This window comes from Gambusia affinis, linkage group LG04 (assembly GCF_019740435.1).
Source record: "Gambusia affinis linkage group LG04, SWU_Gaff_1.0, whole genome shotgun sequence".
Taxonomy (NCBI): Eukaryota; Metazoa; Chordata; class Actinopteri; order Cyprinodontiformes; family Poeciliidae; genus Gambusia; species Gambusia affinis.
The window spans coordinates 3,765,972-3,823,309 of NC_057871.1; the positions used below are offsets into that span (position 1 = coordinate 3,765,972).

Here is a 57,338-nt window from a genome sequence, read left to right on the forward strand (position 1 = left end):
TTGATGCGCTGAGGGAGTCGGGTTTGTAGTGAGAACAAGCAGCTGCTGCCTGCTGAAGGGCCCTGCCACTGACCCCATTCATCCCAGCAGCAGGTGTCACACCGAGTCCCCGCCTCGGCCGCACACACACACACACACACGCACACGCACGCGCACACCGGCGTGGAAAAAGCACCCGTGCTAAACGAGTGTGTGCGTGTGACTGTGAGTGAGGGGTTTTGGGGCGGAGGGGGGACCTGGAACTACTTACCGAGAACAAAGAGGGAAATCAGGAAAAAATGCAGCCTCTTAGAATAAATCTCACCACAATGCCGAGAAAAATCCCCAACCTCACCCCCAGAAACACAAGAAAAACCTGGTTTCTCTCTTTTCAAAGCAGTCAAAAGTGTCTTACAAAAGCAGAAATAGAAAACATTTTGGATAAAAGGATCCAGGCCCCCTCTCTGAAAGGGACCTCACACCAAGTTGTGTGTAATTCCAACCAGAAACTGGTTTATTTAGCAAAAAAAAAAAAAGATTTAATGCCAAAGCACTTAGGCTGCACATAAAGGACAACAAGGGGTGTACTGAGTTGAGTATGGGTGTAAAACAGGGGAAATTTTTTTTGTTATTTTCCGCTTCTCTGTTTATGCAAAACATGAGATGTCATCCGGGAACCATGGAGGCGCCGGGGCGAGTGACCTCTGCAGGGGAAAAAAACTAAGAAAACAGTAAACATGTCAGAGGAATTCAGGCAAAGGGAAACCTCGACTTACCTGAGATAAAACCAAATCAACATTTTCATCCAAAGGAGAGCAAAAAGAAGAGAGAGACGCTGACAAGTGCACCAGAGTCAGTGACAATACGTTGGAAGAGATGCTCGGAACAACCGTGCCACCCACGTTGCTGGAAGGCAGAGCTTTCAAACGCCACCACTGAGCTGTAAAACAACTAAAACCCTTGTCTCCCCCATACTGTCCTTTTCACTTGAGCTTGAATCTTTTCCGAAAGCTAATTCTCGCATTATGCTCCCATTTGGAGCCCATTCCCTCCGAGACACGACCCCATATAGAGGTGAAACACCCAGTACTGTTTCCATGAATGAATTAAATCAAGCCAAAACTTGAAGCCTTTGGTATTTCAAATTATAAATCACGTTAGGAGAGTCGACAAACTCTGCCTGCATGCAAACACAGCTAAGCGCATCTGTTCTAGTGTTATATCATCAACCCCTTGCATTCACAAATCTGTATTTAAGAGCACAACATGAAAAGGAAATCATTTGTTTCGCTGCAGAAATGAAAGTAGAATCACATCACGGCAGTGTGAATAACTCATTATTCCCAATTATGCCACGGGGATCGTCGAAGGCTGCCGATTACCGGTAGCTTAAAAGCAGCAATGTCCTCTCCGTCACTTTTAAATCGCATTATATGCGAGAAACACGTGTGGATCCCAGTTTTTCACTGGGATCCTGATATGAAAAGAGCTTGTGGGCGCCCACAGTCTCAATGAATTTGAGCTTAGGTGTAAAAAAAAAAATAAGAAATTGCTGCAAAAGCACTAAATCTGACCAAGTATTTCTGGTCTAGTTTCTATAAATATCTTAGCTCCCTTGCAAAAAAAGACAAAACTAACTTACAAGTAGCTTTTTAACACAATATAGGAGCTTGTATTAAGTCAGTAGTTTGTGAATATTGATGAAACAGTCCTGGTCATAAGTGAACATTTTAGCTTATAATCTCTGTGAGATGCTTAAAGCTTGGAGAATTGTTTTAAAGTAAATTCAGATTCTCTTAGAGCAGTGTTTCCCAATTCCAGTCCTCGGGGCCCCCTGCCTGCATGTTTTAGGTGTTTCCCTTCTGCCACACACCTGGATTTGAATCTTTGGGTGATTAACAGGCTCCTGCAGTACTTGGTGGCTGCAGGCAATCATTTGAATCAGCTGTTCTGGTATAGAGGCACATCTAAAACATGCAGGCAGGGGGGCCCCGAGGACTGGAATTGGGAAACACTGACTGAGGGCACCCAAGTCAAAAGATGCAAAGTTTGCTCATACCACAGGCCGGCTCTGCTCAATGTGCATCTCTTTTCTTTCCAGTTTCATCAAGAGCTTTGGAGACGATTGAGATTTGGACTGTTTGCAGGTCATGCTTTTGGTCATGCTTATTTTTCCCAGCACAAATTTTAAAATGCTCTTTGCTCAGTGGTAAGATGCATTTTTACAACCTTCCTGATTTAATGAGATTTGCTTCAAATTTCCATTTTGTCACACTTTTTGTTAATTTACCTTGAACTCTTTTTCAGTATTTCAACAGATGGATGTCCTGCTGGTTTCAAGCTTCCTATCAATCAGCCAGCTGCCACAGCTTCTTATGATTAGCAAGTATTCACTTTGAATTGGAGCCTTAGTGACACAAATAAACCTGCGTGAGTTTATTATTAGATTCCAGATTTTATTCTTTTACTTTCTCTGAATAAATGCCATTGATTTCCATTCAGTTTATTTAAAAGACAGAAATTGTTGTTTCAAGACAAACAAATCCAAGTTGTAGTCAGAAATATGTAAATTAAGTTCCAAAACAATGACAGATTCAGATAAAATTTCATACATTCCCTTTCGATCCTGTTATCTGTTAGGAAAACCTTTCTCTAAAGAAAGAAAACCAGGCAAGTGTGTCGAGAAAATGATTTCTATTACTCCTTAAACAAATGTTTGGTTACTGTTGATTGCAATGAGTTGTTAATTTTACAAGAATCCCCACAATCAGCATGCATGTGGAGACTGTGGAAAGAAAAATTAAAGTCGTACAATGGTAGCGGTTTCTTCTTTCATGACTTTTGTTTGGTTTTTGTTTTTGATAAGCATCCTTTAAGAATTTTGATTAAATTTCTTCTGATGATTTTAGTGAGGTTGTAGCCAAACTTCTTGCACTCCATTGTTTATTTCATATGAAAGAGCTTCAGCCAATCCATCAAATTACAATTTTAATCTTTCTATTCCCTTTTCTTTGATTTTTTTTTCTATTGTCTCAGAGAGGAACGTACAAGGCCTTGAACAGCCACATTACAAGATAAAAGCAGCGACCCGACCTGTGCCCGATTCAGTCTTGGTATCAGAGAAGTGCGGCAGTGTTTGAGGGATTATCCACAGTCGAACAGGAAAGATTTGCAGCTAATCTTTTTTGGAATGCCCACTCAAGAGAAGTTGAGGGGAAGTGGTTGGGACCAAAGGTTTGTTCCTCCTGGAAGCTGGTACTCACAGCAGTCAGGGCTAAACGATGACTAAGTCTGTTTACAGCTTGTTCCCTCTTACAGCATCAGGGAACTGAAGTCATGTGCTGTCCTGGATTTAAAAAAATAAAAGATTTTATTGCATTAAAAGCTGCAGTTTGTAACTTTTATTTGAAATATATATATATATATATATATATATATATATATATATATATATATATATTTACATATTTTTTAATGCTGTCACTATGTTATAAGTTTATAATATGAGACAGATTATGTATGAAAAGTTCAAGCTCCTCCACCTTCTCCCAGTCAAAAATCATGAGGAGGATCAAAGCGCTGTCAATCAAGCTTGTTTACATGTTGCTAAATGTGCTAATGATTTAGAAACAACTTACTATTCCAGATAAAAGTGTTTATCTGCTGCCAGGCACTGTCCCTCACCAACCATAGCAAAGCACAGCCTCGTTACCTAGCAACCATAGTGGAGCTCAGTCCGTCACCTAACAATCCAAGCAGAGTTCCAGCACATTTGGTTAGCTGGTTTTACCGCTGTATCCGCTGTACAATGGCTGCTGGAAAAGACAAGTGTTTTGCTATTGACTTAATATCCAGAAACCACTTGCTGCATTCTTGTTGCTTGTGCAGGAGGCCCCACTTCTGCTTTTTAAACATATACAGGAGTTCAAAATAGGCAGAATTGATCCGACTTAAATCTCATTGAATGATTTTTATTTTTTTGCAAAAAAATGTGATGAACATGTTTTGTATAGCCCATAGACCTATCATAACCTGTTCAAGGAAGAAAAACGGGTCTCCTTTAACTTGTTTTTTGGAGGTTGAGAACAAGAACCGAGCCAAAATGGGAGAAATAGTTGCCAAAGTGCAAAACAAAATACAGGTATCTCATGCACAGCACTACATGAGTGAAAGCAGCTTTCTATGAGGAAATAGGCACAAGTTTAATAAGAACCATGCTGGATGACTGCAAACAGCTGTCACTCTGGGGATGCATTCTTCCAGATGTCTGTTTTTCTTCCCCCTGTTTCTCTGCTGCTCATCAGATGTCTGGGACAGTTAAAGGAGAACAAGTTGGCAGCCAAACAGACATCCGAGAGGGTTCGGCCTTTTTTCCCCGACAGCCGTCAGTGATCTCACAGAAACACCAGACGCAGGCTGTGCATTGCCTCCCCCCGTTAACGGCTCTGCCCGCTGGACACAGATTTCCAGCTGAGAAATGAAAAGTCTGTGTTCTGTCTAAAGGAAATTGTTTGAGTACTGCAGTGTTTAAATTATAACTTTGGAGATCCATTTTGACATCCAGCTGGAGATGTAAGACAAAAGCAATATTCAGTATTTACTCTGTTCACTTATTCCAATTTCCACCTTTTAGGTTCGACGTGCTGCTAAGGAAGTGTATCAGTTTCTCGTTATATTCCCAAACTCACACAAACAAGGCCAAGCCTGACCTCAATGTCCACTTAAGCTAAACTCAAAGAGGAACCAACAAACCACAAAACCTGGCCTCAACCCGACCAGGCCGCAGCCCCTGCTGGCACCCTCTCCCATCACTGAGATCTTATAAACTATCGGTTGAAATATTGTTTTACTTTAGGCTTTTCTTTGTCCATTTTGGCAGCTCACATATCAACACTGGCTTCAGCGCTAGATCCATGAATTACCGGCCCTACATTTCAGTTTGAAAACGGGTCTCAAACAGAAAAACGTGGTCTGTTTTGATTGAACCTTCAAATAATTTAACGTGGAATGTTTCTTGAAGCCTGACTTATGGTTGGAGTTTTTCTTCCAAATTCACCAAATGTTTATCTGTGAGGCAGGTGCTGCCAAAAACTTCCCAGAGCCCCAATTGATTCAGCTTCCTGGAGCATGGCGGCTTTTGCTTGTGCAACACTGACATCTCATGGAGGAGCAGAAACTCTGCACTCACATAAAGCAAAGTAATATCACCCAGAAAATACTACACAGATGTAATATTACTGGGATGTGTAACTCTCTGTGATTATTGCTGGACATTCAGTCTGGATAATTTATGTCTTGCAGTATTTATATCCCTTAAATTGTTGCACATTTTGCCACATAACAGCCACACTGCAATAACACAAAATGTTCCAAAGTAATTTTGATCCGGTTTCAATTGCAAATATCTTAGTATACTTGAAATAATACAAAACTAACTTACAAGTAACTTTACAGCAAGACACAAAGAAGGAGTTTGTTCCTTTATATTGGGTTTAAAAAGTATTTGTTGCATTGGCAAACTATTTCACTTATAGCAAAACATGTTCCCCATGTCAAAAGTGAAATAATTTCCAATGAAAAAAAAACAACACTTTTTTAAAACTTAATATTAAGAAATTATTGACTTAAAACAAGCTCCAAGCTCCTTCTGTAAATTACTGATAAGTTAGTTTTGTCTTATTTCAAGTGTACTAAGATATTTGCACTAGAAACTAGACCAAATATATTTGGAAAGATTTTGTTTTTTTAGTGCACGTGCATTTTAGAGATTTTACATGAATAACCGACACAATCAAGTACATAGTTTAGAAGTGGTGTTTGTTAGACAACATTAGTGAACAATGTGAATAATTTTAAAGCAGAAAACTAAACGCCAAGTCTTTCGGAGGAGCTCTTCTCAATCCATAAGAAAATTAAAAGAAGCTGAAAACCCACCACAACATGCTTCCATCATAACTGAGAAACTGAGCAAGAAGAGCATTAATCATAGTAGAACTGTGGAGGAGCAGCTGAGATCCTGTTGACAGGACCGCTAATAGATGTGCACTCCACAAATTTGACTTTGATGGATAAGTTTCAGGTAATCTATGGGGCTTTGCTGTTTGTACAAATTGTTAATAAATGCACTTTTGCAAACGTAAAGAAATGCACTAAAGCGACTGAGAAAAGTAAAGTGATTTTTTTGATTACACCAATTAAATTGGATTAATGTAAGTTTTTTTTTCCTAAATTTTCCAAAGAAAGGTTATTCTGTTGCCGTAAAATATAACTGTTATTTTAAAGCTTATTACAAACCTTCCCCGGGGGTACAAATATATTTGAAGTGGAGTTTTTTGTTTTTTCTTTTTAAATCACAAAAGTGTGTCTCACAGTCAACCAGTAGGGGGTGCTAAAGATTGATCAGTCTTTCCGTGTGGGCACGCGATGGATGGATGTATAAACTTCATTAAAATGGATTGAATATGTCTTTATATGTATATATAGTTGTTTTTTTTTGTTTGTTTTTGTTTTTTTAAGTAGAGTTAATGCACTGCATTGTGTGAATTTATATAATTGACCAACATTTTTTGAAATGACTGACAAATCATTGTCTTGGTTGGAAGCATTTTGGCAAACAGTTTATATTTTGAAATATAAATTTCTGCTAAAGTCTGTTTAAAAGGTTTAGCTTTCTCACTGTTGTGTAAAATGTGAACTGAGTTAAAAGTTCTCATGTGTTTCTATGAAACATAATGCTTGTTGATTTTTATTTTTGCACCATATAATTGTAGGCAGAGCCGGCCCAAGGCACAAGCAAACTAAGCAGCCGCTTAGGGCCCCCGAGCCACTAAGGGGCCCCCTCAGTGGAGCTGATTTTTTTATATATAATAATTTCTGTGTCTGTATAATATCAAAAACGCACAATTTCACTATGAACTGATGCATTTTTACAATAATATATATTTGATAATGTATGTAGAAATTGTTATTTTACTGATAAAAAGAAAACAAATAAATTGTTCTTGGGGCCCCCTGATGGTCGCGGTAGGTACTGCACGCTTCGCCGGTAACGAGCTGCCGTACAATGTGCAGAGCGCATCCAAACGTCCAAAGCTCCGGTCAGAAGATAAATAAACAAAACAGTGTCTCAAAATAGGACTTGTCCTTCAGGGAGGGAGAAAAGAAAGAGGAAGAATAAAAAAATGCCAAAATAAAGGTTTGTTTTAATGTCCCTTGATAATGCAATGTAAAAGATTTGTAAAGCTGCTAATAGAAATTTAGCTTGAACGGTCCAGTTCAACAGCCAAACATTCATGCTAGGGTCTTTGTGTTTGTGTGAAACTTGAGTTTAAACTTTGAAAGACTTTTTTCTCATAGTTGACTCTGCATATTTCTAACGTATTTTTGGCTTCAAAACGCCGTGCTTAATAACGTTTGATAACAATAACTAAAACTTCTCGAGCAAAATGTTTTTATATCACGCTACATAGCTGTTCTATGCTGTGGTTGGAGATATGTTGTTTGCTGCTGAGTATAATCATTTTGTGGCTAAAACAAACTTTATTTTTACCTCAACTAAGTTATGTGAAACTTCTGCTAAAATCATTTGAAGGCTCTGAATCAGTCGATCCACATTCTCAGGGGAGAAAGACTCACCTGGTATAAATTACAGTTTTAGGTATTGAAGTAACTCTTGAGAGAAATTTTTTAATCAAAGAATGTCATGAATATGTGTGTATGTATTCCATCTTAAGTTGGGCTGTGTCTGGCTGATCCCTGGTTACCGATCTTTAAAAACCCTGACATGTTGATTTTGATTTTACTTTATATGAATTTATTATTTTTTTTTTGTCTGAAATGTCGCTAAATATAGCAAAATGTCAGTGAGTTGGCAACAGTGGGGTGAATATTGTTAACTGCAAACATGCAGACATGACCTGGTGGGTCGGTCTGTCAGTCACTCTTCTCACTGCAGAGCAGAAGAAGACAGAGGCTCATTTCAAAACCTTTGCTGGCAAAGATAAGATTAGGGGATAAGATCAGCTTCGCTGTAAGTAACAGCAGATCACAATCCCCCAAAATTAAGAAAATTGCCGCCCAGAAATTTCGCTTAGGGCCCCATGGAGGCTTGGGCCGGCCCTGACTGTAGGAATTATATGTAGAACCAATAGATGAAGCATTGATAATACTAAAAAGTTAAGTGGTTTTGTTCCATAAAAGTCGAGTTATGTTCCAGTCCCAGTAAAACCAATAACAGCCTGTCCTGCCCCCATTATGTGCTGGTTACATGACAGCCACAGTTGAAACCTGGTGACATCATTTCTCACCCTCTGGGTACAGTTTCTGAGGCACGAATTCCCATGTGTGTATTCCGGATCCGGTCTCGTTCATTCAAACAGTTTGACCTTCCAGTAACATTCTGATGTCAACAGTTCAACCACGTCATTTACAGATAATGTTGCCGCTCTGAAATATTGTATAAGCTGAAATATGAAATATGTATAACATGATTTTTTAAAATAAACCTAACAAGTAAAGTATTGAACACCACCGTTTAAAAGCTACAAAGCACATGTATCAAACTCCATCTGGATGTTTAAACTCCAGAGGGGAACATAAACAGAGTGAGCTTGAATATTTTATCAGTCAAATCAAAGCAGTTTTTATCTGTATATTGCCGAATTACATCAGTCACTACAGTTTTTCACAGAAATTTGTGGAAAATCAACACGTCCCTGCAATGTTTCGCCACAATACATAATTGTGAGTTTATTATAAATTTTATGCAAAAAAAAAAAAATGTGAAAAACATTGGGTTATAGTGATACCTACACCAACCTGCAGGTGGCAGTATTTCTTACTTCTGCTATACTGCTGCCTCAACTTTGGAGATGTCTAATTATGGTCCATGATCAACACAGCGAATAACAGTCATATTTACCGTCATACAGAAGCGTTAATATGGCAAAATACCTTGTAAATATTTCTAAGTTAGCTTAAAAAAAACCTAAATAATAATAAGAAGAAGAAGAAAGAGAAGAAGAAGAAGAATTGATTTAATAAGAAACAAATAAAAGGAAAAACAAATGAAATCTTATCAATGTAAAAAGATGTTCAGTATTATTTACCTTTACCTTTAAGAAGTATTCATCAAATGTGTAGACATATACAAATTAATATTTTCACTGTTTGCTTTTTAATGGAAAAAAAGTGTTAGGGTTAGATGTTACTTTGCTAAGGAACAGTTTCCCAAATATTAGTGGTGGTTTATTTATTTATTTAAGTCTGTATTAATAATTTTGACCACTTATGGATTATAAAATATCCATAAAAGGGAAACATTACAGTTGTACACAGTATAATAATTCCACTTTGGAAAAATATTTATTCCAATGGATAAATAAATGCCTCAAATCAACGTGTATGCTAATATCTACATATTAATCTTCTCATTTTATCAGATTTTTACATACCTGTACATAAAAATACTTTTGAAACTAAGCTTTGGTTCTGGCATTAAAGATGAAAATATAACTAAATTAATGCTGATTGTAAAATAATCTAAAATACACTGCTGCTTTTTATCCATTTGACATTGGACTCATTTAGAAAAAGTCCCTTCCCTGCTCCCTGACTCCTCATGTCCTCGTAGTTTGATCCGTTGGTGTAATCATTTTTCCCGTGCACAATCAGTCATCAGCATTGTTTGAGAAGCGGTTTATTTTTGCCCCTCGCTGCTTGGCTAAACCAGGAAGAGGTGATGTCATGATGGCTATCGCTTACAGAGCCCCGGCTGCTCCAGATGTACAGACCTCCACCTCTCTGGAGATATGACATCAGACTGAGTGTCAGCAGGGGAACATCTGCTTGATGACCTTGCTGACCTGATGCAGGATATAAAAAGCGCAAGATATTTTTTTATGCTTTATATGGAAACATTTAAAGTCTAAGAAGATGAGAAAATCTTAGTCTAAAAAAGCATATTGAGTTGGTAAAACATGTTTTGGTCATTGCTTGATTTCTGCCTTTTTCTTTCATCTTTTTCATAAAGTTTCCCAGTATTGATTGTACTTGAAGTCTGTAGTTCAACAGTAAAATAGCAAATATCTCTTGACTCTGAAGTGTTTCCTGCAGCTCTCAAATTGAGAGCAGTTTTTGTGGCCCTGAAATAATAGAATAACAGAGCTGTTTGGTTTCTATGAGCACTTTAGAGTGATTTCAGGTCAGCATTAAACATGGAGTTTCAAACCATGAGACCCTTCTTCTTCTTGAGTTCAACTTGGCTCAAACATTTTGTGTATCCTTCTATAAGTTTCTCACATTAGCTTGCTGGAGGTTTGGGCCATTCCTTCTAAAAGAACTGGTGTTGATAAGTCAGGTTTGTCTGCCATCTTGCTTTCACATACATTTTCAGCTCTGCAGTCAAGTTATCAATGGCCACTTCAAAACACTGACTTTGTTGTCTTTAGCTTAATTGTAACTCATTTATCAGTATGATTGGGGGTCATTTGACATTTGGAAGAACTATTTACACTTCAGCTTTAACCTCCTGAGTTTTTTGTTTTTGTTCTGGCCATTCAGCGAGGATGAAGCAATTACTTCTAAAGAAACATAAAAACACAGATTGCTGTTTGCAAATGAACACAGAGACAAAGACACTCATTTTTTAATTTTTGCTCTGTAGTTTTAGGAAGCTAAAGTGGATCTATGTCTTTTTATTCAGTCTGTGTGATCTTCTGGTTCCAGTTGTATATATGGATTGTTTTTCTGTGCATTTATTTTCTCAGTGGATATTGTGTTTATGTTGCGGACATACAATAAATAAATAGGAAGAACTTGAAAAACCTTTCAATGATTGATTTTCCCCACCAAAGACATGAGGTTGAGATGCAATTCAAGAGTCAAAACATGTAAACCTTAGTATGTTTTTGTAGAAATTACAGTAACAATTTAACCAGTTTTATCACAAACATCTGACGTTACAGACGGATAGTAGTGAGCAGGAGACAGGTGACCAGCAACAGGTGTAGAGGCAGTTGGATGAAGTCTAACATGTCACCCTTTCTGTGTGCAAAATGAGCTGCAACAACTGTGCTATCGAGGGTTAATTGTCCTTACTAGCAAGTGACTGTGACAGCTGCTGTCGGGCTCTGGCTCTTCAGCTCAGTAAACCATCGCAGGCCTCCTGCCACTCAAAGTTTGGTTGATCTGGGGAGCAAGGCACAATTTCAGTTTACACATGCTAAGAAGAGAAAGAGATTTTTTTGAGGGATAGGGATCAAAACTGCAAATGACAACAGTGACTTCTTTACCTTTTTATGTTACAAACACAGATGCTAATATATGTATTTTTGGGATTTTTTTGTGATTGAGCAACATAAAATGCTTCATAATTGTGGAGAAGGATGACAAGGATACACGGTTTCAATGTTTTTACAAATAAAAATTTAAAAATTGTGGCACACCTTTGTACTTGGCCCCTTGACTCTGCCTATGCATTCAAACCGCACCAGAGTTCACTTAAATCAAACCGAGACCCAGGTTTGTTGGCTGACCAGAGTTTTATTTTTTGGTCTGTATCAGAGTTCAATTCTGCATTCACACCTCCCCAAACAAACTGGACTTTAATAAAACCAGAGTTTGATTAAAACGGACTAAACAGGGCTGGTGTGAATGCACCCTTAGTGTGCCCCTTCTTCCATCAGAATAACAGGGGCTGAATGTTCTGTTATTCCATTGCATGAAATCCCATTGAAATGCTTTTTTTGGTAACAGGACAAAAGATGAAATGTTTATAGGGTATGAATACTTTATTGTGCATGAGTACCTCATTTCTCTATACTTTCACCACAAAATGAAAGAAATTGTTGGAATATAATAGAATCAAATGTATTGTTCCCTAGGGTAAATTTGTCATGGATTCAAGGGTGTTTTATGCGTAGTAACAGATGCTTAAACAAGCAATAAATACACCTAAAATACATATAAAGAGCTAAAACAAAGACTATACATACAGCAATTTGAAAAATATTATAACACAATGTTATTGCACCCCTTCCAGAGCTCAGCTTACTGTTAATCCGTTTAGCATGAATAACTACTGATAACACCCTCTGATTGGTGCATTCGCTGTCTCTGTGCAGCAAACGCTGGAAGAGGTACACCAAGATCCCCTGGAGACAGCATTCAAATATTACCACCCTCAATATTTCTAGAAGGACTCGCAAAGCGGGAGCCAAATGAGTTACCCGTTTGAAATGAGAGCTGGCTCGATCCACTACTGTCATGCTTTGCAATGCTGCAAAAAATTTTGCGTCACTGCCAAACAGCCCTCGTATGACAAAATGAGTAGCATGCCCGAAGGAGTGGCGGCTCCGCTTGTGTGTCAGTCATCGTAAAGCGTTTGGATCTAGTGCCAGTTTATGGAAGTCCAGTGTTGTAATCGGTCCACTCTTCCTCCGGGTGGTCAGAGACAGGCAGCTCTCCAAGGTTTCTAAATGGCTCCATCTCTGTGTGAACCCTGACCTAACAGAGCTTACTACCATAACGCTGATGTCCCATCTGCACTCTTCATAGTTAGCATTATGGGGTTGTGGAGTTTGGCCTGTTTTGGGTCAAAGCAGGGAAGTAGATGGCTGTTTTAAAAGCAACAGGTTTGTGTTTACATAAGGAAATCTGCCTGTTGTAATCAAATGTTTCATTGTGATTTCTGTCTTCCACAGCCCAACAGCAAAATATCCTTTCAACCTCTTAGTAAGTCAACCTCTGCAAAACACAAAGTCTTACAGTCTTTGTGTAGTTCCTAGTGCAAATAGAAACTTTCCAGCAAGACAAAATATTTTTAACATTATAAGTGAACTAATCTGCTGCCAGTTGAACAAGTACATTTCCATCAACATTAAGGATTTATTGACTTGAAACAAACTCCTACATCTTGTCGTAAAGTTACTTGTAAATTAGTACTGCTGGGTGAATTCTTCAAACAAATAGCAGATGTACAAAATGCCAAACATGAAAATAATTTGCATTTATTTAGTTTTGTTTTATATCAAGGGTACTAGGATACCAGAAACTAGTGCATGCATCTTGGTAAGAAGGTGCCAGATAAACACAGTGACACAAACAGATGCACCTTCTTCTGCTCTTTATGTGATTCTGAAGGTTGAGGTCTGAGTCCATCACTACATCCAGATTTTAGGCCTGATCTCTAGTTTACAGCTGCAATAATAGAAGTCGTGTTCTGACTTTAGATTGTTCCTCTTTATGTCCACAGATAATAATGAATGGAAGTCAATGCAAAGTTCCTGTGAAGACAGAAAAATGTAATATGTGTGTGTGTTTTAATATTTTAACTTAATCTGAAAATATTTACAATAATAAAAATCCTGTCATTAAAGACCCTATCTGTTCCAGTCTAGATTAGCTTCATAGAGTACTAATATCTGCAGCTTCAGGTCACTGTGGTTAATTTACACATTAAAATTCACTGAAAGGGAGCGTAAAGACAGCAAGAAGCCAGTCCCTCTGTCTGTCCTTGTTAGCCTCTGTCAGTGGTTGGTGTCCTTCTGTGTGATGGCTCAACAATAAGGATCGACCTTTAGTCCACAGAAGACTGCTGTCTGAGCAAAATCTATCAGAATATTTATAAATATTTATGTAAACAATAAACCTGAAAAACTCGTTTAAGGGACGAACACTTTGGAATTTTTTTCCCTCTGATACCCTAAGTAGATGAGCATAGTAAACCAGCAAATTTAATAAATTTTTCCCATAATCTCAAGTTGTGCACAGCATATATTACCTGAAATGTAATTTCTTTCATGTTAGACGGTTTAAAGATGCAAATGTTTGCCTTGTGCCAGCATTATGCTCAATGAAAAAACAGATGTCTGACACTCTTTTACCACAAAATCTAATTTGTCAGCAAATCTTTTAAGCAGCAGTAGAAGAGAAGCAGCAGCAGCATTCTCTTTCTTCCAGTTTTCTATGATAAAACACTGCAGAATGACTGATTGGGCACTGGAAGTAACAGCTTTTCTAATAAGTACAGTAAATATAATTTATTAATATTTTCTGTGTTTTTGTAACAGCATTCCAGTTTGTCTGGCATTGTTTTTCAACCTTGGAATGATCACATGCAATCATTTTAGATTTTTTTCATCTACGCAAGATTAAAATGATATTTCTAGGTGAAAATACACTTAAGATTTGTATTATGTTGTTGCACATAATGAGCAATGGTTTGTCTTGGATCTTATGCCATGTCTACATGTGGTATACCAAAAATGAGTTCTGTTGCGTATCTGAAAAGAATTTGGTTTATACAGGAGAGAAAACAGTCGTTGAGCAAATGAAAACACAAATAGTGTTGGAAACAATGCAGAACGCTCGCAAGCGTAACCCTTGGCTTATGTACTGCAAAAACACAAAATCTTACCAAGTACTTTTTGTCAAGTTTCTTGTGCAAATATCTTAAAACACTTGAAATAAGATAAAACTCACTTACAGGTAACTTTTCAGCAAGAAAAAGGAGCTTGTTTTAAGTCAATAATTCCTTAATACTGATGAAAAAGTACTAGTATATATTGGCAGACATATAACAAGACATTTTTCCCATGTTATAAGTAAAATAATCTGCCTAGGAAAATAGTACTTTCTCATCAATATTAAAGAATTATTTGTAGTCATAACTCAGAAATTCCAACTTATCTATTTGACAAATCAACTGCCACCCTGGTGAGTTTCAATATGGCCGCTACTCGCATCAACAATAGTAAGCAAAACCGTGTTTATTTTCCAAGACACACATGTAAGAGCTGTTGTTACATGTAGCAACTCTTAACTGTACAAATTAAATAAAATTGGAGTTTGCATGTGGAAACGACAAAAGTTTCCACTTATGTATAACAATGTACATAAGAGGTACTGAGAATAATGACTACTTGGGCGTCGCCATATTGAAAATCAAACTTCTCCGGGGTAACTGAATAAGATGCCGTGACTGACGTCATCATTTCCAAATGTTTTCTGTTTACTTTTACAGAGACATGATTACCATCACGTTTTGCAAAGCTTCCACTTTGGAGCCTGTTGTCAAATGCTACTACCGTGTAAACGAGAGACCAAAACGCAACAAAACATCTCCATCTTATTGTCCTGGCATTGTCATAGAAATGGGGCCTTAAAATATTCCCTACAACTATTATGCTACCTATAAAAATGTTGCAACAGCACATCAAACTTCCTTTTGAATGGTTAACTTTGAGATTAACGCGATATTCAGTAGTTGCATCTCCAGATGTCAGAACGGGCTGTAACAACTGCGGCAGGTTCTTCTGCAAAGATCCAGTTTAGGTTCAAAACTGTTTATTCAACTGGATTCGCTTTAGTATAAACGCTCAAACCGAGACGTTTGCACGCCATAAAGGTCAAATTAACCTAATTAGGGTGCTACAGGTTTATTACGAAGTTGTTGGAAGATAAAATTCCTCAACGCCCGACAGTGTCTGTATAAACTCAGTGGGTTCCTCTTTGTAATGGGACAGTAAATCTGCGGTCCAATGAATGAGTTTACAGCGGCCGCGCGCGCGCGTGGGTGTATGCGTTAGTGTTTGTGTGTAAGAGGGAATCCTCTAGTTAAAAGTTTAGGAAATATTTCTACTGTCTCCTCTCTCCTCTCATCATCATAGTCATCATCATCATCATCATCATCATCATCATCATCATCATCATCATCATCATCTTCATCAACAACGACAGATTACCCCCACCCGTTCCGTCCACGCTTTTCTTTTCTACCTTCACGCGCTGTTTTCCCAGATTTATTCACGTGCAGCTCGCGCCCGCCTCACTCAGACATGCTGCCGCCAGCTCTGTGACGTCACGTTCGACAGCAGTCGCCACAGTTTGGAGCGTAACCCTCCGCGACTCCTCAAGACAAACTAGTCCCTCTCGTTGTGGCAGGCGCGAATTTGAGAGATTTAGTAAAGAAAAAAAAACTGATGTTATTTGATTAAAAAATAAGTTATATAATATATTTTAACTTTTTTTCTTCATACAAATATCTTCTTCTTGATAGGTAATTTTCTTCCTTTCACCTGTTTTTTAATGCACTCTAAATGTGATTTTTGCTTTCACTTTAATGTGTCTATGAATAGCTCTGGTAACCAAATTTCTTAAACTGGTGTAAGTATTCAAGATATTCTGGGTTAAAAATGATATAATCAAATACTTCTTCAGAATCAGACAGTTTAAAATTTGCACAATATGAAAAATAGGCACCAAAAAAAATAAGTAAATGTTTCATACTTAATGTAGCGGAATAACCATGCATGAACCTTAATGGTAACATGTGTAAGACATGGCTGTGTTCTTGTTCACAATATTTATAAGACCACTTTTTATCACATTGCAATCAAAGTGACTGAGAGGAAGATTAAGTGCAAGAGTTAACAGAAACCACCTAAACCAAATTTAAAATGACAGAAAACAGAACTGACTTTATCAAGGGCAGACATTTTTAAGTTTTAAGAATAAATTTACTACCAGGCCAGGAGAGTTTAAAGTAAGAGTTTTGTCCCATTTGAAACTGTTATAATACAAATGATAGGATGTGTTTCATTTGACTGGGAGAGGGATAAAGTAACACATCCATAAAATTGCATACAAAATTGCAAAGTTTACAACAAAAGTTGTCAAACTTTTGTTTCTTATGACTGCAACTTGACCTAGAGGAAACAATTTGAGGAGGAAAAAAGTCTCCCCCTTCATGAGAACCTCGAGTAAATTAGTGAGAAATTTGCATTGTTTCACAGTTACATAATCTATGATTGCCCTGCTGTGAATGAAGACGTTAATGTAGAAAAAAAATGTAGGTCCTCTTGTTGTCTGGGGTGATGCTGCATCCCGCGGCGTGATACTGGCGCTCAGCAGAGAGTGAGGCGGCCTGCCGACTCTCTGACGCCAGGTCGAGCTGCAGACTCAACTGAGGCGGTGGGAGCGCTGAGTAGGGGCCGCATACAGACCCAGCGCCGGGGCGACAAGGACAGGAAAGGTAGCGTAAAACTTTTATTCATTTATATTAAAACACAAACGCAACGTTTCTTCATCTAGGTTTTCTTCTTGGTAAACTCTGCGCGGCTTCGTTTCTGAGAAAGTAGATCCAAACGGTCAGCTCCTCTCAGCTGTGTGTCAATTGGAAAGCTTCAAACTTTTCTTCTTCCTTTTTGGCTCACATTGTCACTCTAGAGCCATATTTAGCTATGTTTTTACCAAAACTGTTGCCTTTTAGCCTCCTGAAAACTTTAATTTTGTGGTCTTATTGTAAAATATATATCGATTCAGTTCTGATTCCACTGTTAACTTGATTTAAGTTTTTATCTTTGGCAATGTTTATTCGGACCCATTCCAAGTACAAACTAAACGTGAAGCTCTAAAAGAACAATTGGGAATAAATGCATGTTGAGTTACACCATGTGAATATATTGGTGGTGTTATTGTGTCACACATCTACTTTCTTCATATCCAAAATGACAATTTATCTGAGTTACTTATAAATATGTGCTAAAAAGGCTCTAAAAATTAAAGAATGTGTCATCAAACTGATGTGGTAATGTTTCATTTATGATTATTTAAATAGTATGAACACTTGGGATGAATGACTGAACTAAGCCATGTCTCGGTGACAAATGTAAGATCACTGATTCATCCTCTGAGGTTCTGATGTTATGCAAACCTTGAGTAAAAATATCCCAATTTTAGGGTATCATCATATTTACACAGATTAAAACACAAGTGCATAATGTTATCTAATTGCTTTTATTTAAAACATAAAAGCAACAATTAATACCACTTCTGCAAACGTAATGAAATATATTGATTACTACAGTTATAATAATGCCATGTATTGATTAATTGATTACATTTTGACACAAAATTATAGGTAGCAATATACAAGATACTCACCTGTTAAGAGTTTTATGTTCAGAATATTACACCTTTTTTGCTTCTGCTCTATATGGAGTAACAATCAAGTATACAAGCTAATATAAGCAGATAAATTATCACGAGTAGAGCCTGCAGTTGGTTGTTTAGCAGAAATAGTTTCAAACACCTAATAAAGTTGATGGTTGGCCCTAGATTTTTATTCTGATTTTATGCTATTTGAGTTTAACACCAAGAAAATAAATAGGTAAACACAAGTCAAACTTCATATTTCCTAATTTTTTTGCAAACAAAAAAATTGGGTGCATTTTAGGCAAAATATAAAATTAACAGCCAACACATAATAACTTATAAATAAAAAAATTTCACAAAGAAAGCCCAAAAGACTCAGAATGAGCATTTTTCCACGGCCAAAAGATTAAAGGTTAATAATAATATGGGTAATTATTAGATTTTTTCTGTCAGTCTTGTCATTCATGAAATCCTTCAAAAATATTCCTCCTCTTATGCATCTCTTCATAATTTTCCCACTGTTATCATTATTATTTTTGTACATTCAGATCTCCTAAGACCTTTTCTGGGACTTTACATCATAGGACATATTTTGTTGTGTTGCTGTATCCGTGAATTCATATATCTTTGCAAGAGAACGGAGGAAAACAAAATGAGGGACCTACAGCAGCTAAGCCTAGATCTGCTGACATTATTGAGGATGACATATCAGATTACCCCAAAGGACAGGAATTTGTCCTTGTTCATGCTACTGTTCCAGTTGGATCATTGTTCTGCTTTTTCCAGCATGGGAGCATTTTTAGCGCTTTGTGAGACTTGTTTCTTTGAAAAATTAGACGTGATTGTTGTAATCTTTTCACTTTATATCTGTGCATGGTAACATCTATCAAAAAAATCTGCTGAGAACAATGCTAAACCAATGCCAAGTTGCAGAGCTTCTTGTATGTCTGCTTGATGTGGATATGGTACACTGGATGTGTCGGGGCGAGGTGTCCTCTCTAACATAACACTGAGTGCCAAGCGTGTTTGACATGGCAGTTTGAAAACCCATGTGTTTGCTAGTTATGTCTGCCATGGTCATGTGTGGACAGCTGTGTCTGGGATGTAAAGAATCTGATTCCAGTCAGGCAAAATATGATTTACCTCCAAACAACACAGAAAAACATAGTGGTTTGCTTTTGTTCTTTGTTTGAAGAGACACGATGGCTTTATTTCATCTTTACCGACCCTCGTTCTATGTTTGTGTTCATGTCTGTCAGGAAGAGTGACCCTAGTGGCTAAAATGAGCCTCTTGGGTCAATGCCATGTCTAGTCAGGGAGGGCAACACCTCCTGTCTGTCTGTGGTTATTTCCAAGCCCTGCTCTTAGACTGCCGTATTGACTCGAGTGGCTATGTCAAGAATCTGCATCTGCTACTGCATGGCTGCTTGTCTGCAAGGGATGGCTTCCATAGAATCATATGAGGTATTTACTGCCACTTTGTATGGTTGTTTTTTTCTTTTAAACAATCTAAAATCTTCGTTTTAAACTCATTTAGTGTACACCTGATCGTCTGGTGGACAATTGTCGACCAAAGTTGCAACATTTGTTACATTTTCAGATGGTGCAGTTCACTTTCACATTGCACTGTGACAAATGAACCAAACCCTTTGAAAAACTTGTTTTGCCCCTGTTGTGGCCATTTATGCTAAGTTTTTGTAGTTTATAATTTCTACCAATTTAGCTTGTTCTTTGGGTTGTTAGAATATGTTTAAATTAATTTAGAACCAAAATTTGTAATTAATTTTTATATTTGGAATTGTTTAGATTACGTGGCTAATTGTTAGACCCTCCCATTAATTTGTGTAATTAAGAACACACCGGGTGCTTTGTGGAGGAAGTTTGTTTGGCAAATGTCTGGTGTGGACGGGAGGTTTTGTAGAATGATTTTTTGACCACTTTTTCCTACAAAAAAAACTTTTTCCATATATTCAAACCACTTTGTTGTATCGTCAAACATTAAAGTGAGATTATTTTTCGTTTTGACTAAGCTACAAGATGTTTTTAGTTATTAATTTGTCTATACTTTTGCATTAAATAAATCAATACAAAAGTGCGTTCAAATCCGAAAACTTTCCTGTTACCCACCACGGCCTTTATTGGAAATTTTGGTTTTTTGGAACAAAAGGCTGCGACAGCCCCCTTGCCTGGGGTGGTGCTACACCAAGAACCACTGAAGGAAACGACATGAAAACTTTAAAGAAGACACTGAGCGCAATTTCCGTATTCACGAAATGTAAACAGACATGGAGTTGTGTCAGAATTTAGGGGGTGTAGACTTACTCTGTAGTTAATGGGGAAAGACCACAAGCCATTTCTCCCAGTTGTGCTACACTCATATGTTTGTCAGTTCTTTATGTTCTTCCAGACTAGAATTTGTAGATTTTGTAAGGGAAGGAAAAGCATACTAGCTTTCATTTAACCAGCTGACCAGCAGTGTGCAGCAACAGGTGGTGCTACTCTCCTCCACACAGCCGGACAAACTCACATCACCTCAAAAAAATAGTTTAAGGTGTAGAAATGATGTCAAATCTTAGTTATGCCATAAAGTTTGTTAAATGTCTGATAAATAATGTAGCTTCTTCATAATGCCCCGTCCCTAGGGAGGGTCCAGAGAGCATCATTACTGCCTCCTCATTCTACACAGCGCAGGCTTAAATTGATTAACAGATATCGGAGCGGTGCAAAGTGATCCATGTGGCTAGTGTAGTGGCTAACAGCTCGTACCAGGTGGGTCAAACCCCTCGTCTTCCTGTGTCGCATGATCCCACTCTGTGCTCCCATTATCTCCAGTCTCTGTCCAGTGGACTAATTGATGACCATAACATGCTACCGCTAAACTAATAGAGAAGCTCTGCGCTTGGGCTTGACTGGGGGGGAATGTCAGGAGAGTTTTTTTATAGGCCTGTTGTGTAAATGATTGTGAGTGTTTCAGGTTTTATAGGGACGAGAGCAGCTCCATAGTCACTGCTGGCATCTGTTGGCTCTTCATTGGCTAGGAGGAAGTTTAAAGCTCCATGGCAACATATAGGAATTACTTCAATATAAGGAGTTAATTTAAAGGCTTAATTATGATATTTACTATTTTGTCTGACTGAAAACTAAATATAGCATATGAACATATTGATCACTTATTAAAGTATTAATCATTAATTTTAATGCTAATAATGTTTGTTCCATAATGCTCCTGAAAATATGGTTTTTAAAGTTTATTGATTGAAGATTAACCATTTTCACTTTTTTATGAAATGATTTGCTTTTGTTTTATGGTTCACTTTTATTCAGACCTACTAAACTCATATTTAATACAATTACCATAGAATATCTGTGGAAGGAGTTCAGTGACTGAAAAGATGAACAAAACTTATTTTAAAAAAAAGAACAATGTCAAAATGTGTGCACAGTATGTTTATCTCTACAATCAAAATTAGTATTTTTATTTAAGAAAAATATAGCATCTAATATTTTGAATATTGATTCAAAACTAAATATTAGTAAAATATTTGAGAATAAAGAAATGTTGTCAGTCACTCCTTGATGCGGGACCAAGATGTTTACTTGGCTACAAAAACTAAAACTGTATGAAATTTTTTTTAAATGTATTAAGAAACAGTTATTGCACTCCAACAGTCTTTTGTGCCACGAATATTGCACACACTGACATCACAGTGAGAATATATTCACCATATATTGTGCATTCCTGTGTGCTGGGATGTATTAAAAAATTTGACATTTGTCAGACTAGATGCTCCAGTCAGCTTAAATGGTTAGTAAAACTTTGATGTTTCATCACAAATTGGATTTCTAATCACAGCCAAACAAACCGAGCAGTTTCCTGTAAAGTAGACACAAGAATGTTACATCAGAGATCTGGTGTTACTCTTCAGAAAACACAAATTGTATTGGAATTTATCAACCAATAGTTCTGAAATAAAAAAATAAATAAATAAATCAACCAAATGTAGAGGACTCTACATTGGCACCATTGTACTTTGACTATCCCTGATGAAGCAGTAGAAGAACATTGTCCTAACGTGCAGCACAGTGCCTCATCAGGCTCTCTGAATGCGCTTGTAGTGAGACAAGCAGTCAGATATGATTGACTGTCAGCGATGGAAACATCCAGGAAACATGGCCTCCAGCTGCAGCTGAATCATAGCAAAAGATTGTGTTAGTTCTCTTCCAGATGTTACAGTCCAAACTTCCATATGAGAGTTATTTCTAATTTGCAAATATATTCAAATGCATTTTCCACATAATTTTTCTTGCTAAAGCCACAAACGTTAATGTATTTTCCTGGGATTTTATATAACGGAACAACACAAAGTAATGCATAATTGTGAAGTTAAAGATTTATTGTTTTTATTCATGTTTTTTTTTTTTATTCATCCCACTGATAGCCTTAAATAAATTCTGGGGCAACTTATTGTTTTGAGAAGTGAAGTAAAAACTGCTGGAATGTAAATATTGCACATACGGATAAAGTGATGGTAGCAATTTAATCCTTTGTGCAGCTGTAATATAAATACAGCTGTTCTATGAAGGTCTCAGTGGTTTGTTACAGAGCTTTAGTAACAAACAGAGTCATGCAAAACACTGTAAAATGTGCACATCCCCCTGAAAACCCAATATAGTGATGACATCATCATGTTATGGGGATGACTTTCATTAGCAGGGATAAAGAAGGCTGATCAAAGTTGGTAAGAAGTTGGATGAAGCTAAATACAGGGAGGAATGAGCAGAAATGTGTGAACGTGTGCAAAGCTAGGAGAGAAAACTTTAAAAGACTTGAAACTTTCCAGGGAAAGTTGGTTCCACAAAGTATTGACTCTGAATAGAATCAAAGTTTTATTTGTTAAAAATAAAAAAAGCCATTTAATTTTTCAACCCTGCACTATTTTATATTGAATTCTGTGGTTATTACTTATACTTTTGCAAAACATGTTTCTAGTTCAGCTTGCAGGTTATTAAGCATTTGTTTACATCAGACTGCATAATATTGAGTATTACAAACAGTGATGACAAAGATGGGATGGATTATCCCATAAGCTGCATCACCAGAAATAACTGCAGCGTGGTCTTAAATATGTATCGGTTCTGTACAGGCTGTTGACCTACTGTCAGATGCTGATGCATCCTCACTTAGTGCCAATTTTCTGGTCAGCAGTTCATTGGATTCAGGACATTTATCCAGAGCCAAACCTCAAATATGACTGAATTTTTCTGCCTAATTTTATTCTGACAATAAAAAAAAAGAGAGAAGGCAAATAGAGCAGAAAGTTTTCAATGCCGTTTAGATTTTCCTTCTAAAAACTGGAAGGTGTGGACCTTCTGGGTATTTAATTACCCCGTTGGAACCCACTGAATGGGCCCTTTTATTCAGGGGTCCACATGTCACATCCCTTTAATTGTCACACAAACACATGGTTGGTGTTTACAGGTTATGTAATTTACTAAATTAAAGCTAATCTGTTTGTTAAATAAACAGATTACTTGTCGAATGCTTGGTGGTTTTACAAGCCTGCAAAATATTGAAGTCACAACAGATTAAGGTTGAAATGATTAATCGCATTAATCACAATGAATCAGTTATTGAAATGATTATCAACTAATTTAGTAATTGATTAGTTGTTGATTGAAGTAAAATGGTCAGTTAGAATGACATATAGCCAAAACTCTTATTGCATTTAAGATAAATAAAAACTGAACGTGTTCTACCCAGAACACCTTATGTGACAGTTTTTGCTTCACCTGGTTCTGTTAAAAAAATCTCCTGTTAATCACCTTTTGCTATTCATTTATGAATCAGAAAATAATAACTAACAAATTAGTCCTAGTCTGTATTGATGTTAAATCCAGCAGAGCTGTCTGAGCTTTTCACATGTTGATATTAGAAGTATTTTATTTTGGCAGCAGACACATTCTTTGCTACAAATAATCAACCACACACTAACTTTTAGGCTCTTTAAAAAATAGTTTATTTGTAATTTTTATGCATTTCTAATGTTGTATAAAATAATCTGAAGCAGTCAAATGAAAAATCTGCAGAAAGTGCCAGTGTTTTTATCTGATTAATTATCAGAAGAATAATCAATAGATTAATCAATAGCTAGAGTAATTGTTAGTAGCAGCCTTACAGTGGATATAACTGTGTAGTGGAACAACAACAGGTGCTGAGCATGAAATACCTCAGTAACCTCATTCTGCAGGTTGTGGAGGTTGCAGCATGCAGACTTCTTCCTGTAAGTGACATTAGTAATTGGTAGTAATGTGACAAGTCATGTGGACAGGAAGAATGTCAGGCTGATGTTCACAGAGCAGTGCCACTTTCCCAGAACTCATGACTGACAGGTGTGGCTGCAGCAGTCACTTTTAACTTTACCTTTCTGCTGTAGAAAAGAAAAACTACAGGATTTATTTATTTATCTTTCAATTTACAGCTTCATTATAAAACCTTTTTGTTTTCTTGCAGGACCTTGGAAACTTGGAAAGTACTTGCGGAAAAAAAAAAGAAATCCAAGAATCAGATAGTCCGTCCCTCTTTTCTAGCTGATTCAGCTGATTCTGCTGCTTCTTTTGGTGACTTCAGGAGGGAAAATTAGTCACCATGAATGTTACTTCGCTCTTCTCCTTCACCAGCCCGGCCGTCAAACGGCTTCTGGGCTGGAAGCAGGGCGATGAAGAGGAGAAGTGGGCGGAAAAAGCTGTGGATGCTCTGGTTAAGAAACTGAAAAAGAAGAAGGGAGCCATGGAGGAGCTGGAGCGGGCGCTCAGCTGCCCGGGTCAGCCCAGTAACTGCGTGACCATCCCTCGCTCGCTGGACGGACGGCTGCAGGTGTCCCACAGAAAGGGTCTGCCACATGTCATTTACTGCCGGGTGTGGCGCTGGCCTGACCTGCAGTCCCACCACGAGCTGAAGGCGCTGGAATGCTGCGAGTATCCCTTCGGCTCCAAACAGAAGGATGTGTGCATCAACCCATACCACTACAAGAGAGTGGACAGTCCAGGTGAGAAATATCAGTCTCAAGGCAACGGCTGAATTACAGTATTTTGGTTTTGTCACTTTTTACTCCCCAACAAGTTTCGACACAAAAGCAAAAAATATACAGGAAGGTTTTTTTTTAATTATTATTATTCAATAGGGGAGAACCAATTTCAGTTTCCTGGTCGATCGCAGATTATCGATCGTTAAAAAGCCTGTACCTGCTGGTTCCAATTTTGGTTGATACCAAATGTTTTTGGCTGAAATGTCAAAAAATGTCTTCTCTAATATAGAAAAACAGTTGCTGAGTTGGCAACAGTGGGGAGACTGTTGTTAACTGAAAAGGTGCAGACAGGACTTGGTGCCTTTCTCAGAGCAGAGCAGAAGAGGACAGTTGTTGATTTTTAGACCTTTGCTGAGGTTGATAAAACCTGGGGATAAGATCGGCCAATCAGCGTTCCCCCAAAATGAAGGAAATCAACCCAACCCTATGATTCATTATAAAGTACTAGATGTTTTTAGAAATTAAGCATTGGTGATTGGAATCCATATGTCTACTACCATCTAGCAGAAAATAAGAGCAACAAAAATCTACTTATGTGATTTTTATATAACTTTTCCTTTAATTTCCATTTAGATAACTTTAGTCGGTGCTCAGGTAGTTTACTGTTCTGTTTTAAGCTGTTTTTGTTGAGAAATGTAATGACAAAAATTATAAATCAGCAAGTTTCTTCATACTTTGCTTCAAATGAGCGAGTCAGATTTATCAGCTTTTAAAGTGATGTTCCTTTTCTGTTTCTTTTCTCTGGACTTTGGCTCTTTTATCCCGTATTTTCAGTCCAGTACAGCATATCGTACTGCCTAAAAATAAAAATGACTCTTAAGTGGAAGACAGAATATTGTCATTGTATGAGTCACTTATATTAAATGACATCAAGTCTCTGGTGTTGAAAGAAGGCGTTGGTATTGTTGAGAAGCGCCCTGTATGATGAGAACATAACATCTCCTAGCAGGCAGCTTTCTTTTGTTCCTCCAATAAGTGAGTACAATTAACTCAACTTAAATCACATCAAGTCCCCTCAAGCGCACTGCTCTGGTGTGCGCGTTCCTCTACTTTCTCACCGTTTCACCCAGGGTTACTACCAGGTGTGTAGTAACAGGATCTGGGCTGGAGGTGAGCAGCCGTCAACAGAAAGAAAATGTTCCTGTAGACCCTCAGCTGCTAAAGGAAAGTTCAGCCCCAAACCTTTGGTGCTCCGAGCTAAAAATGTCTAATTGTAATAACATTTAACTGCAGCATATATGGAGAGCCAAACATGACACAATGCAGTTAAGTCAAAATAACCCAAAACTGATATTTATACATGTGGAACTAAAACTTAAGTCTAATTTGTTCATCCAAGTAATATATATTAATTAAGATAATAATGATATGACTTAAAGTATTTTTTATTTATATTTGAAATTGTATTGATATTTTTACTTAATGACTGTGCTGAAGGCAAGGCAGTTTATTTGTATAGCACATTTTCACCAACTAGGCAACTCAAGGACGTTTTCATGATTAGGAAAAAGGAAAATAAAACAACAAACAAAAAAAAAACATGACATTGCAGTGGCAATGTAAAGGAAATGATGACAGGTTGAAAGATCGACTACAGTTTATGATGTTACGGTTATTAACTGAAGGCATCTCTAAGCAAATGGGTTCTTAGCATCGATTTAAAGGAACTGTGTTTCAGCAGTTTTGCAGTTCTCTGGAAATTTTGTCCAGATTAGAGGAGCATAGAAACTGAATGCTGCTTCTCCATGTTTCAGTTCGACTAAAGATAAACGCATGGATGAGTATTCTTAATATCTTGTTGAGAAGTACATGATCTCATGAATTTATTTTTATCTCTCCATCTAATGACTCCAATTTTCCCAGAGGTCCTAGAAAAGTAGAGTTCACCTCTCTGCGATATTTTGATTTTTAAAACAGTTTGCTTTAAAGTCACTGTGCGGTTTAATCAGTCAGATATTATTAGGGTTTATTTAGTGAGACACGGATGAATAGAAATTATTTCATAATGTCCTTCATAACACTTCCTGAATCAGTGACCATCTCTCCTATGGTCTTTTTAATGTCTACAGTCTCAGATCAATACAGCCATGCCCTCCAGCACTATCAGCAGCAGGAGCAGCAACAGCAACTTTATACCCCATCAGGTAAAACATAGGCTACTTCTGCTTCACATACCTGATGACAATGGTATAGAATGGTGCCATTCTATGTTAGATTCTTGATGAACATTGGCTGTTGTAGTTGTTATTTTGTAAGTTTTGTTTTTAGAACTTGGTTTATGTGCACCTCTTCAAAGGTTTGGTTTACAGGTATCGTGTGAATTAGATTTTGGTTAAGGTTGGAAAAGGAATGTATTGGTAATGGTTAGTGTAGTGTGATACTTGAGAAGGTCAAGTATCACACTAAGTACAGAATGCTGGTTCTGTTCTGAAGATTACTTTGGAATCTCTGGAGGCGCAAAGAAAGATTTTTCATAAAAATCAAGAAGTGCAGAAAAAATGTATTCCATATAGAGAATCTTTTTTAAAAATTGATTTTAAAATGTGTGTAAGTATTACGTCTTTGCCGGTTCTATATTGCATCACCGGTCCACTCTGCAACCGTGTGGATTTTGAGTAATTCTTTGATTTTTTGGGGGGAATTTTTTGATTTTGTTTTAGAAAAAATCCGACAGCTAAGCTAACCTAATACTGGTAATTTGTTACGGTGTTTTATGCACAAACCTATTTTTGTTTAAATGTAAACTTATGGGATTTGATACAGTATGCAGCCTTGTAAAGTTGTTTTAAATAAATAAATTTACAGTCCTTTCCTCTTCTCAGTCATCGATTAATAGAAGAATTGTTTTCTGAATTGAATTGTGAGCCTAAAAATCTAAATAAAATTGATTGAAAGATTTGCATATGTACAGAAAACCCTCAGCTACTTCATCATCAGACTTTTATACAACAGCAGTGTCTTCAGTCAGGGGCTTCTTCGGAGCCACTGTAATACAGACTGCTGCAGAAAATCCTCTGTGCCTGTAGCCATCAGCATCTATAGCAACTTTTTAAGGAAAATTACATGATTTTTAGTAACATTTCATTTCTCTTTGGAATTAACAATGTAGTTTTGAATTGAGTTGTAATTGATTAGGCAGTTGATGCAGTTACTAGAATGAATTGAAGTCAATATGAGGTTGTAATATGGGTAAAAATGTGTGTGTGTGTGTGGGCGTGTTCTTTGATGTGTTTTTGGAGCAGGAAATTCCTTGTCAGGGAGAACGGGGGCTTTGTTATACGCACGCTTCATATTGTAGACCCCTTCTTCTGCACACATTGACACAAAGGCACACATGCTCATTCGCTTACACACAGTCTAGAAAGACTCACCAGATCTCTCTTGCTCTCACACACACCCATACACCCGCCCGCACACACACACGCACACACACACACACTTGATTCTTGATTGCATGAGGGTTTTGTGAGGATGGCTGGAACAGGAAGAGAGTCGCTCACACACAAAGGGAGGAAAGACTCGCTGCCTGCCTTGCACACGTTTAGTTTTAGCGGCGGGTAGCTCAGGGGATTCAACTCCAGACTACTTGTCTGTTCACGCCCCCCATCTCACACACACTCTAGCAAACACACACCTCACCAACCTCCTCTCGCTGCTTGAACATCAATTTTTAACCTTTAAAATAACTTCTCCTCTGATGTATCAGCCTCATATAAAATGTCAGCTCCAGCTTTTTGAATCTACTCAGGTATTTATAGACGCAAGCGGAGCGTATCACTGTGGTTTCCGCTGCACCTGAATAGCCATCAGCCGGGATATTTACCCCAAGTGATGAATTCCACAAGAATGTCATCTCGCACCATCTTTCAGGGCAGAAACCTGAGAGTCGGAGCCAAATACTGCTGGCTCAGACCAACTGCCTGGAAGCTGACATTTGAAAAATGCAGCGACATCTGCACTCAGAATGTTAAATCATGGAGAGCAGCAGAAAGACGTTAGGGTTTAATCATGTGATTGTAAGTCACGTCTGTTGTTAACTGATTACTTGTGTTTTTATAATCCGGATCTTCTTCACTTCTGAGACACAAAACAAAGGCGATTAAGAGTGATTAAAAATATTAAACCTCCCGCACTTTTTTGCCGATTTTGTCATTTAACAAAATGAAGGGGGATGGAAAGGAAACACTTATTTTCTACAAGTAAAAATCTGAAAAAATGTGCCTGGAATTTCATATCAGCCTCTCTCAGCTCCCATTGGCCAAACTGAATATCTGCTAATCCGCAGCTACCAAAGGTACTTTTGGAGGAGCTGTAGTCATAACACAAATATGACTTTTATGAAAAAGCTGCACAAAGAGGACTCTTATTATATATTTAATGTCTGGAGAAAAACTGGTGCTGCACACTGAACACAGTCTGCAAGTTGAAACAGTCTCCATCTACTCTGGCTGAGCCGAGTGTGCAAAGCAGATGGAGATGTACCCCAAAAGATACACAGCTTTTACCAAGCAAATGCATGTTGCACTTTTCTGACTTTTAATTTCTACATTTCTAAAAATAAGATGTAATCTATTTCTTCAATCTAAAAATTACAAGCTACCTTATGTTGGACTGTCACTCAAATTCTCAATGAAATCTATTTAAAGGTGCATTCACATCAGCCATGTTTAGTTCTCGTTTATCAAACTCCAGTTCGTTTGCCAGAAAGTCCAGTTCATTTGGGGAGGTGTGATCGATGCGTAATAAAAATGATGCAGAGCAAAAAAGCGAACTCTGCTCTGCTAAAAAGCTGGGTTTCGGTTCAGTTGAAGTGAACTCCAGTGCAGTTTTGATGCATATCTGAATGCAAAGCAGATTGGAGATTGATCCAAAAGTAGGAAGTGGACTACAACGTGGGGCATTCGGGGTAAAAACAGGCAAAACAAATGTTTTGTGTCTAGCGCTAGAGGGAGAAACAACTCTTGGCCTTCTGCCAGTGAAAAATGTAAACTCCTACAGCCACTAAAAGCCGAGTCTGCCAGACTAAATGGTGGTGAAAACACTAATGCTGACGCTAAGTTTGAGGTACAACACGACAAAATAAGGGAAAATTAAAGTGTTACGAATACAGCAAGACTGTTGAAATATTCTGTGTCTGATTGTAACGACGTGCATGTTTTCTTGTATTTGTGGAGTCTTTTCATTTACTAGGTTACTGAACCCGCAGCTTATTGATCTGATTTGATCTGGTCAGCACCAACACAGTGGTCAGTGTTAGTGCTGACCAATGTTAGAATGGTGGCATCAATGTTCATTTATGAAAAAAATTAAACAATACACTGAAGAGGAAAATGTTATGCCTTGTTATTGTAAATTTTTTCCAAACAGTTGGAGTTTTATGGAGCTTTTTATTTGTAGACAGATTGTCGGCCAACATTATGTCATCATCAGTGCACAAACTGAAGTATTATTTTTCTTCTTTCAGTGTTGCCTCCTGTTTTGGTACCGAGGAACAGCGAGTTCAATGCCAAGCACACGATGCTGCCTCGCTTCCGCAACCCGCTTCAGCAGAACGAGCCGCACATGCCCCAGAACGCCACCTTCCCAGAATCCTTCACTCAGGCAAACACTGTTCCTTTCCCTCATTCTCCGGGAAACGGCTTCCCAAGCTCACCCGGAAGCGGCAGCAGCACCACCTTCCCTCACTCGCCATCCAGCTCCGATCCGGGAAGTCCGTTCCAGATGCCTGGTAGGAGCGTTGAGTCTCCGTTTCCTCCACAATGTGCCACAGTTTCACTTTTTACATCATTCTGGGCCTTTTTTTTCTCATGTAGAGACCCCCCCTCCTGCTTACATGCCCCCTGAGGAGCAGATGACGCAGGACTGTCCTCAGCCAATGGACATCAACCTCATGGCTCCACCTTTGCCTACAGAGACAAACAACCGGGCAGGTAATGATGTGCTCACACATCCTTATGATGTGCAGGGCTCATACATCGTTAATGAAAATATTTATTTATTACCTCTACTTTAATAGCTTGGTGCAATAATCGTTTATCTTAGCTTAGTGGTTTTAATTTTCCACATAATAAAAATAAACTGAGTTTGTTTAAGCTGTTAGATATTTATGTCTATCGGCAATGAAACAACATTTTGAGTAGGTTAAATTAAAAATATTCATTACTGTAAGTACTTCTTAAACCTCTCTATTAATAATATTAAGAAATATCACTATCTTTAATATTGATCATCAGAATGGACATTATTGAGCTCATTTTAATTTATCATGCAATTAATTGATTCATTGCTTATTGATATGCAGTTAAAGCCATACAGACTTTTGCCAAAGAAGACTGCAATAAATTTTTTTATTATCATCATAACAAATACCACAAAATATCTTAAGTAAACTAAAGTTTATATCACCCACCCCAAATAGGTTAATGTTTAATTGAAGCCAGTGGAAAATAAATCTTTACCTGAGTCATGTTTTACTGTTTTAGTTTATGCCCCCGATTATGAAAATAATCACTGATTTACATTATGAAGCTTGTTAACAAACTTTTCATGGTCTTAATCTTTTAGCACACAAGATTAGGAAACATTGAGGAGTTTGTTTTGAATTAAATCTGACTCACCACAGACAGGGCAGGGAGTGTATTAAAACCTTTGTCTGAACTTTTATCTCCTTTTTATGGCCCATAAAGTACATTATTTGTACTTCTGTATCATCATTCTCTTAAAGCTCACAGATTTGTCTTCGTCCGGTTGCAGCAGTAGCAGGAAGAGGCACTGAAAGTTTTGTTAGCTGGTAACGAGAGGTCGGAGGTGTGTTAATGTTTCTCTTTTTTTTTTTCTTTTCCACAAGCTGCATCCTGTAGAGGGGAGCAGGTTTCTATTGTAGATCAGCTCTGGGAAGGAGAAAGACAAAACACACCTGCCAGCCAGTGCCACACTGCAGAGGACGTTTGGGGGGTGGGAGGATGTTGCACCTAGATAAACATGATTTATTCTTCTTTCCATATGGGGAGGTCATCCTGGAAAGGCCCAGAACGCAACAGGATCACAACACAAAACACAGGCTGCACCTTTTACAGTGCAGCAAGAATGACAAAGCTACTCATTAGCTTTTGAAACTTTCATTTCTATTTTCGGGCTTTTTAAAGAGTCAGATTCATTGTGATAAACTGATAATTCAGATAATTGTAAAGTAATCTAGTAATATGATTAATTTCTAAATGGAGTGTGCTGGCTCTAAAAATACAATTTGTTGAAAGAACAACAAATTCAGAGCAGTAATTAACACAAAACTGGACAAAAACTATATACTTTTTGCATTTATGATTTAAAAAAAGACCTAAGCAAACATGTTCTACCCAGGACTCCTCAAATCACTTAGTTTTAGCTGAACCCGGTTTAAATTCTGTGAAAAAAGAATTTAATGAGCATCTTTTTAATTATTAATTATTAAAACTCTAATTATTAATTGGTCAACAGATCAGCTCCACACCGTATTGAAGTTGGGTTGCACATCAACATGTGTTACAAGTATTATTGTAGCTGCAGATTCATCCTTTGCTACAAATGTTCCAGCATACTACTAAAATAATGTTATAGTATATTAGGCAATAAAATATTTATTTTCTTTTTTTAAAAAGGAACTAAATTATATTCATTTGTATTTTCCAGTGTATTTGTAAAATTTTATAAAAAAGCTTAAGTGTTTAAAAAATCCACAGAATGTACCAATTCTTTTTTCCCCTAATTAATTGATTATCAGAATAATCAATGGAATAATTGATGACTAAAAGTCATCAACTAAGACCATTAGTTGCAGCACTAATGGTCTTAAACTTCTGATCATCTAACAAACAGTCTTTGTGAAGTTCTGATTCTTTTGATCCAAAAGTGAAAAATATGAATTCTGGAAATTGTTCAACTGGTCTTTTTATCAGAAGTATTTCTCTAGCTGCGTTTCCGTTATAAATGTGCGCAAAACTTGTGTTAAAAACACAGAATTTAACAATTGTGGCATTTCCATTTAATAAGAAACAACCCCTGACCCACTTCTTGTCGTCCTCTTCATCTTTTCCGCATGTAGTAATATCCCGTTGTCATTCTAAAGTCAATGGAATCAGATCTTCTGAAATATTCCTGAAAAAGTTTGGAATAATTATGTGGATGAGCTGGAATTAAAAACAATCTTTCCAGCTCAGTGACGTCTCTCTCCCTCTGTGTCTGGCGGTTCTCTGACCTCGGCTCCCTCCACTGACCCTCTCCTTGCGCTTCCTGTGCAGATGTGCAGCCGGTGGCCTACGAGGAACCAAAGCACTGGTGCTCCATTGTTTACTATGAGCTGAACAATCGCGTTGGCGAGGCCTTTCAGGCTTCCTCCACCAGCGTTCTCGTCGACGGCTTCACAGATCCCTCCAACAACCGCAACCGCTTCTGCCTCGGTCTGCTCTCCAACGTCAACCGCAACTCCACCATCGAGAACACCCGGCGGCACATTGGGAAAGGTGAGCCATCTGAACAATGAGCTCATCATTCAGCTGTACCACAGTGCTGGTGCTTTTTGGAATTAAAAAGCCCGTTATCACGTTTCTGTCAGGCGTTCACCTGTATTACGTTGGAGGGGAGGTGTACGCAGAGTGCCTGAGCGACAGCAGTATCTTCGTCCAGAGTCGTAACTGTAACTACCATCATAACTTCCACCCCACAACTGTGTGCAAGATTCCCAGCAGATGTAGCCTGAAGATCTTCAACAACCAGGAGTTTGCCGAGCTGTTGGCCCAGTCCGTTAACCACGGTTTCGAGGCCGTCTATGAGCTCACCAAGATGTGTACCATCCGGATGAGCTTCGTTAAGGTAATCTGCTGTAGAAGTTCTTCGGAAAAAGACAAGTTCTGGTAAAACATTTGATCAATAAAACATTAAAGAATTGAATATGAGGGATGATTTCAGACTTTTGTAATCTTTTATATGGGACTAAGAAATACATTGATTTTACTGATTAATCAAATTTTCTGTTTTGAAGATTTAATTTTTGGAAAATCTGGATTTTTTTTCACTAATTCAGTTCTTGAGTTTCCATTCTTCACAGTGAGGTTTGCTCACCCACAGCAGCCATCTTGTTTGACAGTTGAGTTTCACAGCTTCCATTTATTTACCCTTTAATCCAGGTCAGCTCACAGAAGCAATAATTGAAATGAAAATAAGGTCTTTAAGATACTTTTTGTCTTGCATACAAAAGGTTGATTGACAGCACTAAGAACTTACCCCTGGCTCTGATTGGTTGTTTTTGACTGGGAGCTGTACATTTCAACAGATCATAATAGTATCACTAAAAGAAGGTGGAGAAGCTTAATTTTATTATTTTTTTTCTCAGATTATCCGTCTCATACCAAACTGTCACAAGAACATGGTGACACTTTTAACAAATATGTAAAAAACAGATATTTTTAAATTCTATAAAAGATATATATAATATACATTTATAATATATACCAGCTTCAATGGAGAAAAATTGTAATGGCATGCTGAAGGTGGACTGTTAGAAACACCAGGAGCTTCTTAAAGAGGCAAAATTCTTTTAAGTCATATTTCATATATAAAACTGAAGGTAACATTCTTCATTGTTCTATTAAATGCCGCTATGAACCTGTAAATTACATAATCCTGCCCCTTTAACAGTCGAGACTGGAGTGGACGTTCACCTTCCAGCAGGACAACAACTCTATCATACAACCAGAGCTAAATTGACATGGCTTACATGAAGACATGTTCGTTTCTTAAAATGACCTAGTCAAAGTCAAATCCTTTGTAGCAGTACTTAAAGATTAATGTTTATAGCAGATCTCTGTGACCTGATTGAGCTTGAGATGTTTTACACAGCAGATGTGCAAAACTGCTAGAGACGCACCTCAAAAGACTTGCAGCTGTCTCTGGAGAGAAAATAAGCAAATATGAATCTTGGTGTAAAGTGACAAAATGTGAAGAAGTTGAAGGGAGATGAATGTTTTTAAGAGATGCTTTCTGAACAGTTCTACTTTGAGATCTAATAGAATCCTGCCTTTCAGGGCTGGGGAGCGGAGTACCACCGTCAAGATGTCACCAGCACGCCCTGCTGGATTGAGATCCACCTGCACGGTCCGTTGCAGTGGCTGGATAAAGTGCTGACCCAGATGGGTTCCCCCCACAACCCCATTTCCTCTGTCTCCTAGGCTCCTGTAACCCCAGTCTCCTCAGCCACTTGGCTGTCCGCACCCCAGCATCTTGGTCCAAGTAGCGAGAATAGCAGCTAACTGGTCCCAGACTGGTTTGTAGTCCAGCCATTGGTCTGTAACTGATGGGAGTCCAAGCTGATCTGGGACCAGTAAGGATAGGTGGACTGTTACATGGTGTTTCTACTTGAAGGACATCCAAGTTGAACACATGAACAGGTTGGGAGAGGAGGAAACAACGTGAGTGTGACACACTGAAGATACTTGATCTTTGTGACCAACTGTAATAATTGAGGCAAACAACTCCTCTGGTATCTTCCTACTACAAGTGCTTTCTTCATTGTTCTGTTATTCTAACTGAAATCTAGTTTGCATTTCAATATTCCCTTAAAAATACAGCTGTATTTGTGTTACTATGACAGTGTGTGGGACATTCCAAGTCATCAAATTTGCAGTTTTCTGATGTTTTCTGTCTGAATAAGTGGAATTGGCATCAAATGTACAAACACTGCAAAAACACAGAATCTTATCAAGTGGTTTTGGTCTAGTGAAACTATCTAGGTACACTTGAAGCAAGACTATTTCAGTAAAAAACAGAAGCTTGTTTTACGTCATAATTTTCTTTAAAAAATGATAGTTCCACTGGCAGATTATTTATCTTATAATATGGAATAAATGTCTTGTTAGTGAAATAATCTGCCAGTGGATCTTTTTTAAATCAATGTTAAGAAACTATTGGCTTAAACCAAGCTCCTAAATCTAAGTTAGTTTTGTCACATTTCAAGTGTACTAACATATTTGTTCTTGAAGGTGGACAAAAATACTTGGTAAAATCTTGTCTTTTTGCTGTGCAGAGTACAGTGGTTGATATTTTCAGTAAATGAATCGATGTTATGCCATCAGAAATCATAAATAGTCACACAAGGACAAAATGAGGGGTTTAAAAGTGCAAAGTGTCTGGTTGTGTGTGGAGCATGGGACTTGAACAGCATTTCACAAGATAAACACTAAAACTTTCATTGTCATCTTGTTACACTTTTTGTTTACTGTGTAGATGTTTTCACCATTAGAATATGTGCTATCTGGTTTTGCAGAGCATCTTTTGGTTAGTGTGGCTGAACATGACATGAAGTTGAGACAAAACACAAGAGTAAGTTTTCAGCCTACAGCAGAATGGTGTCTGATGTTAGAGCACTGGGGATTGACACCATCATTCAAAGATTTTGGAAACACTTCATGATCCATTTTATCTGTTAAATATAAAGTTCCATCCTGCAGCATTTTACCCTTCTGGTACTGAGAGTAATTACATAAACACTATTAATGAGGACTAATAATGTTTCATTTTTCATAAAATGTCTTTTACACTCTCCCTGCAACTTACAGGTTACTTTAATGAAGTTTACAGATTTAATGCTCTGAATCAAAGATTAGAAATTAAACCACAAAAGTATTTTTGGAATTTACAAGTTACTTTCCAGTAACTCTTCTGTACCTCCAGGGTTTCTTTCTTTGAATTTACAGGTTACTTACTGTTTACTCTTTTAAAACTCTTTTCTGAAATTCAAAAAGTACTTTTGAAACTCAAGGGTTTTGTTACTGGAACGTACAGGTAACTTTCTGGAGCCTACAGGATACTTCCTAAGTTCTTAAAAGTTACTTTTAAAGAATTTGTAGGTCATTTTTGAGAGCTGAAAATGTATTTCTGAAATATACAAGTAAGATTTCCTGAAATTTATGTTGCTTTCTGATACATGTTGAAAAGTAACATGAAAGTCTCAGAAATCCCATTATTGCTTAAGAAAAAACGTAAAAGAATACACTTTAAATGTTAGCAACGCAACCTGCTGGTTCTGAAAATATCCTAAAAGTTTCAAGAAAGTAACTTGTAATTATTTTAGGAAAGTACAGCTTGTGTTAAATATCCCTGCTAGTTTCTTTGTTACTTCGAGAGAGGCATGAACCTTCTTTAGATGCTTCAAATATTTATTTTCTGGTTCCCCCTGTTTTTACCCGTTCTGAGCATGATTTGTGCTTCTACTATGTCAACACGGGACTGATTGTCACAAAGACACTGCAGCAAATTCTTAATTTTAACCAAAATATCTACTGAATTTATTTGGATGCAATAGCTGAAATTTATGTTTGAAAGCGCTTTTTGTTTCCACCCACCTGTTTCATCTTGTTACATTATTTACACATTTTTATGGAATTCTTAGTCCGTCTATTTTCATTTTTAACTCACCCGTTACTCCTCCTTCAATACCATATGGTCCCAACTGTTTATTTTTATGTGGTTTTGTTCTGAACGCTGGTTTTTAAAGCTGTTTTTACACATGAACTTGCATCAATTTTCTTCATCATTTGACTTCAAGTTTCAATAAAACCTGTAGGAATATTTGTTTTGCTTTCAAACACTTTTGAAAGGTAGTGTAAATATTCAGTGACTGCTCATTCTCTTATTAAAGTGACTGAACAAAGTGTATTAAAATAATGTTTAAGGGAAAATGTTGAGCATTCAGATTTTAATCAGTAACTTGAGAAAAATATGCCAGTTACTGTCCTATTGTTTTTTATTAAATGCAGATTTTGCTATTTGTTTCTTTCTTGCTTTTAGCAATCCTCTTTGAACTGAACTGATTTACTCATAACATTCTTTTTTTTTTTTTGAACGTGTTTTGGTTTGTCTGCACTTTCACATTTTTGCCTCATTGTTGTTTTCTTTTTTTTTTTTTCTTTTTTTTTCTGTTTTGCTCTGTAAAACTCCCAGAAAAGCAGTTTTATTCCATGAATATCAAGTCTCTACTGGAAGATTGAATAAAATTGTTTCATTAATCACAAAACCGGTTTCCTCTTTGGATGTGTCAAAATTTTTCTGGGCAAACTTTCAGAAGTTGAAAGCTTTATGTGTCTGCCTTACAAATAAGCATTATGTTTGTATGAAGGTTGAAGTCCACTTTGGCTACCAATACTGTATCTGGTGTAAATGTGTGAATATTCCTTTGTCCAGATGGGTCAGTATGAGTAGAAAGGCACTGAAAGTTAAGATTGTTAGGGACTGGAATAGAGTCATAAATAAATCTCTTGACATATTTGTTTGTTCTTTTTTCAGTAGTGTGGCATTTATGCAAATAAAAAAACGTAAAACGAGAATTTTGGTCAGATTTCACTTCAGACAGTATACCTGAACATCTGGTTTCAACAGTAAATAAATAAAAATAGGAGTCTTACTGTAGTAGCAGAGTATTAAAACAATTCTGACAAAATCTTTTGAGGTAGTTTACAAGGTATTGGAAAAAAATACAATAAATAACTTTAAAAATCCTTTAATTTGGTCACGAACTCTAAAAATTGGGAAGCAGTGGCGTAAATTGCTACAACAAATAAAAGTTATTTTTGTTTGGATGTGGCGCTTTAGGAATAAAGTTGTCAGGGAGTTTCCTGGTTGCCGCATATTGTTTTCCTCCGCTGCCATCTAGAGGTAATGATTGCGAAATGCATCCATCTAAATACTTGGACTTAAATATTTTTGCCTGTTTATTTAATACATTTTAAAAAAACGTAATATTTTTACAAATGAAACATAAAAGAAAGTTAGATTATTTAAAAAGTATATATCTTTTAAATCATTAGCTTTTTTCGGAGAATTGAAATGACGTCACCGGAAACCGGAAAAGAATGAATTAAACGGGGTTGACATGTAAAGTGTTGCACCTCTGAGCGGCTGGTGCGAGGTCACAGTAAGTTCTGTCTTTGGTTGTTTATTGATATTTCATCTGAGAAAACAACTCTATCACAGTTTCTGTTAACTTATTAACGCACATGCTAACATTGAGCTTTAACCGTTAGTCAAATGTGAGGTGCATAAGCAGCCGTTAACAAACCTAAAACAACTGTTTTTGGAAACTTAGGCGGTGTTTGGTAATATCGCCCAGAAAATGTGATCGTTACCATTTTTTGGTGAGACTTTCAGGTGGTGGTTCATGTCCCATTTTCTTCCAGACAATGAGACGGTTAGGTGTTCGTCTCCTCCGCCACTTCTACCGTCCTCCGCTCACTGGTCATAGGCTTCGCCATCAGGGGCGATTCTTAACAGGTTACCTCCCGGGTCACAGCAGCATTATTCCGGGTTCCAGCTGCCACATCCTCAGGAGTGTGAGCACCACTGCTGTCAGCCAGCACATCCAGGACCTGAGTGGGCCCGAACAGAGACTGTTGGATAAACTGTATGATGGACTAATCTCTGGACAGAGGGCCTCCCTGGCGGAGTCCATCACGCTGGTGGAGACCCAGCATCCCAGGAAGAAGGAGCTGGCTCAGGTGTTGCTGCAGAAGGTGCTGGTCTTCAGGAGGGAGCAGGAGAGCAGAAATGGAGGAAAACCAGTGGCCTTTAGAGTAGGTGTGTGGTACAGAGACAGCAATGATGCTTTTCCATGCCAACACATAAATAAGAAATAATGTCCTTAACGTCAACAAAAATGAAGGAAGTTTATTCCTATTCCAAGAAGTTTAATACGATGGTGTATTAGGGCCATAAAAAAGGAGTAAATTTCAATTTGAAAAAAAATTGCACATTCTGCAGATTTTTCATTTAACCCCTTAATCTTATTTTTGTTCAATATTAAAAAGCCAAATAAACAAATAATTAAATTGTTTTATTTAAATAAGACAAAAACATTTTGTTGCCTATAAATACTTTTATAGGCAACAATAAAACATTTAAAGGCAACATTCAGCATTCACCAAAGAAATGTTGGTGAATGCTTCACCAACATTTCTTTGGTGAATGCTGGAAAAAGGGTGGATCTGCAGATAAAATCTTTTAATATCAACTTTTGGAAATCTCAGTCCTGCTTAATTAAACAGCAAAAATTAAGTAAGAAATCATTCAATTTCTTACAGAATTTGAATGAAGTTATTAAAAATTGACACTTGAGTTCTGTGTACAATACATTTACAGACTAAGAAGATTTTTTTATTTATTTTAAATGCAAAAATACTCAAATTTTACTCTGAATATATTGGTAATAGCCTTTAAGAGTCTCTATGCTCCAGTTAACGATTAATCAATTACTAAATTAGTTGACAATTATTTCAATAATTGATGAATCATGATTAATCTTTTTTTTACCCAGGGTTATTATGTTAGAATTTCTGCATTTTAGCCAAAAATAAAAATTTTAAATGCAGAAGCATTATGTTTAGAATAAAATAAAGCATAAGGTATGTTTTATGTAACTTGCTTTCTCCATCAGGCTGAAAAACGTTCTGATCTATACCACAGCTTTCCTATAATGTTTATTAATTCTCTACTTGTTTATTGTTTAGGTTTATCTGGCCCTCCTGGAGCTGGGAAGTCGTCATTCATTGAGGTGGTGGGGAAAATGTTAACTGGACAGGGACATAAAGTGGCGGTGTTGGCTGTTGACCCGTCCTCCTGCACTACAGGAGGTGACAGAAGTTAAAATATGGTCCTTCAAAATAAAATTCAAGCTCTAACTAACTGGGTTCTGGTTGCAGGGTCTTTGCTAGGGGATAAAACTCGTATGACTGAGCTTTCTAGAGACATGAACGCTTTCATCAGGCCGTCGCCGGCGTCAGGGACGCTCGGCGGCGTCACCCGGACAACCAACGAGGCCATCGTTCTTTGTGAGGGAGCAGGATATGACATCGTTCTAGTGGAGACTGTTGGTAAGGCAATCTGTAGTAAAGCGGCATAAGAAACTGAAGCATAATTGTTGTAATTTGATTTAGTGCTGAAACGATTAATCGATTATTCAAATAATCGTCAACTAATGTAGAAATCATTTAATCGTTAACTGAAGTATACTCATTTGCTGAATAAATAACACACTCATAATATTTTAGCCAAAACTGTATAAAAAATATTTACATTAGTCTGTGAATATGTTTTATTCAAAACACCTCAAGTGACAGTTTTAGCTTCACCCAGTTCAAATTCACTAAAGGAATGCTAAATATTTATTTTATTATAAGAAACCAATTAAATGTTGTTTTTCATCTTTTTAATGTTTTTTATTTTTACTAAAATTGGGGATTATTTATTGTTGATGTTGAACACTATTACAATTTAATCCAGATATCCGCACATCCCTAAATTCATTTATCTAGAATTAAGCCCTTAAAATGTCTTAAATTTATTTAAAAAGTAAGTTGACCTTTAATCACAAGTCTTAGATTTTGTCTTCACACTACTATTTAATCTCGTATTTTCAATGTATTTTATTTTTCGCGGTTCTTTTCTGTCAGACACTCAGACGTCTTCATTGTGTTATGTGACTCGGGACCATTTAAGCTACCGCTAACTAGCTAGCTAGATTTTTTTGTGTGTGTCTGTCATGGGTAAGTGCAAATTTATTTTTGCCTGAACAAAGTTCTTACATTTCTGTGCAGATATAGGTCTTAAATTTCATAATAATGGTCTTAAAAAGGATTAAATTTGATTTGGTGAAATCTGTAGAAATGTTTTTCATCATTTCTGATATGATATAGGTAGGTTATTAGCCTGAAAAGAGTTTTCTTATCAGATTAAAGAACACCTGATAAAAAGGATACTCCAGCAGATGGGTGACTTAATTGTTCAAACAAAAACTAATAATTTTGTGTTATACTGATTTGGTGAAAGTTTTTTTGGTTCTTCTTGTGCTGCAGAACAAAGCTAGGAGTGACAGTCACAGGAAGTACTTGTAACTGTTAATACACACTTTTCGATCTTTAGTGATACTCGGACAGTTTGGTCACCAGGCCCCTGATTTGCATATCAAGGGTAAAATTTATTCACTGAGAGGAATCTCAAGTTTGTTCGACTTCATGAATATTCATCTATGATTCACCCAAACAATTCCTCAGAAGAACTTTTTTCCTTATCCACTTCTTCATTTGCTGTTAAGACAGTCAAAGTTGAGTTTACAATACAAATAAATACAAATTTTTCTCTGTAGGAGGTGTTTTTATGTCGTTTTGGTACGACCTTCTGGCTTTTTTTAGTGAAAGTTAACGTTCTGGTCTTGCATTACTGACTGAAACATTTTTTGCTGTTTCAGGTGTTGGCCAGTCTGAGTTTGCAGTGGCAGACATGGTTGACATGTTTGTGCTTCTGATCCCACCAGCAGGTGGCGATGAACTCCAGGTCGGTGAGGAGCAACACACTGAAACAACAGAACATTATTTATCTGTTTATAAAAGAGGTTTTTGGTTGTTATCGTGTTTTCCTAATAATTATCGACCGCCACAGGTTCAGAAGTTGCTTTTACAGTTCTTACAGATTTTATGTCACTGGATTTCATCCATGACTTTAATTTCATGGTATTCTGGTAATTTAAACATAGAATGTCTCTTGTTTTAGGTCAGTTGTAATTAACCAAGTTATTTCTATTTACTAAATGCCACAATAATGAGAGAAAAAAATATGTCGGCATGTATCTACATTTAACTAAACACAGCAATAACTTCACCAGTAGAAGGGTAAAATTTTCCCAGTGGTTTAGCCTGATGTATCAGCTTATAATGATAATCTGATAGATTTGGAGACATTTTGCCAAATCAAGATGTGAGATGTTGACTTATCCTACCTTGAATGCTTAAAAGGTGCAACAACTAAGTATTTAAGGTTGTTTACATTTAATCAAACAGCATCTAGAAGATTTTGATCATTTATTTTCTTACTGTTGAATTATTATGGAAAAAATGGGATTTATTCTTTTTTTTTTTTCCATTTGCACCAAACTTGTTAAAATTAGAATGCATGTGCATTTTTTCCTCATGTAGAGTTAACATTTTTTGTCAAAACATATGAGTTGATGATGTCTTATTTGCGGAAGTCTAGGTTTGTTTTGCTGACAAAAACTATATGCTAATCAGTTTATTAATTAGGATAATTAGTGGCTTCATTAGGCCAGCTCATTATGATTCATATTGTTGTGATTGAGGTTAGACAGGAAGGTGAGATGACATTCGTTTTGATTATAGTAGAGGTTTTTTCATTAGAAATGTGATGCAGACTTAAAATCAGATTGAAGAATTTATTAACACTGAAACAATGTTAGAAAAAAAAGTTAAAATATGTTTCTAATTACATAATTTTAATGCAGTTTGGTGTAATTGCCCACCACTCCACTGAAACAACTGTATGCTTTTTTTTATAGAGAACATTAAATGTTTGTTGGGAAATATTTACTATTTTTTGATCTTGAGAAGGTGTTTCACACTGCCAGAGATTACGTTCTTCTGATTATACTTATTAAAATCTTTCTATGAATGTTATATTGTTGCTTAAGTCCTACTTATCAAACAAAACTCAATGCATCACTGTAGAGTGTGTCAGACCCTCCCACCTCATATATAATTAGACATATTACATGTTCCCACAGGGCTCTATCCTGGGCCCTTTTATTATTATTCTTCAGACATACATGTTCCCACAGGGCTCCATCCTGGGCCCTTTTATTATTATTCTTCACAGGTAAAAATATGTAGACTGCTGCTTTGACAAAGATGCAAGATTGACTAAATTATATTTGTCAATTATTTACTATAAAAAATAGCATTATGATCACTAAGCAATCTGTATAGTGAGAGGATCCTTAATGTTTCTAGAGGGGGAGGAGCTGGAACTAGTTACCATTTTAAATAAATCTCTATAATTCTGCACTCCTGTCTCATGTTTAAACAACACATACAAAAAGATAATTCAAACAATTTAACCTGCAAGATTTTAAACTGATTAGGCCTCTTGTTTTAACAGAAGCTGATAAATTTCACCTCAACTGCATGATTTTATCACATTGAATACTGTTTCCCCAACACTGTCATTTGCTTGTGTCATTGCATTAAAACCTATTAAGTAGCTTTTACAAAAAAGCTATAAAAGTGTTTGATTGGAGGCCACAATCATATATTTGCCTAAGCGACCCCAGAAGGATTTTCTTATAAAGCATCATGGTATAAATAGAAGCAGGTCGACCTGCAGGGGAGGCTGTTCAATTCAGAAAATCCTTGTTTTCACTGAAGGTTTTTATCCATTAAAGGAGCTGGAATACATTGTCTGTCACCATTAGCAATAGCTTCAGCCATTTGTCCGTAAAGCGGCAACGACAGGTCAGTAATCAGTCCTGTGATCATCGAACCTCAGGCACCTTTCAGGAACTCCCTGTTTCCATTCATATTTTATGGCAGATATTGTCTTGTATACACTTTAAAACATAGTAGTACTTTATTATAGTTATCTTAAAACAGGTTTAACCCAACATTCTTGTATATTTTGTTCTTGGTTTTTGATTAGCTTTCTATCTGAAAAAATAGAAGAATAGAAATATTCTTGCCTCATGCTGGAAAAATTGAAGTGTAACAGCAGCATTGATAAATGTAGGTTCACACAATAATCCAAAGGTGTTGAAAATATATAAAAAAAAACAAGATTATAGTGCAAAAGTAGAGAAATACTGTGTGAAATGGAGTAGGATAACTTTTTATGTACTTAATGTGCATTAAAGACAAAACTATTAACAACAAATGAAAAGTGAATAGTACAGAAAAAATGCAATACCAGTGGAAATGTTTAAAATGAGTAAAACTGCAAATACTACCATCTGTGTAAACAGTTATTGTTTGGAGGAAGGATAAGATAATGCTCCTTTGTGTACTTAGGATGCAGCAATCGGTAGGAAATGAAATTAGCGTTATGCTAACTGTTGCATTTATGGCATTACTGTACATTCATTAATATGCACTATCCTGTTTAAATAAAATATATTTAACTTCATCTGTAAGAAAAGTGAATATAGTCTGTGTAAGATCATATAAAGTTAAATGTTTGACCTAAGAAGAAGAAATGTTGAGAGGAAATTGACTTTTTCATCATGTAAACAAAACTTATTTTATCCAGTACTCTATTTAAAGCTAACGTTCTTAACATTGAATTTATATTGCTTCGAACCTGCTGTGTTGGTAATAATTTGAAACAACAAAGAGTTTGAACTCAGATGAAATCATGTGGCATAACTTTACTGTCAGTTAATAAAAGCCAAGAAAACATTGATAGGACGCAGCACTAATTGTAACTACAAAGATAAAATTTCAACAGAAATGGCATACAAGTTTTAATTATTATAAAATATAAGTGTTAAATAAAAAAACTTTGGAGTAACATTGAAAACTTATTCTTAATTTCCATGCCTATATTCTGCAAAAGTCCTTTTTGTTAGAGTAACAATTAATTATATTAACTTAAACGATCCTGAAAACCATTCTTCTTTCAGTCTGTGCACAGATCTGTCAGAGTTTACTTCTTAATGACCTCCTTTATTCAAATATTTTTCTGTCCAGGGCATCAAGAGGGGCATTATTGAGAGAGCCGACATGGTGGTGGTGACAAAGTCAGATGGAGATCTGGTGGTGCCAGCCAGACGGATCCAGACTGAATACACCAGCGCCCTGAAACTGCTGAGGAGACAAACCAAATCCTGGAACGCCAAGGTGAGTCTGTGTGAGGAGACGATGGCTGCATGCATGTTAGCCGACACAGGAGGGCGGAGGAAAGGTTTGACAATAACGAAGACGTAATAATAGTATTTTTCATGCTCCATCTCAGCCTTGACCTTGTTCCTTTCTTACTCAAATCTTTCATTTTCAAACAAAAGCTTCATCGCTTCCATCACCATCAATTTTAGCGTTTTTCCAGACCTTTTCCCTTCAGCGAGTCTGTTAGCATCAGTGGAGTCTGCTGTCTTCTCTCCTTTTTAACTCACTTCTCTACATTCAGTGTTGCTTTGCATGACACAACAAACATCTCAAATGTTTTCATATCCTTCAACTTTTACACATTGTGTCTCATTACAACCCTAAAGTTTTTTGTGATAGATCAATGTAATATTGTAAATAACACTTTTAGAGCTGCAAATATTACAACACCTTTTAAAAAAAGAAACTATTTTTATTTTTAAAGAACTCCATTTACTTCAATTTTTTAATTTTTAAAATAAAGGAAAGCATAAAACTTGCCGAAAAGAAGATGGATAAGTTTCTTTCTGAAATTTATAGAAAAAAAAAATGTACATAGCAGATAGAAATAAATATTAGAATAACAAAGACTGTGTAAAAACAAACACTTTAACAAGCTGTAGGTTTTTTTTCTCTCTGGTGCATTTTTGGTTAAAACAAATCTGTTCATTCAGCAAAGTTATTCACTACGGAAGAGGATTCGGGCCACCAAAAAAAAAAAAAGAATTTTTTCGGTGGCCCTAATTCTCTTCTGTGTATTCACTCTGGGTAGAGTATCAAGAAATTTTTCTCAGGTAAGTGTAGCGATACTTTACATTACTCAAGTAAAAGTAAAAAGTATGGTAAAGTTAAAACTTTCTGTACCATATTCCTTCGTTTCAAATGTTCCTTTGAAATGAAGAAACATTTCAAAAAGTTACTCAGGTAACATTTTTTTGCCACTATGTGCTACTCTGCCTATTTTTCACATAAAACCACAACTAAATATGAAGACTTGTGTGCTTATCATGTAAAATAATCTAAAACAATCAAATTAGTCTGGATAGTTCTTCATGCCGATGTGTGGAAGGAGGATCAGACTATTTTTTTGTCAGATGAGTTAGGGTTTTAATCCTCGCCTGTGACCCGGACCCACCCCTCACAAATCCCCTCCTCAGGTGGTCCGTGCCTCCGCCCACACCTTTGAGGGTATCCCAGAAGTCTGGGCCAAGATGGAGGCGTACAGGGCAGCCATGTTGAGCAGCGGTGAGCTGCAGGGCCGGCGGCGGGCCCAGCAGAAGGTCTGGATGTGGAGTCTGATCCAGGAGAACGTCCTCTGGCATTTCCAGAACCACCCGGCCGTCAGAGGGACTCTGCCCCGCTTGGAGCAGAAGGTCACCAGGGGAGAAATCTCTCCAGGCCTGGCTGCTGACCTGCTTCTCAAAGCTTTCTCAGAGTCATCGTGACATGACGGCCAACAGAACGTTTGAGTTGAGCAAATCCATCGTCACCATCGTCGCTGCGCCCCCTCTGGTCAAGGAAGGCAGGACGACGTGAACTGCTGTGACTCTTTGATTTGCACAAAAAGTGTTTGTGTTTTTAGCCTTTCTGAGAAACAACCAAATTCTGATTAATTTTTACTCTTAAGTATGATGGAGTATGAAGGTCACCTTAAGAAAAATGTATTAATAAAATTACGAGAATTAAGTTGTGCGAAAATAATCATAACTTTAAAAGATTAAAGTCATAGTACTCTGAGAATACTCATAAGAGAAGAAAGACGTACAACTAGAATTAAGTTGGAATATTTTCAGAATAAACTCAAAATAATAGGAAAATAAGTTGTGTTACGAGAATAGTCATATTACAACTTTAAGGTAATGTGTCATTCTTGAAATATTGAAATATTCTGACTTTATTCTCATATTAATACAACTTCAAGCTTGTGTTATTTTGACTTTATTCCCTTATGACTTCTTGTAATATGACTTTATTCTTGTGATTTAATTTATTTTTTTCTTAGTGTGGCCCTAATACTTCGTCATACGTAAGAGGTGGTGGGTGAGGTGTATCGCTACATCTCCATGGCAATAAGAGCAATAAGTAACTAAATAATGAATCTGATAAAGTTTTAAAGTCAACGCTGGTCCAGTTTTCACTACAACATTAAAGATTCTCAGTCTTTAGGAAAAAAGTCCAGATTTTGAGGCTTTTCTGCTCCCACCCCTTTTCTATTCACTTTTACAAATTGGGTTATTTACAACTTTACAGCTTTAAATTGAACACAAAGAAAATCTTCAAACATTAAGCTAAACAAAAAGAGGCTTCGTATATAAATAATTATGACCCTGTTGGAGCTGCTATGGACATTGTTTTATTGTGGAAGTCTTTTGCAGATGTTTTAACCTGATTAAAACGGTTACATAAAAGACAAATGTGAATCTTAAATCACTTATTTAAGTGAATGTAATAGAAATTGTCAAAGCTTTTCATCTGTTGTTTGCATTTGAAAAATGGGGGATGATCAAAGTTACCTGCAAGCATTTTACTCCTGGGATTTGGCTTTTCCTCTTCTGCCTGGGGCCAAAAATACCGAGGTGAGATTCTCTACAAAAGTCTACGGCGGACTGATCCTGCCAAAACTGACAATAAATATCGAAATAAATGAACGGATTCATAAAGTAACTCATGTAGGAAGTATTAGATCTGAAAAATGAACAAAAATAACTGACTTATTTGATTATACAATGACAAATTATTTCATTTTCAACAGTATTATTTTAATGTTGCTATTTCTTTTCTTACTTTTTCTGGCCGTTTTATTTATTTACTTATATTTACATTTTATTTTATTTGCAGTCGCATCTTATTTTGCTGTAGATCGAAGTCTTATCTCATTAGATAACTTTTTTTGGAGAAAAAGATGGACCCAGAAATGTAACGATGGGGTACTTCACTACAGCTTTAGACTTAATTTTGAGTTTAACCTGAATAAATAGGGCGATGTAAACTGTATAAAAACAGAAAATGTGTGTTTTAGACTGAATGATTTAATCGCCTTGTTAATACTTGTTTTCTTGGTTTAGTTTGAAGAATAAAGAAGATAAATCATATTAATCACAGACATAAATGTATTTATACGACAACAAAGTATTGATCAGAGGACTCTGCCCCAGTATATTATGCTTAAATACACCAATAGCTTTACAAACTTGGTGAAACGGGTAAAAACAACACAACTTTAATTTGTTCAGTCAGTCCAATGTAAAGTAATATGAAACAGAAAAACAATAAACTGACAAACCTTCTCTCAAATACTTCAGAAAGTATAAATTAGGAATTCTGAATATAATGTGAAATAAATAAAGGATGAGTACAGAATTTACTAGATCTGCTAATCCAGAATTTTTGTCAGTATCAGGACTGATGCAGATATTAATTTTAATATCTAGTTTAGGCCTTTTTTTTCCTGAATTAAACAAAGCTGTGCGCGAATACTCAATTTATCAACACCTGGTTCTGTATGTGAAATTCTTGAAAATTTCCCCCCACTAGAGGTCTCCCAAACACCACCCAGCTCTGGGCTCATTACCCTAATGACGGGGCACACACCTCCCAAACCGCCCTCCCCTCCCCAACGCCTCCTGTCCTCCATCCATTCCTCACTGAGGTTGCGCAGGGTGCCAGGTCACTCGGGGGTGAAGACATCAACAGCTGCCACTCTCCTGGAGGACAGGCTGTACTGTAGTCCCTGCTCCCCTCCTCCTCCAAGAAAAAAATAAAGAGTGATTCCTTGAACAGCACAAAGTAAAAGAAGGCAGCTTTTAGCCTGTCTTTGTGTATTTTAGGGGGGAATTATTGGGTTCGTTCGGTTATCTGTGCCCGTCCTTGCCAGGCTGCTGGACAGACTCCCAGGTCGCTGCTCGTTTGCTCCCGTCTGCGTACGAGAGGAAGAATGCCCCCTGAATGCAGATGGATTCATTAGGTCTGAGTAACTCCCTTCTCCTCCATCATGCTGACACAAACGCATACACACTGTGACTGCTCTGGCTTTGCAACAGGGTACAGTGAGTTCTGCAGCTCTGTCTCTCTCTCTCTCTCTCTCACACACACACACACACACACACACACAGGTATACACACGGTTGTCTCCAGTGTAAACAACACCATGCGGTTTCGCTAAGAAAGATTTAATCAACTGCTGCCGGCTCGTGTTCGGCCATTTTAGCCTAAACACAGAATCGCTGCACATGTGTTTAGCATTTTGCTGGATCTCTTGAATGTAAGCAGAGGGATAGAGACTGCCTCTTTGATGAGGTTTCTCATGTTTAATGGACAGGATTAGAAAGACGGTGTCAGCAGTCTGTAGGACAAATCTAAACAGAGCCTTCGTGCTGTTTTCATTCTAGGAACTCTGCTCCCCTCACAAAGCCTCAAAGTCTGGAGAGAAACCCCTGAAAATGTCAGAGCTGGCATGTTGTAGCCTGGAAACACATCTGTATTTGTCTTCCTGCTGGTTGTATCAGTGTTGGAGTTTAGTTGTTTTCTGCTCAGATCAGAGCGTAAGGAGAAGCCTGACACTGAGGGAAATGTCAGAGCAGCACTGGTTGATTTGGGAGGGGGGGCAGTGACAAACTGGCCATGGACTGCTGAGCTACACAGCTTCAGCCGTCCCTGCTGCTTTGCTGGTTGCACACCTCACACCTGAGCACCGTCCGTTCCCTCCTTACACACACCCACACACACACACACACGCACTCAGCTGTCCAGCCAGATAAGCTGCCTGGCTTTTTACTAGGACTGGGAATCTAATCAGACTAATTCTGACTTTAGTCTTCTGAGATTGTCGGACTTCTGAGACAAAAGTTGGAATTCTGAGGAAAAAGGTCCGGATTTTGAGAAATCTGGAATTATGAGGAAAAAAACATCAGAATTCAGAGTCGGCACTCTGAGAATCAGAATGATGAGAAAAGGTCAAAATTATTAGAAGAGGTCAGAATATTGTGAAAAAAAATTGAATTCTGAGAAAAGTCGGAATTATGAGGGAAAAAATGTCAAAATTATGAGGAAAAACTCAGAATTCTGAGTTTAAAATCAGAATACAGGGAAAAGTTGTAATTCTGAGAATAAAATTCAGATATTTTTATTCATTTATTTTTTTCAGTGATCCTTTTCCGGATGTCTGGCTCCAAACTTTGGTTGGGAATCGTTTACCATCTCATGATTCTATTCTGACCTTTTTGGGGCCCACTGTTTGATTCAAAATTGGTCTTTGAGTCAAGACCAGAAATTAGAAATTACCCAAAAATTGGGAATCAGAGCAAACAGCAATCAACCAATCAATCAATCATCAGCGCAGAGGCAGTTCAAAGTGCTTTCCTATCTTAGGACAGAAATGTTGGATTAGGACTCTCCTTAATGGTGTCGGTGAGCTACAGCTCGGCTCCCCAGCACATGTAGCGCCTGGCTCATTATGCGGCTGTGATGGGTCACGCTGCTGCCTCTTCATAAGAAGACCCTCATGGCGACACGTCTTATTATATCAACCGCAGAGATGGATGTTAATACCAGGCTTCAGTGTGCGCGCTGCGTGCTCTCTAGCCTGTAGAGTGCGGAGCCGCAGTTGGTATTCAAAGTGCATCTCGTTGCGCGGAGCTAATTCTATTTAACCCGGTGAAGTCTGCTGGATGGTTCAGTGAGAATGCCCCAGGGGAGTCCAGTATGTACCTCTGCTTTATTACACACCTGAGGAGGCCCACTCTCCCACACATGTACACTCCGCTGTTTGCTGTGTGTAATTTACTGGGTCGCCTGTGGGCAAGGCCTTCATCTGCAGGAAGGCGCGAATGAAGCCTTGGCGCCAGTAATTGGACTTTAGAACAGATTGGGGAACTTGATTGACCCCCGGTAATGGATTTGAGTGAATAATTATTTGTAGTTATGGTTGGAAGATGATATCAGGGAGAGAGAGACCAATCCCACCAGTGTGACTCACCCCTGCCGCCAGAGCGGAGCGCTGCCAGCACTCAATTAATGAAATCCAGCTGCTCGGGCTCCCCACGTGTAGGAGCTGATCAAAAAACACACATACAGGGGGTCTGGTCAGAAGAAGGGTTATCTTTATCCAACCTTCCCCTTTTTTCGCAAGACTGTCTGCCTGTGGCTCATCACAATGGTGGTTATAAAATCTCCTCCACTCCAGGTACAGGACATTAACGCTGATAATGTCTCCATTATTTTTTTAACTGCCCGTGGCCCCGCTCGGCGCGGCCCGCGGCAGACATGTTAATGAGACCCCTCAAGATGGCGGGCAGCACCTCCTCAGGACACAAAACGCAATCACTTTTAATCCAGAGCTTTTAATTGCCGGCCAAGTTTCTCAGAGTGAATTTGGACGGTTGGACGTCTGCAGGCGGGCGATGGCACGCCGGCCGCCTTTCAGTGGCGAAACAAACGGGAAGCGATGAAAGGTTTTTTTCTAGTGGGAAATTAAGTGTGTTATTGTTATTTGAGACTGAAATTAAAGATTTTCTTGATTTTATTTTTAGCTGTGAAAGATAACTGCATGCCTTCGTTCCTTGATGGACTCGTTTTACTCATTATTCTCACTGCAGTAAATGTTTTGCTGCTCCTCCCGTTGCCTCTGCATCCAAACAAAACATTTCCATGAAGTCTGGTGGAAAAAGTCTGGAATACCAATTAAAGGTTTTCCAGGCCTGAACAAGATGGAGGGAAATATGTTGATATTTACAGATTTTATTCCTCATCCCATTAATATCCATCCATCCATCCTTCTGTTTGTCCATCCATCCATCATCCATCCATCCATCCTTCTGTTTGTCCATCCATCCATCCATCCATCCATCCTTCCTTCTGTCCATCCATCCATCCTTCTGTTTGTCCATCCATCCATCCCTCCATCCATCTCTTTGTCCATCCATCCATCCATCCATCCATCCACCCATCCATCCATCCATCTGTTTGTCCATCCATCCATCATCCATCCATCCCTCCATCCCTCCATCCCTCCATCCATCCATCCATCCATCCTTCTGTTTGTCCATCCGTCCATCCATCCATCCTTTTTGTCCATCCATTCTCTCGTCCGTCTGTCCATCCAGGAAATGTCTTCTATAAATTTATAAATCCAGTAAAAGTCTGGAGATTTTTCATGAAGGAGTAAAAACCCTGCATGCAGAATCCTCCTGTCATATTCCCTCATCCCTTCCTCCTCCCCTTCCTCCTCCTCCTCGTCGCCGTCCCTGTCTCTCCCTCCATCTGACCCCTCATTGCCCTGTTGCCAGTCTCTATTATTTCTGGCTGCCCAGTGGCCTGGTCAGGCTGCTGCTCCGGGCTCCAGGCAGTCCGTGTTATGACAGGTAACACTGGGCCACACACTCTCTCTGGTAACACGTGGAGGTCAGCCTGTCATACCTGTCCACAGCTCATCCGTGCACACACACATATTCATCTACGCACACACACATGATTCACTGTATGGACAGCTGCCAGGCGCTCTGGCTGTAACCTTACATTCAGCACAGAGCAGTAGAGATGCACTGCTTCCTGGTTCGTTCTTGCATAACGACGTCTTGTTTCTTATAAAGGTCTAACACGATGTTCTTTGGCGCTGAGGACGGCTGTTGTTGGTGTTTAGCACCGATGAGGAGGATTTAGCTGTTAAGTACTGCAGGAGTCCCCTCTCTGCCGCTCACCGAGTTAATGACCGCTCACAGTTGCTGCCCTGAGGGGCCTGCAGGCCGGAGTCAGCCAACACCAGACCCTCACTGCACCATCTGCACACAGCATCAAACCAGGCTAAAATCCTTCAATATGCTTCAATTTAAATGCAGTGTTTTTAAGAATCGGAAATCGCTTGATATTCAAGCTGCACAGTTTTGTAATAAAGTGCAATCTACATGTTTCATTAAAAACTTACATTGTTTACTGTTGAAACAGTATCTGAAGTAGAATCCGACTAAACTTATCTTGTTTTAGGTCGGTTAGAATTATCAAAATTATTTCTATTTGCTAATTGCCAGAAAACATGGTGAGAACATTTTCAACACATCTTTTGTAACTGTTTAGTCATTTAATTTGAACAGGAAGGACATTTAACTAAATTGTTTCAGAAACAGCATTTTCATTACAAATGTAGGCAAAACTATTGATTTCCAGTACAGTCGAAAAACACAATTTCACAATTACATTTTTACCATTAAATTAAAAATATGCATATTAAAATCATATGTAAATAAGTTTGTTCACACAATGTCATTAAAAAACATGGTGCGCCAGCTTTATTTTTGTTTGTCTTTTTGTAGTGTTTTGAAAATATTCTAAAAATTCCAATATAAATAAAGTTAAAAAAAAAAAAAAAAAACATGGTGCGCCATCATCCTCCAACCACTTCCTGTTGTCGAATTTGTCATTTTTTCCACTAATAATGACGTCCAGTTGTTGGTCATGTGACTCGTGATGCAGAAAAAAGTGTTTCCATTACAGTTTAGCAAAATAAACTAATTTCAGTCGTCAAAAAAAACCTTCTCATTCTATCGCCAAAACAAATTTTTTCAAAAATTTGCGTGTTTTCATCAAGCTAGTTTAGTTTACCTTGTTCCTGCTAGAGAATGTATAATACTATGATAAGATATTATTAATAACAGTAATAAATAACATACAATAGTGATTTGTTTTGTATTAATTTGTTTTGTCATAATCTACAAAAAATGGTTTTGGAAAAGTTTGAAAACTGACCTTGAAAATGCTTGAATTTTAGTGTGTACAAATACAGCAGCTTCTGTAATGTTTTATAGTTGGTAACTCTTAGTTTGGGCTCAAAACAAGAAATATTTTAAATGACTGCAAAAACACAATCTTTCTAGTGCAAGTATCTTAGTGCACTTGACATAAGAAAATTAATTTACAAGTGATTTTTAGGAACAACATAGGAGCTTGTTTTAATAAATAACTTCTTTATTGATTTTTTAAAGTACTGGCAGATTTTTTCACTTATGAGAAAATTGTCTCTTCATAAGTGAAATAATCCACCAGTGGAACAAGTACTTTTTAATCAATAAGAAATTATTTATAGAAACAAACTCTGGTAAGCTACTTGTAAGTTAGTTTTGTTGCTCAGACATTTGCTGTAGAAACTAGACAAAAAGTACTTGGTAAGATTTTGCATTTGTTTCCTGAATGGATTCCCATTGTTATCCACTGGCCTGATGTCCTGAAAAGGTCCAAGGCCATTAATGAGAACAATCATCCTCCACCCCAACCCAACAAGCCGTATTCACCCCGGACAAGATGGTGGCGCCCCAGCAGTCCATCAGCGGTGTGTGTTACCGTGGCATGTTCCTGGCTCACGCTGCCCGTCTGATGTGGTGCAGCGGCCCGCGCCGCCAGGCCCGCGAGGTCCAAGGGGCGGCGCGGGTTTGTTACGCCAGGTTGACATTTCAGGGAGCTTTGCCAGGACACCGCAGCACGTTCCGTCCTCCGGAAACAAGCGGTGTAAGAGCAAACGTGTCAACTCGGGCAGATGGGCGGCAGTCGATGCCAACCGCACCGGACTGTAACCCGCTGCTGGCCTGGAAACAGCCGACCAGCGAGCACAACGCTGCACTTCCTGGCACAGAGTGGGAGGCTAAGTGTCTCCAACTTATTTAAACTTTGAAGAGGCAGATAATTTAGCATTTAGGCTGGAGGGGAGAAAACATACCAATTCTTTTGTACAGTTAGAACCACCTTTCTGGTGAGTTCCTTGGTCTTGTTCACTAATGTTCCCTAACAAACCATCAGGGCTTCACAGAACCGCTGTTAGATCTCACACAGGAGAAATCTTCATATAGTTTAGGTGACATTTCATTAAGAGGTAACCGTGTGACAGGGGGTCTGAAGAGATGTGAAAGATGTGCTTTTAGGGTTGGTTATTTTAGTTAGTTATTGTGACGATTAATCAGATTTAATAAAACTTGCACCTTCAACTTTGTACAAAATTAGAAATGCATAAAAAATGCAAATCCTTTCAAAGTAAGAAAGTCAACATTTCTTGACATGCAACAGCGTAGCATACCATTGGTATACACTTGATCATTTGTAGCAAAGGATGCATCTGCAACGTAAAAACATCAACATCATCCATCATGTGAAAAGCTCAACTCTTTCTGCACTGTTTTGAATTCAGTGTAATAATGGAATAGCAAAAGATAATTATATACGTTTTTTCTTTTTACAGAATTTAAACCAGGAGAAGATAAAATTGCCACTTGAGCAGTTTGGGTAGAACATGTTTACAGACAAAGGTATTTTTTTAATCTTAAATGCATTATTGTTGTTGTTTTTTTTTTTTTGGCTTAGTTAGCAATTTGTTCTGTCACCAATTGCCTGAATACTCCAGTTAACGATTACTCGATTGTCAAATTAGTTAATAATTAATCACGATGAATAATTTCAGCCCTATTGGTTTATCACATAAACCTGAGACTGTACATAATATAATGTGGAAAAGAGTTGAGGAGTGTGATTACATTTCCAAAGGGCCGTTTGCGAATTAGCAGTTTTCTAGTTTAGCTTATTTCTCGTTTCTTTACCTGCGGACTCCTTCAGTTGCTGGATGGATCGTTGGGTGGTGCTGCACATCTCAGTTGGCTCTGTTGGGAGACTCATTAATCTTAGCTAATCAAATAAATCAAGTGCACTTTAGAAAAGGGCTGTCAGAGTAATTGTTGTGATAGTCGTTGTCCTGCAGCTCCAGGGAGAGCTCTGTTGAAAAATGTGCCCAGGAACGTACTCTTCGTCCAATCCTAAATGGGAATAAAGGCGAGTGCCAAACCAGAGCCTGAAAGAACACTTGTGAGTGAGATGAAGTTGAAGTTTGCGGCCATGTTTCAGCCACAGATTTGATCATGGCGGGGTGCTGAAACGGGGCCCGCCGCAGTGTAGCCGGACTGTGTTTGTGTTTGATCTTACCCGCGGTTAAATGTGACCAAACCAGCCCTAACGCTCCGCTCTGCAGCTGGGGGACTGCTGTTAAATTATTTTTGCTGAAAAGAAAGGCGCCGCGGCGATAAAACATCAAACCTAATCTTCGGCCCCCGTCCTGCGCGCCTGCACAGAAAGAGCACAGTCTGGTATTTCCCTTTAACAAAATGCTAAACCCTTTCATGGACACCACATTGCTGGGTGAAGGGATGAGACGGAGGAGATAATGGGGATGGAAAGAGCAGCATGTGAAAAGGCTGCGCTGCCCTTGGCTTCCCTCTCAACCAATGAGGGTTAAATGACTATCTGGGCACCTTGGCAACCATTTCTGTCCTTCTTCTTCCTCCTCTAATTCAACTCTGAACGGGCTAAACAGACCTGAGCGTTCCTGACAACAATTACAGAAATCTCTTTGACGATTCTGAACATTAATGTTTAATTTTTACCAGCGTCTTTGAGGGATTTTTGCTTTAAAACATCTTAAGAGGTAGAGTTCTCTGTGTTCCAGCAGATGGTGCCAAACGTTTCCTCCTATACCCTCTTTATCTTTACATCCTTTAAATGCTTAAAAAAGAGATATGATTAAAATTAACAGCAAATATCAACATTATTAGATCATATTTGGCCTTGACGTGTATGACGGGAATGACTGACAACT

General features: G+C 37.8%; 2 protein-coding genes and 1 long non-coding RNA gene across 6 annotated transcripts; all 3 read left to right on the top strand.

Annotated features, from left to right (window-relative positions):
- Positions 1-1,968: 1,968 nt before the first annotated feature.
- LOC122829535 lies at positions 1,969-3,340 on the top strand. Its single transcript, XR_006370389.1, has 3 exons — positions 1,969-2,188; positions 2,287-2,409; positions 3,016-3,340. It is a non-coding gene; the product is annotated as an uncharacterized LOC122829535 (long non-coding RNA).
- A 13,528-nt stretch (positions 3,341-16,868) lies between these two features.
- On the top strand, positions 16,869-38,043 carry smad1 (SMAD family member 1). Of its 3 annotated transcripts, none has more exons than XM_044114663.1 (8): positions 16,869-17,011; positions 24,425-24,959; positions 27,068-27,142; positions 30,463-30,726; positions 30,812-30,928; positions 33,275-33,496; positions 33,589-33,845; positions 35,057-38,043. In XM_044114663.1, the coding sequence occupies exons 2-8, from the start codon at positions 24,560-24,562 to the stop codon at positions 35,198-35,200; spliced, it is 1,479 nt and encodes a 492-aa protein (XP_043970598.1). In that variant the 5' UTR covers positions 16,869-17,011; positions 24,425-24,559; the 3' UTR covers positions 35,201-38,043. The 3 variants fall into 3 exon arrangements, with proteins under 3 accessions (XP_043970598.1, XP_043970599.1, XP_043970600.1); XM_044114665.1 differs by having other exon boundaries at positions 16,875-17,011; positions 24,592-24,959; XM_044114664.1 differs by lacking the exon at positions 27,068-27,142.
- Positions 33,801-48,362, top strand: mmaa (metabolism of cobalamin associated A). 2 transcript variants are annotated; one of them, XM_044114666.1, is made up of 7 exons: positions 33,801-33,868; positions 39,153-39,599; positions 40,529-40,651; positions 40,721-40,891; positions 42,265-42,350; positions 45,545-45,694; positions 46,876-48,362. In XM_044114666.1, exons 2-7 carry the CDS (start codon positions 39,206-39,208, stop codon positions 47,161-47,163), a joined length of 1,212 nt encoding a protein of 403 aa, XP_043970601.1. In that variant the 5' UTR covers positions 33,801-33,868; positions 39,153-39,205; the 3' UTR covers positions 47,164-48,362. The 2 variants fall into 2 exon arrangements, with proteins under 2 accessions (XP_043970601.1, XP_043970602.1); XM_044114667.1 differs by lacking the exon at positions 33,801-33,868 and adding an exon at positions 38,846-38,940 and having other exon boundaries at positions 39,203-39,599.
- Positions 48,363-57,338: the final 8,976 nt, after the last annotated feature.

Coding starts and splice junctions, on each gene's coding strand:
- smad1 (XM_044114663.1), top strand. CDS start 24,560: ATGAATGTTACTTCGCTCTTCTCCTTCACCAGCCCGGCCGTCAAACGG. Junction 24,960..27,067: donor CAAGAGAGTGGACAGTCCAG/GTGAGAAATATC, acceptor TAATGTCTACAG/TCTCAGATCAATACAGCCAT. Junction 27,143..30,462: donor GCAACTTTATACCCCATCAG/GTAAAACATAGG, acceptor TTCTTCTTTCAG/TGTTGCCTCCTGTTTTGGTA.
- mmaa (XM_044114666.1), top strand. CDS start 39,206: ATGAGACGGTTAGGTGTTCGTCTCCTCCGCCACTTCTACCGTCCTCCG. Junction 39,600..40,528: donor ACCAGTGGCCTTTAGAGTAG/GTGTGTGGTACA, acceptor TTTATTGTTTAG/GTTTATCTGGCCCTCCTGGA. Junction 40,892..42,264: donor CGTTCTAGTGGAGACTGTTG/GTAAGGCAATCT, acceptor TTGCTGTTTCAG/GTGTTGGCCAGTCTGAGTTT.